Below are 67,507 nucleotides of genomic sequence, written 5' to 3'. Positions count from 1 at the left end.
GGGCCTCCAGCCCTGCCTGAATCACACCCAGCTCATCCCTCCCCTGCACAGGCAACCCTGCTCTGGTGCAGCTCCACCTGCTCCTCTGCTGGCATCCCCGACATGTCCCCCTGTCCCAGGGCTGGCTGTGCTGCTCCTCCTTTCAAAGGCTGCTGTGTTCGCCTGGCTCCCAGCTCTGCTGATGTGGCTTCCAGCCAAGAGCTCTCTGGAGGGACCCTCATGGGGCTGACACCGACCACCTCTCCTGCAAGGTTTTGCAGCAGTTTCCCATGGAAATGGAAGTTGCATTCCCTCAAAATCCATGTCAGAAGCTCCCCTAAAAAACTCAGTGAGGGGATGGGCTAGAGCTGGGCACCCACTGCACCCAGCCAGGGCAGAGGCTGACGCTGCCGGTTTAAATGAAGAGGGAAGCAGAGACAAAGGCAAGACAAAAAGGATGAAACTGAAGAGAAAAGACAAAACAACGTGATGTCCATTCACGCATGAATGGGAACCACAGCCTAGAGCCTGGAGTGCTGTGTGATCATGGACCCAGGGGCTGGCAAAGCTGGTGGTCATTGCCCTCCCATTGCTGGGCTGGAGGGAGGCACAGGCTGGCACTGGTCCTGCTGGCTGGGTGATGCCGCCCGACACACCTGGGCAGGGGGAAGCAGGGAAAAAAACTCACCTTGCTGGAACATTTTTATAGCCCATGTCCTACCCTAGAACTCTGAGCCAAACCCTTGGATAATAAGGAAGTGTCTGAGTTGAGAACACTCGTAAAACCTGTCCTTTGCTCTCTCCGCAGCCTCTGCCCGAGTGACTCACATGGGTCACTAAACACCCCAGGTCGCTGCATGCTCCATTAGGCAACTGCTGTGCTCCCTCCAGGGGTCTGTGCCCCTCTCAGTGTGGAAGAGAGCAGCAGGGACCGGAGCAGCAGTTGTTCTGAAACCTCTGCCCTCGTTTGGGCAGACATTGGCAGAGTCACAGCAGCTGCAAGGAAAGAGCCTGTGCAGAGGGAGCTGTGCCCCCAGCACTGGCATCACCGCCCTCTGCCAGGACCCCACTACCGCCCACGTATTTCACAGCGACTCCTCTCCATTGTCTGAGCCACAGCTCAGGACTCACCAGGCGGTCTGCCTCACCAAGGCAAGGCATGATAAACAGCACGAGCTCTGGAAAACCCAGCTCTCTGAGTAAACAAAGAGGATGTAAAAAATCAGAGGAGACCTTTGACCTCTCTCTGCCTCTCCACATCTCCCAGAGGTGCCAGGAGAGCATCTCGCTGCTCCACCAGCGCATGGTCACAGCAGCTCTGCAGGAAAGCTTGGGAAAAGCTGAACACCCTGCCTTCGGTACAGTGAGCCAGGCCTAGGAGACGAGGAACAGTGAGGGAAAGCCCAGGCACTGTCATGCTGCAGGGAGCAGAGCTCCTTGGCAGGCAGGAAGGACGCCCGTCAGAATGCCCAAAGGCATTTCAGATGCACATGTGGAGCTTTGGAAAGGTGGGAAATGCAGCAAGCACGGATGATGCTTCCAGCCTTGGAAGCGCTGCTACGATACCATTTCAGTGTGCATCCAGGCAAGGTGGGTGGCCCCACTGGCAGCTCTGCATATAAATCTTCCTCAATTGTTGGCAGTAGGAGCAGAGCTCCCTGCACCCAGTGCCTGCCCCAGGGACGGATTCTGTTCTTCCTCTCGGCTAAAACAGCAGAGCTCCTCCTGCCATGGTAACACAGTGGAACAAGTCCCAGTGCTAGACAGGGGTGGTAGAAGGGACAGCCAGGAACCCTATTGGCCTTATTTTGATCCCAAATTGAACAGAACAGCTGTCTCAAGCCTCTCAACTCATTAAAGGCTAAAATTGTAATTGTCAGACCACACAAACCCACACAAAGTGGTGGTCTTCGTTATTTGAAGCAAAATTATAGGTCCATGGGCTGTTTCTTTTGAATTCTATCCAGGTCACTCTGCGATGCTAAGAGATCATGATGAACTGCATACAGGTGTAATCAGAGATAGAGCACAGATGGAGAGGTCCAGGCTGGAAGAGTTGCTGGTCCCTGGGTCATCTACCTCACAGGACCCCACAGTCAGCTCCACACAAGCTGCTGGACATGGAGCAGGGCAGGAGTCTGCTGCAAGAACCTCTAAAAGTAGCAAAAAGGGTTAATCAGTGGCATTTCTTTCCCATTGCTGCAAGGTCACAGCTCCAGCTGCCTCCAGGTGGCTACAGCTCAGGCAGCACGAAGCCAAACCCAGCTCCTGATCTGGAGCAAAACTGCTGTAGCCAGAAACACTTCTGACTGCACAGCACCCTCCTACAGAAGAATCCACCTTCTGGCCCTCAAAGCAGGATTTGGCTCATGTGTGCCAGTCCTCACGCACTTTCTCAGTCCAAGTTCATACACCAGTACAGTGAAGATGTCAGAATCATAGAATCACTAGGTTGGAAAAGACCTTTGAAATCATCAAGCCCAACGATACCTGCCCAGTACTAATATCCCTAAGCACTTCACCTACCCATCTTCTAAACCCCTCCAGGGATTGAGACTCAACCACCTCCCTGGGCAGCCTTGTCAGTGCCCAAGAACTCTTTTGCTGAAGAAATTGTTCCTAATGTCCAATCCAAACCTGCCCGCTGCACCTTGAGGCCACAAAGAAGCCACCCTCCAAGCCAGCACTGTTACCGGTCACAGAGCCACACGGTAACACCGGGACAGATCATCCAGCCCTGCTGGCCTGACAGGGAGGAAAGGAGGAGAGGAATCGCGTATGTGTGTGCCAGCTGCCAAGGCGGGCAGCTGGACGTATCTGCTTGGATAAGGTTACAGAGAGCACAGAGCAACAGAAGGAGAGAAACCAGAGCCACCCTGGCACAACAAATCCCTAAGGAATCGCCAAGGGAGCGGCAGAGTGAGGGAGAAACCAGGTAGATGGAGTTTAGGGAAGGGATTTCAGGAGCATGACTGCCAGGGCCAAACTTCCCCAATGGAGGAGGGGTGAGAGTCATGTGGAGGTTCTTCCAAGCTCAGGTTTTTGTCCCAGCAGTCACAGTGCAGACAGCGAGGGCGGCGATGAGACATGGGCCAGCAGTCCGAGCAGCTGTGCACCGGGAACACGGGACAGACCAGCAGAGGCAGCGAGCAGGAGCAGAGGGGAGCTTTGCCTTGCACAAGGAGAAACTACACGGCATGGGGGAAACTGAGAATAAAGGCGAAGGAGGTGGGGAGGGAGAGACAGCACAGGGGAGATGAGGAACCAGGGAGAGCTTGTGCCTGGGGCAGCGAATGGAGAAGAGTGGAAAACGCAGGGAGGCGGGAGGGGACACTGACACAGCATGTTGTCTTTTTCCCTCTGAAGAAACAACATCTTCTGCAGCAAAAAGATGGGGTAAAGACAATGGGAGAAGGCAGAGGTGCCTGGAGCAGGCACAGGCTCAATGCCTAACAGCAAAGCTCTTGTTTAGCAAAGAGGAGAGCAGATCCAACTCGAGCCTTGAGCCTGCACCGCAGCCCCGGAGCACTGCAGCGGACAAGCCACTGCCAAAAATGAGAACAAACAGGAGGAGTGTTAGGAAAGTCAATAAATGAGAGAAGAGATGGGATGGAGGCAGCAGAGCTTGGGGAGAACAACACAGAACACATGGGTAGAGTGGGGTCGGCTCAACTAGGAGCTGCATTCCAGGGTCCAGAAGCTGGTGGAAATGGAGGGGAAAGTAGCAGCCAGGGAAGGAAGAAGCAGGAATGTTGAAAGAGGGTGTGGAGAGAGATGGAAATGGGGAAACAAGGCTAGAGCTCGGGGGAGGAAAACCCCACCAGAATTTGAGGAATACATCCCTCAAGAAGCTGGGCCCAAGACAGGGTAAGACCTTGTCCCTCATCTCCAGCTCCAGGCCAGGCTCAGCCTGGGGCACCACCAAAGTGTTCCAGTAACAACTTGCTCTGCAGAAAAATGAAGAAAAAGGGGAGGGGGAGATCCTTATGGTGCATCCAAGCTGCAGGACCATTTCTGCAGCACCATCCCATCCTCTCCTATGCCAAGGCCACCCTGCCACACCTGTATCAGCCCAGATTCAGGGGAAAGGGACACAGAGGAGCCAGGAGACACTTTTGGACCATGTTGCACAGGCAGAGTCTGATGGACTCCAGCTTAGAGGTTCCAGCGATACCACTGTGGTGTCAGCTAGGGGCGCAGGACTGAGAGGAGAGAATAGAGCCCAGGGCTTTGCCAGACTCCTGAGGAGCACTACAGTCTGTGGCTCAAGGATGTGAAGCATAACTCAGGTCAGCAACATGCTGCCCACCAGCTGACTGCACTCGCTACGCTCAGGACAGTGAAAACAGAGTTTCAGGTGGAACCCAGGAACAGCGCAAGAAGCCTCAGAGATGGCAGAGTGAGGGCTGCAAGCACGTGTTGCTCCAGACCAGCTGCTTTCTCAGACCAGGGCGGGGGCAGCAAAACACCTCGCTCTGTGGATGAGCAGCCGAGAGCCAGGACAGTGGTGGCACCAGGTGGCAGCAGCACAGCAGGGCTGCTCCGAGCCAGCTGGCAGAGAGCACGGACAGGCAGAGGCCCTGCCACGCCACACGCCTGCCATCACAGCATGGGTTTCCTTCTCACAACAGCCAGCAAGGAGCCCAGACTTCAGCAGAGAGCAAGACAGACCTCCATTCATTCCAACAGCACATAGAGGAGCCACGGACCTGGAGAGTCCCCGCGACAGACCCTCATTCATTCCAACAGCACATGGAGGAGCCACGGACCTGGAGAACCCCCACACCATCCTCACCCTCCAGGTCTTTCATCCTGCACCAGCAGAGAAGGGACTTGGCTTCAGCCAAGGCTCCGAGCTGAACTTCACAACCCCAGGACCAGCAGAGACAGCAAGCACAGCTTCGGCAAACACTTCCAAAGCCCCCTGTAACTCCTGCTCTCCAGCTCTGTTTGCTCTCCTTTAACACAGCACTTGGGACATTCCCTGTACAATTCAGCCTTTATTCAAGCACAAACAATTGCCTGGACCCTACCCAAAGCGGTGCAGATGGAACCATCCCAGCTGCAACCCAGGCTCCTGCTGCTCCCACTCCTCTGCCTGTAGCCCTGGAGGGACGCGTGGGTACCCGGCCCCCTCCCTCCACACTGCACCATGCTCAGGTTTTAATCCTATCTCAGGAAAGATGCAGCAACAGCTTCAAGGAAACAGTGCCTAGGGTCACATCCCAAGTCCCCAGGCTGGAGAAGCACTGTCTCAACTGATCTCTCTGCCAACAGCACTCATTTCTTCTCACATGCATCCCAGCTGCACCAGAAAGCTCAGAAATCAAGAGATCATAGAATCATGGAATGGTTTGAGTTAGAAGGGACCTTAAAGATCATCTAATTCCACCTCCTGCCATGGGCAGGGACACCTCCCACTGCATCAGGTTGCTTCAAGCCCCATCCAACCTGGCCTTGGACACCTCCAGGGACGGGGCAGCCACCACTGCTCTGGGCAACCTGGACCAGGGCCTCCCCACCCTCACAGCAAAACATTTCTCCCTAAGATCTCATCTCAGGCTCCCCTCTTGCAGCTCAAAACTGTTTCTCCTCATCCCTGCGTTCCCTGATCAAGAGCCCCACCCCAGCCTTCCTAGAGCCCCTGTCAGCTCTGGAAGCTCCTCTGAGGTCTCCCTACAGCCTTCTCTTCTCCAGACTGAACAACCCCAAGACCAAGGCCTGAAGGGTGCTGCTCTCCCTCTCCATCCACCCCAGCTTTGCCAGTCTCTGCTCACGGCTCTTCAGAGCCCAAGGCTGCAACTGGCTCACACCCTCTGGGTACTGCACAGCAGCAGCACAGCTTCAGCCACGTGCTCTTATGCACACAACTTTTGTTATTCTTCAATACCAGTGTATCAACACACTCATTCAGTATTATTTCACAAGTCCTAGAGTTTCTGAAGCATCTGCCAGAGATTGTGACAGGCGAGGGAACCATGCCCTGGGGGCAACTGGGAGCCAGGCAGGACACCTCTGGCATGCAAACTAGCACTTGACTGCAAGGATCCAAATCCCATCCAGGATTCAACAGAAACAGTGTGAAAATAAAAGATGCCACTGTGATTCCAGGGGACCACGTGCCCTGTAGTGATCCTGCAACACCACCAGGTTTGATAGCCCCGAGGTGACTCTGATTCCAGCTCTGGCTGTGCCTCCTGTGCTATGAGAACAGTCTGAGAGAGTTGGGGTTGCTCAGCCTGGAGAAGAGAAGGCTCCAGGGAGACCTTAGAGCAGTTTCCAGTACTGAAAGGGGCTCCAGGAAAGCTGGAGAGGGACTTTTTACAAGGTTCTGTAGTGACAGGACGAGGGGGAATGGCTTTAAATTGGAAGGGAGAAGATTTAGATGGACATTAGGAAAAAATTATTCACGATGAGGGTGGTAAGGCCCTGGCCCAGGCTGCCCAGAGAAGTGGTGGCTGCCTCATCCCTGGAGGCGTTCAAGGCCAGGCTGGATGAGCCTTTGTGCCTCCTGATACAGTGGGAGGTGTTGAACTGGGAGGCTGGAACTGGATGGGCTTTTAGGTCCTTTCCAACCCAAACCATTCTGTGATTCTGTGGTTGCACGGAAACCCCTGGGTTTGCTCTGCAGGCGCTGCCAACCTCAGACTAGAGTCTGCATCATCAGCATCCACACACAAGATTTCTAGGAGAGGGAATGAAATTAAGCATTTTTTAGTTACCCACATAAACACACAGGTGAAAGACATACAACTGAGTCTGAGAGGAGAACAGGGCATCGAGATTCCTCTTCTTGACTCACTCACACCAAGCCCATTTCCCTGGCAGCTTCCCCACATTCAGTCACACCGATGAGAGGAGGACCCTGTGCCAGGGTCTGCAGCACCCACAGCGATGCCCAACACCCTGAAACGTGGCTGGGAATACCCGTCTCTGCTGAGCACTGCTTCCTGCTCCTGGGAAAGCCCATCTCCTCTCCAAAACTCACCATAATTGCCCCATTGGCAACCAAAGTACACAACCCACCCTCCACAGGGAGATGGCTCTAAACCAGTGACAAACATCATCTTGGGGTTTCTACACTCAAGCTGCAGGAAGGCAGATGACCACAAAATGAGAAGAAAGCCCTTGAGAGTTGTTATTAGTAAGTTGAAAGCTCACTTTCAATTACATGTTCTGCCTGAAGTCTCTGGCATTTTGCTGAGTGTCATCACCCAATGGTCAGGCCTGCCAGCTCCTGCGGAAGCCCTGGGTGTGTGGGCACCTTCTCAGGATGATACATTACGAGGACAGCCTCGACATCCCCCTTCCCTCCCACCACAAAGAGGAATCCTCTCAGGGCTTCATTTGCCACGGCTGCTCTTCCCAACCAGGCACTGAACTCAGAAACCTGCGCTTCACGAGGTTTTACCAGTCCAATACCAAGTAACACCTAACCTGGCCTTCAGCAATTCCCTTTTCCCACCTCAAGCCCCTAAACCTCTAGTTTAAAACTGTTAACATTGGAGCCTCTGATCTTTACTTTCTAGGTATCTATAGCCTTCAAACATGTTCTGCCCCTCAGCAGCAGGAAATCAGGTGGAATTGCGGCCTGGCACGCTGCTGTCTAACAAGCCCACGTCGAGCCCCACCGGCAGGACAGCGACTCCAGGTGAGCAGTGCTGCTGCCATCTCCACTTTCAGCCAGGAGACAAACAGTTTCTAAACTCAGCATTGCCCGCCCAAAGGCACTCTCAGAAAGGGAAATCCCCAGCCAATCAATAAAAGGAAAGAGATATATATAGCAAGTCCCCTGCTTATCTAGCAGCGAGAGCAGCACAAACTCATAGGCGCTCTCCCTGCTCTGCCGCCGGCTTCCAGCAGGGCTGGGCACAGAGACAGCCACAGAGCAGGCTCAGCGCCGAGAGGAGCCGGAGGGTTCACATTCATGTGCTGCGATGCACACAGGTGGGTTTAGTGCTAGCAGCAGAGCCTGGGATTTCTTATCTTTAGTATTAAAGTCATTAAGGATCAAATTCCTGCCTCTGAAGGGTTTAGGACAAAAATGAAATGCATCAGACTGCACCCCCACAAAGCCAGATCTTGGAAGGCAGTGGGGCATTTGTCATCTTTGCTCAAACACAAGCGTCTCCTCTCTCCTGCCAGCATGGCTGGAAGCCCAGGGCCACCTCCTCCAGTACCATGACTCCAATTTCTTCCAAATTGCTTTCTGTTTGGGCTGTGCTTGGCCTGCAGCCCCCAAAGCAGCTGTGCTGCACCCCAGGTGCTGGCTGGCATTGCAGAACGTTGCAGAGATGAGTGAGTGGTGCTGGGGGAGCCTGGCCCCAGCAGAACCAGCTGAGGATCCGCTGCCGGCTCCTGCAGCTCTGGGGTTCGAGCTGCATATGTGGGCAATGAGATGGCAACAGAGAGGAGACTCCGGTGTTTAAGCAAAGGTGACAAACGCCCTATTGCCTTCCAAAAGTTGGCTTTGTGGGATGCATCAGGAAGAGGAGAGCCCAGCACCTTTGGATGCTGGATAAGATGATCCAAGACACAGCCCTTTTTGTTTAGTGTCCCACTTTCACTTCAGCAACCACCCTTTGCTCCGTGCTTTCTGGGGGCAGTAGGCAGTGGGAGAGGCAGCACAGTGTCCACAGCCCTGGTGCGGTGAGGTCTCACTGCCCAGGGACCTCCTGCAGACGAGCCACCTGCTTGCTCCAGTTTTTGGCTTCCACTGCTTCGTCATTCACAAAACATGCCGATACGCAACTTCCTCTTCCTCCAAGGAACAGACCTACAGAACCTCTTTTGAGGGATCCAAATAACTTCTGCCTGTGTTTCAATAACAGAAGATCAGGCTCCAGTTCCTCTCATACTCCTGGAGATTCCTCTAGTAGGAACACCTACCAGAGAGGAAAAGATGCAGCAGGGGAGGGAGGGAGCTTCACTTTTCATCCAGTCTGTCTTTTATCATAAAAGCCCCATTAGCCCACTTTACGCTTCCTCTTTCACCTCATTTAGCAACAGCCAGGAAAGCTCTGTCTGCTGTTTCCTAACAAGGCCATTCCAAGATCTGCACAGTACCTCTGTGCTCAACAGCTTTACACTAAAACATAACCTCCATTTACCATCCTTGCTGAACAAAACAGGCTGCATCTTGGGTCATCATACCCAGCATTCCTCAGCACAAAGAACAGATGGAAAGGTAGAATCATAGAATGGTTTGAGATGGAAGGGACCTTAAATATCATCTATTTCCAAGCCTCCTGCCATGGGCAGGGACACCTCCCACTGCTGCTCAAAGCCTCATCCAATCTGGCCTTGAACACCTTCATGGATGGGGCAGCCACAGCTTCCCTGGGCAGCCTTATCCAGTTCCTCACCACCCTCATTGGAAAGAATTTCCTCCTTATGTCTAGCCTAAATCTGCCTCTCTCCAATTTAAAGCCATCCCCCCTCACCCTATCACTCCACGCTTTTGTAAAAAGTCCCTCCCCAGCTTTCTTGGAGCCCCCTTCAGGTACTGGGAGCTGCTATAAGGTCTGCCCAGAGCATGCTCTTCTCCAGGCTGAACAACTCCAACTCTCTCAGTCTGCCCTCATATGGGAGGTGCTCTAACCCTTGGATCACCTTTGTAGCCTCCTCTGGACCTGTCCCAACAGCTCCATATCATTCTTACGCTGGGGATTCCAGAACTGGACACAATACTCCAGGTGGGGTCTCACAAGAGAGAAACAGAGGGGCAGAATCCCTTCCCTTGCCCTGCTGGCCAAGCTTCTTTTGATGCAGCCGAAGACACAGTTGGTTTCTGGGCTGCGAGTGTGCACTGACAGCTCATGTTGAGCTTCTCATCAATCAGCACCTAAGTCCTTCTCCACAGGGCTGCTCTCAATCACATCATCCCTCTCCTGTATTGAAAACGCCAGGAGGGGCAACACTCCCCAGTATGCAGAGCTCACAGTCTGAATGGATACACTTTTAAACCTGCAGAAAGGGAAACGAGCAAAGAACAGAGCCAGTATGACCAGACCTTGTGCCAGCCCAAGGAGTGCAAAGGACAGGTGGGAGGGGTGCGAGTTACTCACTAGCTCTCACCCATCAGCCCTGGCATCCACTCTCCCCAAGGATCCCATCCAGTCTGTGCTGGCTGCCTGCTGGTAGTGCAGCATTCCCCCTGCTCCCTCCAGCAGCCGCCTGCCATGAGTCCCCAGGCTGCCCCAAAACAGCACCGTGGATGCTGGAAACCGATGGCTCCATTAAGAGTCAGTAGCATGAGTCAGCCCCAGGCACAAGAACGGATGGACACACGCACACCTGTCCTTAAAATCTTGTGATCATTTATTCACCTTCAAATACTGCAGGGGCTGCTTTACAGGCCCGGCACCTCTCTCAGCCTGAGGCAACTCCATTAATAACCACTTACCGTGCCAAGTCACCTTTGGGAAGAAGGAAAGCTTCTCTCCTGCCCAGCTCTCCATGCCATTGCCCTACTGTTTACAGAAAGCAAGCACCGGCTCCCCCAGGGCTGGCAACTCACAGCATCCCAACATCACACAAACATAGAGACATTATCACTTAGCAGTTAAGGAAAAGAGTAATTCTGCCTGGGTCACCTCTCCGAAAGACACTGACTGCCCAGCAGTCCCACTCGGAATTCTCACCAGGCCCTGCAGACACCCATAAGAAGGCTCACAACTGCCCAGCTGAGGAGCAGAAATGAAGCTGTCACAACTTCAGGCCGACATCAGCAGAAAGACCTGAGGAAAGCTGTGAGGTGCTGCTTCTCCTACAGGCACAGGAGCACCTGACGCTGCCCTGGAAGTAGTGTGATCCGGCAGAGCCAGGGGAAAGTGTGGGCCCTGCCCTCAGTCCGCTCAGGGATTTCTGGACGTGCTTCCAGCCCCTGTGAATCTTCCCCCATATCCCATCCCTCGCCGCAGGGCTTCCAGCGAAACGGTTCTGTATTCCTGCCCTTTAGTTACAACCACCACCACGATGACGCACTGCAGGCTGAAAACCCCTGGGAAAACAGGGACTTCACAGCCCAAACCAGCACTTCTCCTTTGAAATCAAAGCACTTTCTCTTCCCATCAGCAGCTAAAGCCAAACATGAAAATGTATTTCTCACCTGCCTGAGTTATTGGCCACAAGGCCCTGAGCAGCACGGCAGTGCAGGAGCTGGAGCAGGGACAGAATGGATACACAGTGCTGAGTTAACCCAGGGATGATATAACTCCATAAACTGAGTGATAAAACTACTTTAGAAAGGCACTGTTACTGCATGAGCTCCAGCACCAGCCTGCACTGGCATCAGTACCAAAATCCACCATCATCTGGTTACCAGACCATCTGGTAACCAGACCATCAGCTCTTCTTTGCAAGGGCCATGCTGACCTTAACTCCGTTCTCTCCCTGGAGACAGGGTTCCTCCCTCTCCCTGCAAAAGGGAACAAGGCAGCAGGCAGAGCCCCCAGTACCTGCAAACCAGGTCCACGGGTGCAGGAGTTCCCCTTGCTGCCAGCAAGATGAGACTTCTCTTTCCACTGGTTCCCTCCATACCCACAGCTACTTGCTGGGTTTGCATCCATACCCACGGTCCCCCGCTATCACCAGGGCGCTGGAAAAGGTGTGCAGAAGCCAGGGCCACTGGGAGCTTTCCGCCCCTAAAGCAGTGGCCTCTTTGTCAGCTGCTTCTACAGGGTGCGGATATGAGATACGTAAGCACTATCTTCCCTGACAGAGAACTATTAAGCATCGGCACTTCCAGAGCACAAGATCTCCCCTCCACCCCAGGCAGGTGAGGAACAGCCTTGTGCACGCGAGAGAGATGTTCCCAGAGGACAGAGAGGAACCAGGCCCACTGTCCAGAAGCACAAAGGATTCGAGCACACAGAAAGAAAAGCTGATACTCCAGACACAGGAGCAGAAGTTGATCACCCTGCAGGGATCCCAGCCATCCCACTGTGCTACTGGGAGCGAGAGGATGGCAGACAGGTGCAGGCACTTATCACACCGGAACTCAGCAGCAGCTCCCCAGGACAAGAGTGCCTCAGCTTTAGAAAGAAAACAGCATTGAACTCTAGCCTTAAAGGAAAGAACTCCCACATACAGAGGGGCTTGAAAGCACTGGGCAGTGACAAACACTGGAGTCACCCCACTTGCCACATTAGAGAGGGAATGAGGGGTGGACAGGGCACAGGGAAGCTGGCAGCAGGGCTCCAGAACACAAACTGTGCTTCTGCATGGCTAGAGGAAAGTTTAACCCCCAAGTCACTGGCACAGCTGGGACACATTCCTAAGACTCTCTACAGACCCGCTGTCTACTGCTTTAAAACACCTCTGATGCTTCCACAAGAGCTCATCAAACTCCACTTCATCGTGCATCTTCCCAGAGGCCCCTGATCCTCTGCAGCCGTGCTTCCCCCCCCTTCCTCCTGCCCCACTGCATGCATCCTGCTCTGCTCCCCATCCGACCGCCGCTTCTCCAGCAGACGGCTTGCAGATTCACCCCCTCCAACCCAAACCTGGCCATCGGCTTTTCGGGTTGCATCCAGATGCCCATACACTAGCTTCAAGACTTTCAGCAAGAATGGAACATTTCAGCCTTTGAGGAATTCAGCCTTTTGTTTGGATGGTTGGCAGCAAAGCCTTCAGCAGTGGGGCAGCTGCAGCCCCGGGCCTGTGGGAGACAGGAGGGGCTGTGCAGCCTGGCCAGAAAGCAGCAGCAAGAATAAGCCTAAATAACACTGTCTGGGGCAAGAAGCAATGACTCTAGGACTCCTCACGTCCTCCTAAATCTACACACAAACAAACCGGGTCACGAGCAGCCCTGTGAATGAGGGTACTGCCAGCAGTGCCAGAGAAAGCAGAGGCACCGGACCCACATGCCAGGCTAGCAGCTGGCACGCTCTCCACACACCCCTGGTGCGATGCTCCCAAAGCGGGGTGCAGTCACCTCATCTACGAGATCCTGAACAGGACAATGGCTCCTCTCGTGCAGGTTAAAGCAGTGACACAGCGTTCTACCTGGCTGCACCAAATCGTGCACTGGTGGTACCGAGTACAATGTGCCAGCAAAGCATCAACAGCTCTGAAACGTCTCTGAACAAATGCATTGTGAGTCCTAGCGGCACAGCTGGAACAGCAGGGGCAACAGAATGGATTTATGCTGGATTGCCACAAGGCACACATCCACTTAGAGAAAGACGGCTACTTCAGCAAGTTTCTAGAATAAAACAAACCAACAAAACCCTCTGAAGCTTCCAGAGAGAACAATAGGAACTGCACCCTCGCTCGGAGCAGCCCTCAGCTTCAGTGGAGGCCACCGGAGACCCTGGCAGAGTCCAAGCTATTGAGCTGCCTATAAAGCAGAAACATTTTGAGGGTCCTTACCATAAAGCTGTCACTCACAATCAGTGCCACGTCCAAGCACGTTCTGCCAGAGCAAACACTTCCACAATATCATCTTGCAATGAAGAACTGGTCAGGTTGGAAAAGGAACAATGACTCCACTTTCCAGCCAGTGCTGACCAAGCCACAGAAGGGAAAACAGCTGAGTCCTGGAAAACACCCTGCCGGGAATGTGGGCTTAAGTTCAGATCCAAGACTTTGCCCCCAAGTAGATAAGTTGTAAGCCATGTCTCCCTCTGCCTCCTGCCAGGACGGACTCCTCCAGGGAGGGGTGGAGTTGACAGTGGGCAGCAGCTGCATCCAGAGTCACCAGCTTTGGCTTCCAAGACCACTTGGGCTCAGACAGAGGTGCCCGATCTGTACCCTGCTACCAGCAGGGCCCCATACAACCCATTCCTAGCTAAGTCTGTTCCCAAGGCCAAGATAAATCCCAGTCCCCACTGCTATCCCTCCCACGAATGCTGTGCCCCACAACACAAGCTGATCCAATTCTCACCCTTGCAAGAGACAGCACAGTTACTGCTTTCCCCCAGGACAATAAATACTGGCAAAACCAGAGCCGTGTTGTGCACACCCAGGAGAATCAGCCTTCCCGGGGCTCACAGTGCATGAGGGAGCGCTGCCAATTGCACTGCTGGGCAAACACTCCCCCTGGAAGATAAACCACACAATCCAGGAGGGAAGAGAGATTGGTGTTGCTCTAGATCAGAAGGAAGGACGCATCTACAAATGCACACAACAAAAAGAGAAGTCTTTGAGGCTGGTACAGTGACCAGTGTTGAAATAGAACATACAGACCCATAACTTGCTTGGGATCAGCCTTTCACAGGCTTCTCCCTCCAGGAGAATAGATTTGCGAGCATTTCTCAGCTGAGAAAGAGCCAAAAATGTCAAAATGGAAAGTAACAGCAAAGTCCTGCCCACAGCCAAGAGCAGGAACTGCCTGTTCCGCTTTGCTGTTGTCCTGTCCGTTAACTTTATCTCCCTCGGAAAGGGAAAACACTGCTTCCCATCTACCACGCAGATCACTCAGGTCTGCAGAGATGCTGCAAAACCAACCCCATGCAAATCATTCCGATAATCCGATCCCCATCTGCAACACCCTGAGGAATGAGCCCCTCCAGCTCCAAGGCAAAGCATGGTAGAGCAGGAGAATGGAGGCTGTGCGGCAGCACCTGCGTGCAAGGAAGGCTGAGCACAAATGCAGCAGGAGAGCTGGGAGCTGCATCGGGAAGAGGCTGGATAGACCTCACAGGCATCACCCTGGCCACCAAATTGACCAAACCAGAGATAAATAAAGCAAAGCTGTATGGCAATCGAAGCCAGGTAAGGGGACGGGGCTACCCGGTGCCATCACATGAGCTCCAGCAGTAACATGGGCTCATTCCAAATGGGATTCAACCACTGAACGTGCTTCAGTTTCATTTGAGCTCACATTCCCAGTTAGAAGAGCTGATTTCCCAGTATATGCAGCAGCACAGCGTGTTGCTGCTGCTGGAGCCCCCAAATCACCCACAACGCATAAAGCTCTGGCTGTAGAGCTGAAGTGCCTCATGCCAGGGCAGCTTCCTTCCTCACAAAAACTCATCATCTCCAACAGAAAGATGGATTTCCTTGGATTTGGTTCTGGACCACAAGGTGTGAATGCAGTTGTAGCTGTTGCAAAGGCAGAGAGCAAGGCAGCAGCCAAACACTAGGCCCAGACAGGCATTTGCTATTTATAATCCCATCACCTGATCCCTCCCAAGGGAAATCCTATCCTTTCGGGCCACGGAGAGCGCTTGGAACTGCACAGGCTCTGCTAGAGAGGAACAGAGGGAAACAATTATTTCACTGAGGAGCCCTTACAGTGCTCGGACAAAATTCCTTCCTGCTCTGTAGCAGCGCAGGCACCCTCCTGGCAGGCACACCAGGGATTAGAGCGGGGATTACTCCGTTACACTAATTTGCTAAGAGCAAAGTAATTTTTTAAATAGCTCTCCTCTCCATTCATCATTATCTAAAAAGGGATCTGGCTCTGCAAATGCTGTTTCCCTGCAGCAGCGACAGAGGAGTCTCACAATACGAGCCTCCACAGAAATCCAGAAACACAGCAACAGGGGGGAAGCTGTGCCTGGATGGAGCTGCCTGTGAAGGTGCGTGAGCAAGGGTGGAAGAGAACAGTATGAACTTTCATCACTGCTTGCTCGCTGTTAATTCCTGGGGAGCGTTCCTCTCCTGGGAAGCTGAGCACGATGTGCAAGCACACAGCACTGATTTATTTTTCTCCTGCTCAAGTCTCTCCCTGATAAAAACAACCTTTGCTGGGTTCCACTGCTCCATATTCTTTGTTACACCACATGCAGTCACCTCCAACGCAATTGCATACACGATTCCAGTGTGGCCACACACCTGAGAAACAGATCCTTTTCTCTCAAGCCTCCCTTTCAGTCACTCCCCACAACTCTCCCTTGGCTGGCAGCAGCCTCCGTGGACAAGCAGCGGTCAGAGCAGGAGCAGAGACCACTCTGCCTCAGACCATATCAGAGGAAAGCAGCACCTCATGGATGAGGCATCCCATCTCCTGGAGCAATCCTCACCAAGAGGGTGGGCAGGAGCCACCCAGGCCTGGTGCCTGCCTTCAGGTGAGTGAAGTTCAGCGAGACACAGCCCACCAGTAACAGGGATTGCACTGCACAGCAATCCTATCGCTCCCACCAGTGCCAGGACAAGGGTCACATTGAAAAGCCCCATGGGAGCAAGAAACAAAAGCAAATCAACGCATATTTGGGCAGAACGAGATAACAACAAACACCGGCACAGTGGCATTCTCTCTGTCATAGTAAGATTGAGTCCTAGAGCTTCCCAGGATGATTTTTCCTCACCAGGAACCTGAGAGCTGAGTGACACAGCCAGCACAGCACCAGGGCGTGAAGGATGCTGCTGCTACACTGATAGCATTGACACCACTGAGGAAATTTGCCTCTTTAAGCTCCCTCAGAAAAAAATACTCAGTGCCAGCGTAAACAGAGCTCTGCAACCACAGCAAAGGAAAGGGGAAACCAAATGTTCCTAGAATTAATAAGTAAAAATTGTGAATTTATCTCCCAGACTTCATCCCAGTTGGTTTACTTCATCTCCCAACGAATGCCCTGAAAGATGCTACGGGCGCCTTACAAACTCCCGAGCAGAGCCAACCGCAGAATTCCTGGGCTGCCAGCTGACCTGCAACACTTGCCATTACTTCTATCAAAAAAAAAAAGAAGGTATTGAGGCTTCATGTAAAAGCTGCCAGCAAATACAAAGTCATCCCTAGCATCTGGGAAGTTTGTTCTCAGGCTTCATTCTCTATAATTTAAAGATACGTGCTTTGGCTTCTATGCACATGCTGGAGTACCACCATCAGCTACACTGGAACCCCACAGTCCAACTCCATCCTCTGCAAGTCCTCTGCAAATTATCTCATTGAAGTATGCAGACAGAGTTCTAGGCACCACACAACAGCTTTTTCCACCTTTCATCCATCCTCATACATCACCTCCGCACTCTGCCCAGCCTTTGCACCACACATGGGAATAAACCCTGGGAGCAGCATCTTGCATCAGCGAGCGCCGAGCTACTGCACTGTCTCCTCCACAGCGCAGTGAAGTCTCAAACACCACCTCCAGCCCCGCTCTGTGTTCAACAGAGTCACCAACGAAGGTCCTGATCCCCAGGACAGGCCTCACTCCTTCCCTCCTTGTGTCACTCTTAGTCAAAGACTTGGTCTAAGGAGATTGTTTTCTCTGCCAATATCATAGAATCATAGAATCACTAGGTTGGAAAAGACCCACCGGATCATCGAGTCCAACCATTCCTATCCATCACTAAACCGTGTCCTTCAGCACCTCGTCCACCCATATAATTCTATGATTCTATGATTGGTCTGAGGAGATTATTTTCTCTGCCAATATCTGCCTAGCCTTGCCAAAAGTCCAGCGCCAAACCAGCCTGACCACAGCATAGCACCCTGATCCCTCACTCCCTGCTCAGCAGGCTGCATGGCCAGTGTTCTCCATCAGCTTTACCTTAAAGCCTTCTTCAGGCCACCAACAAAATCAGCAGTAGGACACTTATGAGACAGTTAACATAGAATCATAGAATTACCAGGTTGGAAAAGACCCACCGGATCATCGAGTCCAACCATTCCCATCAATCACTAAACCATGTCCCTCAGCGCCTCGTCCACCCGGCCCTTAAACCCCTCCAGGGAAGGTGACTCAACCCCCTCCCTGGGCAGCCTCTGCCAGTGCCCAATGACCCTTTCTGTGAAAATTTTTTCCTAATGTCCAGCCTGAACCTCCCCTGGCGGAGCTTGACAAATGGAATGGGTTGGGTTTGGAGGGGTCTCTCAAAGCCCATCCACTCCCAGCGCCTCCCACTGGATCAGGGGCTCCAAGCCCCATCCAACCTGGCCTTGAACCCCTCCAGGGATGGGGCAGCCACCACTGCTCTGGGCAACCTGGGCCAGGGCCTCCCCACCCTCACAGCAAAACATTTCTCCCTAAGATCTCATCTCAATCTCCCCTCTTGCAGCTCCAAACTGCTCCTCCTTGTCCTTTCCCTGCCCTCCCCGACTCAGAGCCCCTCCCCAGCTTTCCTGGAGCCCCTTTCCAGCGCTGGAAGCTGCTCTAAGCTCTCTTCCCCAGGCCGAACAACCCCAGCCCGGCCTCACCTCCTCCTTCTCCTCCTCCTCCTGCCGCCGCCGCCGCCTCGTGCCGCTGCCGCCCCACCGCGCCCCCCGCCTGCCCGCGCGCCGCAGCCAATGAGCGCGGCGGGCGCTGGCCCCGCCCAACGACGCTCCTCGACCCCGGCCAATCGCGTCGCGATTGGCCGGGGTCGAGGAGCGTCGTTGGGCGGGGCCAGCGCACGGCGACCAATGAGAAATCACAGCGCGTCCCGCTTCAGCCAATCAGCGCCTTGCTCCTCCCATTCCCGCCCTGCTCCTCCCATTCCCGCCCTGCTCCTCGCCCTACACCCCGGGAAGCGGGGCTGGTGCAGTGAAGCAGCCGCCGGGTTCCCCATCGATATGGCAGCCGAGAATGAAAGGTTCAGCGCGAGTGCTGGATGACACACAGCACGGAATCACTAGGATCGAAAGGAAACACAGGATCATCGAGTCCAACCATTCCCATCAATCACTAAACCGTGTCCCTCAGCACCTCATCCACCCGTCCCTTAAACCCCTCCAGGGAAGGTGACTCAACCCCCTCCCTGGGCAGCCTCTGCCAGGCACCATGACCCTTTCTTTGAAATATTTTTTCCTGATGTCCAGCCTGACCCTCCCCTGGTGGAGCTTGAGGCCATTCCCTCTCGTCCCGTCCCCTGTCACTTGGGAGAACAGGCCAGCACCCTCCTCTCCACAACCTCCTTTCAGGGAGTTGGAGAGAGCAATGAGGTCTCCCCTCAGCCTCCTCTTCTCCAGGATAAACACCCCCAGCTCTCTCAGCCGCTCCTCTTGTTCTCCAGCCCCCTCAGCAGCTTTGTTGCTCTTCTCTGGACTCGCTCCAGAGCCTCAACATCCTTCTTGTGGTGAGGGGCCCAGAACTGAACACAGGATTCAAGGAGCGGTCTCACCAGTGCCAAGTCCAGAGGGAGAAGAACCTCCCTGGACCTGCTGGTCACGCCGTTTCTGATCCAAGCCAAGATGCCATTGGCCTTCTTGGCCACCTGGGCCACTGCTGGCTCACGTTCAGTCGCTGTCAACCAACACCCCCAGGTCCTTCTCCTCCAGGCAGTTTCCAGCCAGACTTCTCCTAGTCTGTAGCTGCTCAGGGTTGTTGTGCCCCAAGTGCAGGACCCGGCATTTGTTAAACCTCATGCCATTCGTCTCAGCCCAGCGGTCCAGCCTGTTCAGATCCCTTTGGAGTCTCCTGACCCTCCAGCAGATCCACACTGCCACCCAGCTTAGCGTTATCTGCAGACTTGCTAAGGGTGCAGGGCTGGACCCAGCCCTGAGCCCTGGGGACACCACTTGTCACTGGCCTCCAGCTGGATTTAACTCCATTTCCCACCACTCTCTGGGCCCTCCATCCAACCAGTTTTCCACCCAGGAGAGTGTGCGCCTGTCCAGTCCAGAGGCCGACAGTGTCTGAAGCAGAATGATGTGAGAAACTGTGTCAAAGGCTTTACTGAAGTCCAAGAAAACCACATTCACTGTCTTTCCCTCATCCAGTAAGACTTGCTCTCCAACCTCAGCGAGGGTTCCAGAACTGAACACAGGATTCGAGGAGCGGTCTCACCAGTGCTGAGTACAGGGGCAGAATAACCTCCCCTTGCCACACCGTTTCTGATCCAAGCCAAGATGCCATTGGCCCCCTGGGTCGCTGCTGGCACATGCACCACAACAGCCCCATGCAGCTCCAGGTTTGGAGAAGAGCGGCTGGAAAGCTGCCCAGTGGAAAAGGACCTGAGGGTGTTGGTCAACAGCAGCTGAACATGAGCCAGCAGTGGCCCAGGTGGCCAAGGAGGCCAGCAGCACCCTGGCTTGGATCAGCCGTAGTGTGTGCAGGTGGAGCAGGGCAGGGATCGTCCCCTGGCCTCAGTGCTGGTGAGGCCAGACCTTGGATCCTTTGAACCCAAAGCATTCCATGATTCCATAATAGGGGACTCTTGTCCCCAGTGGAGCCCGGCCATCTCTGCCTGGTGCTGGGGCCACAATCAGCACTGCCCTGCGCCTCCGTGAGTGCTGGAGGGCTGGGGGCTCCTCCTCACCCCGCACTTTCTGGGTCCGTGTGCAGGCACTCCTGCTGCCCCTGTGTCCCAGGGACACACCGAACACATGCAGGAGGATGTGAGGGGCGTGAGTCAAAAACAAGGCCAAATGCCGGGTCCTTCACTTGGGGCACAACAACCCTATGCAGTGCTACAGACTGGGAGAAGTCTGTCTAGAAAGCTGCCTGGAGGAGAGGGACCTGGGGGTGTTGGTTGACAGCCGACTGAATATGAGCCAGCAGGGGCCCAGGTGGCCAAGAAGGCCAATGGCATCTTGGCTTGTATCAGAAACGGCGTGACCAGCAGGTCCAGGGAGGTTATCCTCCCTCTGTACTCGGCACTGGTGAGACCGCTCCTCGAATCCTGTGTTCAGTTCTGGGCCCCTCACCACAAGAAGGATGTTGAGGCTCTGGAGAGAGTACAGAGAAGAGCAACAAAGCTGGTGAAAGGGCTGGAGAACAGGCCTTATGAGGAGCGGCTGAGAGAGCTGGGGGTGTTTAGCCTGGAGAAGAGGAGGCTGAGGGGTGACCTCATTGCTCTCTACAACTACCTGAAAGGACGTTGTAGAGAGGAGGGTGCTGGCCTCTTCTCCCAAGTGACAGGGGACAGGACAAGAGGGAATGGCCTCAAGCTCCGACAGGGGAGGTTTAGGCTAGACGTTAGGAAAAAATTCTTTACAGAAAGGGTTATTGGGCACTGGCAGAGGCTGCCCAGGGAGGTGGTTGAGTCACCTTCCCTGGAGGTGTTTAAGGCACGGGTGGACGAGGTGCTGAGGGATATGGTTTAGTGTTTGGTAGGAACAGTTGGACTCGGTGATCCGGTGGGTCTCTTCCAACCTGGTTATTCTGTGATTCTGTGATTCTGTGAGTCTGGCCCGTGACCTACATCTGGCACTGGGCTGTGGGTGGAGAACGGCCGTGGCCCAGAAGCAGGAAATGAAGCCACAGTAGTTTCGTTTTTTCCAGCACAGCCATTTCTTCATCAGGGCTGAGCGGCTATGGCGGGTGAGTGCGGCCAGCGGGGCTGGGACTGTGTGATGGGACAGGGCTGTGCCCACACCCTGCTTGGATCCCGCTCATCCTGGCCGGCCGACGCTCAAGGACACGGCCTGGCATGCAGGATGCTACAAGTCTTACGAGGAGCAGCTGAGAGAGCTGGGGGTGTTTAGCCTGGAGAAGAGGAGGCTGAGGGGAGACCTCATTGCTCTCTGCAACTACCTGAGAGGAGGTTGTGGAGAGGAGGGAGCTGGGCTCTTCTCCCAAGGGACAGGGGACAGGACAAGAGGGAATGGCCGCCAGCTCCACCAGGGGAGGTTTAGGCTTGACATCAGGAAAAATATTTTCATGGAAACGGACATCGGGCACTGGCAGAGGCTGCCCAGGGAGGGGGTTAAGTCACCTTCCCTGGAGGTAAGGGACGAGGCGCTGAGGGACATGGTTTAGTGATTGATGGGAATGGTTGGACTCGATGATCCTGTGGGTCTTTTCCAACGTGGTGATTCTATGATTTTGTGATTCTATGCTCGGTGCCTCAGTAGCTGGGGCCCTGCTCTGTGCACACGTGCTCCCTGGGGAAGTTTGGTGGGTTTGTGGGGAAAGGGGGAGGTGGGCAGGGGAACTCCCCGGGTGGGCACTGAGGAAGGGAGCAGCGTGCTGGGTGAGCAGTGGGGGAAAAAGAAGGGTGGGTTCACTAGGAAAGGGATCAGCACCCAGGGGAGGTGACGGGGAAGGGAAAAGCATCCAGAGCGGGTGGTGGGGCAGCAGGAGCTGTGGCATGGGGGCTCCAGGCACTGATGGGGCCACCCTGCAGAGGAGCGGCTCTGGAACGCACGGAAATCCTTTGTGGCCCGCGTGAGCAATGCGGTGATCTCAGAGTTGCTGGACGACCTGCTGCATCAACGGGTGCTGAACCTCGAGGAGGCGGATGAGGTGCGCGCCGAACACAAGGTGCGCGCCGACAAGGCCCGCTGCCTTATTGAGAACGTGCTCCTCAAGGGCTCCAAGGCCAGCAGGATCTTCATCACCAGCCTCAGGAATCGCGATCGCAACTTGGCGGAGCATCTGCGTCTGCTCAATGACATGGGTGAGAGATGCGGGGCCGTGATGTGCATCCAGCCACACCGGGGCTCCCGCTGCCTCTGGTGGGTGTGAGAGGGCACCTGGCCCTGGTGGCTGCCTGAGCTCGAAGGGAAGGGGTGGTTGGGGATCCCTGGTGTCCCTGCTCTGTGGCACCGAGTCCCCATGGGGAAAAGCCCAGCTCCTCTCCTCTGTCTGGGCCCTGCGAGCCTCCTGTCTGGCTGCAGGCGCTCCCCAGTGTAACTGTGGGGCTTTCTGTAACTGTGGGGCTTTCTGCTTGCAGGGCCCCCCAGTGTGCAGCCAACCTCCCCTGACCCCGAGGTCCCCCCTGAGCTCCCAGCCAGCTCCCAGGGCCAGCAGTGGATCCGGCAGTGCTGCCTGGGCGACTACCAGCGCTTCAGAGAGACACTGGGAGACCAGGTGCTGCGGGCAGAGGAGAGGACGTAGGGGCTGGAGTGGGCAGTGGCTTCTGAGGGGAGCCAGGGTCCTTGCTGACCCCGGGGCAGGGCAGATGTGGGGAGATGCCCCTGAGACAGGGCAATGTGGTTGTTGCACCCATGGGGCTTCTCTGCTCTTAGCTGCCCCTCACAAAAAGTGCCCCGCACCCCTTCTCCACTAAGCGCTACCTCCCTCACTCCTTGCAGATCTATCCCATCCATTTACCCCAGGAGACACGAACTCGCAGGGCCCTGCTGATCTGCAATATTGACTTTGAGCACCTGAGCCGGCGCAATGGGGCTGAAGTGGACGTGGAGGGCATGACGAAGCTGCTGGAAGGGCTGGGCTATGCAGTGGACGTCCATCTCAACTTAACTTCTCAGGTCAGGGCTGCACAAAGCAGCTGCCAATGGCCCTGGGATCAGTGCAGAGACCTTCCTTGCACGTGTTGGTGATGGGGAGCCCAGGCACCATGGGGACACCTCTGTCCCCAGTGGCAGTGGCTGCTGCCCTCAGCTGATGGCTGGGTCTCCACACAACTTGATGTTACCTTCCTTGTGATGGTTTGTAGGAGATGGCTACAGTCATGAAGGATTTTGCAAATCGTAAAGAGCACCTCACCTCTGACAGCACCTTCCTGGTCTTCATGTCCCATGGGGTCAGGGCTGGGCTCTGCGGGACGAAGAGCAGAGACGAGACCACAGACATCCTTTCCCTCGACACCATCTACAAAGAATTCAACAACAAGCACTGCCAGGCGCTGCTGGGCAAACCCAAAGTGGTCATTATCCAGTCCTGCCGTGGAGGTGAGGTCCCGCTATGAGATGCCTGCTGGGGCACGCGAGCCCTGAGCCCGGGGTGGGGACGGGACACCTCATCATTTCTGACAGCTGGCTCTGCCTTCCCAGCCCGTGTAGGGTCCGTGATGGTGAGTGACTCCGCAGATGCTGCCATGCCCACTACCAGCTCCTCTCCCACAATCCCTGCAGGGCTGGAAGATGATGCAGTCTGTGAAGTCCACCTGGAGAGTGATTTTGCCACTTTTCATTCCTCCACACCCGGTAAGCAGCCCCTGGACGTAGATGCCATACCCAAAGGCAGGCGAGGGCCACGGGCCTCCTCCATGGGGCAGGTTCCCTCTGACCTGCTTGGGCAGTGCTCCAACGCAGCTTCTGGAGAAGGCAATGACCCCTGATGCCAGGGTACAAGGCTGCACCAGGACACCCACTGATCCCTCCGAGTGGCACCACGGCCAGAGCTTTGTGTCCGTTCCCTTGCCCCATCTCCAGTCCTCCCTACCAGCTCTGCCCACACTTGCCTAGCCAATTTATGTCTCTGCAGTGCCTAGCAGGGAACACTCTCCTCTTCTGGCTCACAGACGGCTCCAGGCTATGCTAGCAAAGAGGCCTGAAGAGAATATTCACATCACTTCCATCTTCATGGAATCTTAGAACATCCCAAGTTGTCATAGAGTCCAACTCCTGTCCCTGCACAGGACACCCCAACATTCACACCGTGGGGCTGAGGGCCTTGGCCAAACGCTTCTGGAATATTGTCAGCCTTGGCTCCGTGACTGCTTCCCTGGGAGCTGTTCCAGGGCTCCACCACCCTCTGAAGGAAGAACCTTTTCCTCATGTCCAACCTAACCCCCCCCACCCCAGCACAGCTTCCTGCCATTCTCTTGGCTCCTGTCTTTAATCGCCAGAGAGGAGAGCTCAGTGCCTGCTCCACCTTCCCATGTGAGGAAGCTGCAGAGCACAATGAGGTCTCCACTCAGTCTCCTCTCAGTTGAAGAGACTAGAAAAAAAATTAAGTTTGTCAAGTAGGCCCTTCCTCTTGTGAACCTGTGCTGGCTGAGAGCAACGACGGTGCTGCCTTTCAGGTGTTCTCTTCCCTGGGATGCCCTGTCCTTTTCCCATGCTGTGGGTTGGGTGGGCCAAATATAACAACCTTGGAGAGGGCGCCCCAATCTCCTGCTCCAGCACCTGCTCCAGCATTCATCGCTGTGGCAGTGAGGGACAGCAGGACAATCACTCATGGCATTCTCTGTCTTCGCAGACACTGTCTCCTGGAGAAGCTCAGTAACTGGCTCCCTTTTCATCAAGTGCCTGATAGAGCAGTTTCAAAACCATGCCTGGAACAGTGACATCCAGGAGCTCTTCCGAAAGGTACGGCTTTGTACTTCACTGCAGGTGCTGAGAGCAGAGCGCCAGGCAGGACAGGCCCCTCAGGAGCAGTCTCTGTCAAATAGTGGTCTGCCCTTGTACTCGGCACTGGTGAAGCCACACCTTGAATCCTGGGTTGAGTTTTGGGCCCCTTATTCCAGGAAAGACATTGAGGGGCTGGAGCACATCCAGAGAAGCAAACAGAGCTGGGAAGGGGCTGGAGAACAGGGGTTATGAGGAACAGCTGAGAGAGCAGGGGTTATTTAGCCTGGAGGAGGCTGAGGGGTGACCTTGTTGCTGTCTAAAGCTGCTTGAAAGGAGGTTGTAGTGAGGTGGGTGTTGGTCTCTTCTTGCAAGTGATAGGGGATAAGACAAGAGGGAATGATCTCAAACTGCGTCAGAGCAGGTTTAGATTGGACACCGGGAAAAATTTCTTCACCAAAAGGGTTCTCAGGCACTGGCAGACGCTGCCCAGGGAGGTGGTTGAATCCCCATCACTGGAGGGGTTTAAAATATGGGTAGATAAAATGCTTAGGGATATGACTTAGTAGTGGACAGGTGCGGTTGGAATCGATGATCTCAAGGTCTTGTCCAACCTAGCGATTCCATGATTCAGCCTGGAGGGTCAGCTGGATCTCTGGAGGCACCAGTACTCTGCCACACGGTGGGCATGCAAGAGCCCAGCCTGCTGGCACAGCCCATGGCAACCCTTGTGCTACCAGACACACACCCTGGGGAAGCCCCTGGGGATGCTTCCTGGCTGCCTGCACGCTTCCCATGCTGGGAATGGAGCTGCTGTCATTTCTCTCCACTCTCTTTCTCACCCCAGGTCCAATACTCCTTTGGAAAATTCCCTCGGCAGTTGCCAGCACAAGAACGGGTTACAATGCTTCGCAAGTTCTACCTCTTTCCAGGATGCTGATCTCCTGCCCGCAGTGAGTCTCCTCACCTCAAGCCTCTGCATCAGCCTTTTGTGCCCCAGACCCTGCACCTGGCCAGCAAAAAGGAGCAGGGAGAAATTCCCCACTGCTCCTGAGCTTTAGATCTCGCAGCTCGGTCAGTAACCCAAAGGACTTAGAGAATTAAGGTTGGAAAAGCTCTCTAAGCTCATCCAGTCCAACTGCTAGCCCAATCCCACCGTGCCTGCTAAACCATGTCCCCAGGTGCCACAGCCACAGGGTTTTTGAACCCCTCCAGTGATGGAGACTCCCCACTGCCCTGGGCAGCCTCTGCCAGGGCTTCACCACTCTGTTGTTAAGGAAATGGTTCCTAATAGCTAATCTAAACCTCCCCTGGCACAATTTGAGGCCATTTCCTCTTGTCTATTCACTTGTTGCCTGGGAGAGAAGACCAGTACCCACCTCACCAGAACGTCCTTTCTGGGAGCTGCAGAGAGTGATGAAGTCTCCCCTCAGCCTCCTCTTCTCCAGGCTAAACAGCTGCTCCTCACGAGACTTGTGCGCTGGCAGCCGGGGTTGGGCAGTGGCCTAGCTCCATCTCCATGTCTCAGCTGACCATGCTCAAGGAACTTGTTTCAGTAATCTGTGTCTCAGGAGCTTCTCAGCCTAATGTTATTCACAGGCAAAAGCATAATAGATGCACAGAAAAAGCATTTGGATTTGGGGGTAACACAGCAGCATGCACAAACTCATGGTGAGAGAGAAGAGGAAAAGCCCAGACCAGCTTGTCAGAAGCCATCTCCACACCAGCCCCTTGTGCCCCTCTGCTAGGCCACTATAAACCAACTTTGAATAAAATAGTCTTTGGTTTCCTCTCCTCCGTGTCTTTTGTGGCCTCCAACCACAGGCTAAGCAAGCACTTGCCAGGGAGCAACCAAGACACCTGGCTCTGAGGCACCACATGCAAAGCTGGGCAGCGTCTCCCTCTTAACCATCCCTGGCCAGAGCCTGACCCCACTGCGACACCATCTGTCACCCCCACAGCCACTTTGCCCCATCTCTGGCTTTGTTCATCATCTCATGAAGGAGTTTTCATGTCAGAGGCCCCTACTCTACCTGCAACCCCTGTGGGTCCTCACAGCCTGTGGGAGCTGCTGTGAGCAGGCAGGCTGCGGGAAATCGCATCCCCCACAGAGGAGGGGATGCCGGCCACCAGGGGCATTTCTCTGCCTTCCCCAGGCAGGACTGCAGCATCTCCTTGCTCAGGACACAGCTTCCTCTCCACCCCCTAACCCTCTGGTTGCTCTGGAGGTGCAGGAAGGACGGAGTGTCCTCTGGGAGCCAGGAAAGATCCTCAAAGCTGTGTCCTGCAGCGCTGCCTCCACAGCTCGTATGGGCCCAGCCCCTTCCCACCGCCCTCCCCGTCATGGAATCATGAAACGGTTTGGTTGGAAAAGACCTTTGAGATCATTGAGTCCAACCATACCTGCCTGTGTCTGAACCACCCCTGAGCACCTCATCCACCCGTATTTTACACCCCTCCAGGGATGGGGACTCCACCACCTCCCTGGGCAGCCTCTGCCAGGGCCTGAGAATCCTTTTGGTGAAGAATTTTTTCCTAATGTCCAATCTGAACCTCCCGTGGTGCAACTTGAGGCCATTTCCTCTTGTCCCATCACCTGTTATTTGCGAAGAGAGCCCAGCACCCACCACAGAGCCACCAGACCTCACCACAACCTCCTTTCTGGGGGCCACAGAGTGCAATGAGGTCTCTCCTCAGCCTCCTCTTCTCCTGGTTGGACAATCCCAGATCCCTCCCCTGCTCCTCACAGGACTTGAGCTCCAGCCCTTTGGCCACACCCAAACCATTTTCTGCCTTGGATTTATTGCATGTTCTGCGAAGTCCCAGCCAGATCCACTAACAGGTGGGTCTGGCAGCAGGAAAACGAGAGGGCTCTCCTGCCCCCCTCCATGTTCAAGAGACCCCAGTGCAGGCATGACAGGCTGCACAGGGGGGACAACGTCCTGGTGCCATCACACAGGGTGGCAGGAGAGCTCAGTGGGATGGAGGTGCCTCTCCCCTCCAGCTCCAGGCGACCTGATATGGGAGGAGGCCTTGCCAGCCGGATCCAAACCTGGTTGAGGTTGGATCCCCCCTCACAGAGCCTGGAGTCCTGTGTAACTGCCCAGAGCTCCACAGGTCCCACACAGTGTCTGCAGACACCCAGGTTCCCGCACTACGGTGGTGGCAGGAAGTTCAGGACAGCAGTGATGAATTCTTCAAACTTATCCTGATGGACTATGTGGCCCGCACCTTCAATGTACTGGACATCGGCCTTGGGGAAGAGGCGTCGGATCTCTGGGTAGTCTTTGGAGCTGCAGGACAGAGAAATGTGCCATGGAAAGCATGGTCAGAGGTCCAGCCAGGTCCACCCATCCTTCCCTCACCCTCCTCAAGCAGAGGGGGACCCCAGGTTTGACCACAACCGCTTCCCTGTGGGGAAAGCCTGGGGCTATCCCTGTTCCACTTGCTCTCCAGCACGTTGGTGTCACCAGCTGCTGGAGGGAGAGAGCTCCTCCAGGACCCTCTCCCACGTCATGGGCTTCCTCCCACCCTTAGCAACTGCAGAAGAGTACAAGGGGTCAAATCACAGACCCGGAACCCCTTCTCTCCAGTCCTACCTTATATAGGGTGACATGGATCCTCCGAGGAAGAGTGCAGGGCCAGGGTATGGCTTGTGGAACACAGGGAAGTTCATGATATCTGCCAAGTGGTTGGAAATGGCCTCCAGGTTCATCCGCCAGACGTAGCGGCCCTGCACATCCACCAGGTTGGTGAGAAGATACTGCCTGATCTGTGGGAGCTGCCACACAGGGGATCGTACACTCTTCAGTAAAAGCAACAAGTGTTCCAGTTGTCCTGGCACCCCCGGCCCTCCCCTACAGCCCCTTCTGCCCGGTGCCCAGGCTGTTTGAACCATAGAATGGTTTGGGTCAGAAGGGACCTCAAAACTCATCCAGGTCCACCCCCCTGCCATGAGCAGGGACACTTCCCACTGGATCAGGGGCTCCAAGCCCCATCCAACCTGGCCTTCAACACCTCCAGGGATGGGGCAGCCACCACTGCTCTGGGCAACCTGGGCCAGGGCCTCCTCACCCTCACAGCAAAACCTTTCTCCTTAAGATGTCATCTCAATCTCCTCTCTTGCAGCTCAAAACAGTTCCCCCTCATCCTCTCCCTGCCCTCCCAGATCCAGAGCCCCTTCCCAGCTTTCCTGGAGCCCCCTTCAGCACTGGAAGCTGCTCTAAGGTCTCCCTGCAGTCTTCTTTTCTCCAGGCTGAACAACCCCAAATCTCTCAGCCTGACCTCGTACAGGAGGTGCACCAGCCCTTGGTTCATCCTTGTAGCCTTTCTCTGCACTCGCTCCAACACCTCCATGTCCTTCCTGTGCTCAGGACTCAGAACTGAATACAGGGCTCGAGATGGGATCTCACCAGAGTGGAGCAGAGGGGCAGAATCCCCTCCCTCCCTGCTGGTCCCTCTGCTTTGCATGCAGCCCAGGACACTGTTGGTTTCTGGGCTGTGAGCATATGTTGCTGCCTCATGTTAAGCTTCTCCTCCCCCAGCACCCCAAGCCCTTATCCTCAGGGTTGCTCTCAACCACGTTATCCCCTGTCCTGTATAGAACCCAGGTGCAGGACATTGCACTTGGCCTCCTTGAACCTCCCCTTGCTCCTGCTGAGATGTCCTCCCGCTGCCCAGGCCAGCAGTGTGGGAGCAGGGATGGGACGAGTGGCCCTGAAGCTCTGTGCTCTGGTTCCAGGGGTGAGCTGGGAGCAGAAATGCCATCGAAGAAGCAGCATTTCCTACCTGTACCACAGGCCGCAGCTGCTCGTCAGCCAGCTGCCGCGCTGCAGAGCGGGACACCCCATCTGGGATCTTCACCGCCTTCATGGCAGTGATGTAGTCAGAGAATTCCGAGACAGGTGCACTTGAGACGGGACTGATATCTACAGAGATGAGGCGCTCCACCAGGTCTGGCTGGGGACAGAAGTGAGGCAGATAGGTCCTAGCAGGACCAGGAGTGGGGCTCTGGTCCCACCCAGCCTCTAGCCCCTCTGGAGCTCCCATCTCCCTGTGCCATGGCACATGAGGTCCCCAAGCTCAGTGAGGGACAGGGCTGGTGGACACAGCCCTCAAGCCTGCTCCTGTAGCCCGGCTTAGCACTAAAGCAGGAGATGCTGCTGGAGAGAAGCCACCTCCCACGGGACTGAAGGCAAGGAGACCCTGCTGGAGAAAACCTCCCATGGGGTTGAGGGTAAGGAGACCTTGGAGGAGAAAAATCACCCTCCATGGGGCTGTGGGAAAGGAGACCCTGGAGGAGAAAAGCCCCCTCCTGTGGGGCTGAAGGCAAGGAGACCCTGGAGGAGAGAAGCCACCTCCCATGGGGCTGAGGGCAAGGAGTCCCCACCCGCTGCAGTGCCAAGGTCATGGCAGTCCTCCCACCCATGCTATGACCCAGGAGGATGCACTGGGGGATGCGCAGGCGGTGCAGGAGGTGCTGCACGTCCAGGCTCATCGCCTCGTAGCTCATCACAGGGCTGTGGGGGCTACAGCCATGGTTCCGGGCGTCCGGCGTCAGCACCTGCCCAGGGAAGGGGCACCGTGTCACCACGGCCATTGCCTGCCCAGGACCCCTCCCTGTGGAGCTGTGAACCCCCTCCCTGTGGGGCTGCGTCCCCCCTCCCTGAGGGGCTGTGAAACCCCTCCCTGTGGGGCTGCGACCCCCCCTCCCTGTGGGGCTGTGTCCCCCTCCCTGTGGGGCTGCGAACCCCCCTCCCTTTGGGGCTGTGTCCCCCTCCCTGTGGGGCTGTGTCCCCCTCCCTGTGGGGCTGTGTCTCCCCTCCCTGTGGGGCTGCGTCTCCCCTCCTGTGGGGCTGCGACCCCCTCCCTGTGGGGCTGCGGAGCTGTGAACCCCCTCCCTGTGGGGCTATGTCCCTCCCTCCCTGTGGGGCTGCGAACCCCCCTCCCTGTGGGCCTGTGACCAACCTCCCTGTGGGGCTGCGACCCCCCTCCCTGTGGGGCTGCGGGGCTGTGGCCCCCCTCCCTGTGGGGCTGAGCCCCCCTCCCTGTGGGGCTGCGACTTCCCTCCCTGTGGGGCTGCGGGGCTATGTCCCCCCTCCCTGTGGGGCTGCAGGGCTGCGTCCCCCTCCCTGTGGGGCTGTGTCCCCCCTCCCCGGGGTTGTGACCCCCTCTCCGGGTCCGTGTTCCCCCTCACCCTGCCGCAGCCCCGCCGAACCAGCGCGTTGGCCACGCTCTGCAGGTTGTTTCGGGAGCCGAAGAGCCCGTGGAGCAGCACGAGGGGCGGGCGGGCCCCGCCGGAGCCAACCTCGGTGTGCGACAGCGACACGGCCCTGCGGGAGGGGGCGGCGTGGGGGCTGAGCCGGGGCGGGGCCACGACGCGGCCTTGCGGGGCGGTCACGGAGCGAGGGGCGGGGGGTGCGGGGGCCCAGGCCCGGGTCGTGGCCCCCGGCAGGGCTCGACGCGACAGGGCTGGGCCCGGGGGCGCTGTGGGAGAGGGGCTGGGGGCGACCGGGGCGGCTGGGGACGCGGCCGGAGGTGGCGATGGCGGCGCTGGGGGCGGCGCCACCGGCGGGGGGGGGGGCTCCGGGGGCGGCACGACGGCTGCGAGCGGGGCCCAGGCGCTTCCCTCTCCCCACCCCCCCCCCGCCTCGCTTCGCGTTAGGCCGGGCCCTTACGTCACGACCGAGCGAGCGGCGGCGGCTGCCGGCGGGGGGAGCCGGACCCGGCAAGGCAACATGGCGGCGGCGGGAGGCGGGGGGGGGGGGGGGTGTGGGCGCTAGGACCGCGCGGCGCCGGGTGGCCACGCCCCCTCCGTTATGACCACGCCCCCTCCGGTGCCGCCCCCTCTCCCCGTTACCGACCTCGGGGGGGGGCCGGATCGTGGAGGAGCCGCGGGGAGAAGCCTCCGCCCCCCCCGGCTTTGTCCGCTTTGCCCGCCCGAGCGTGGCGGAGGCGGCTCTGAGCCCCGGGGAGCGGCCGTGCCCGGGGCCGCCTCTCCCACCCCCGCGCTGCAGACTTTGTCCCAGGCGTGTGGCTGCGGGACCGGACCCCATCGCGGGCGGGGAGCCGGGCAGGGACCCCCAGACCCGGGTCCCCCGGGTCTGGGGGTCCCTGCCCGGCTCCCCGCCCGCCATGGGCCCCCCCCCAAGCCAGCCCCGGGGCCGCTGTGTGTTTTGTGACCCCCCCGGGCCTGCTGGGATTCTGTCCCCCCCCCCCCCCCCCCCTCCTCCAGGACCTGTTGGGATCCTGGCCCCCTTTTCTAGGCCCAAGGGGATCTTGCTCCCCGCTCAATCCCGAGGGGATCCTGGCCTCCATTCCCTCCCCGACTGGATGGAATCCTGCCCCCCTCCCTGGACCCGGTGGATGCCTATCCTCGCCCCTGGATCCATTGGGATCCGGCACCCTCCCACACATCCCTCTCCACCGACCCGGCGGGATCCTTCTCCCCCGCTCAGGACCCGATGGGATCCTGACCCCATCCCGTACTCACTGGGATCCTGTGTCGCCGTCCTCCCCCCGAACTGGTGGGATCCTGTCTCCCTCCCCACCTCTGGGCCCGATGGAATCCTGCTCCCCCCACCCCGGATCGAGTGGGATCCTGCTCCCCCCACCCCCACCCTGTTGGGATCCTGCCCTCCATGCCCTGACCCAGTGGGATCCTCTCTCAACCCCTCAATCCAGTGGGATCTGCCCTCCCTGCCCCATAGGATCCTGTCTCACTCCCCCTGCACTGATGAGATCCTACTCCCGCCCCCATCCAGTGGGATCTGCCCCCACCTCTGGACCTGCTGGGATCCCGTCTCACCCTCCCACCCCCCCAATCCAGCGGGATCTGCCCCCCTCCCCCGTGCTGGGATCTGTCCCAGGTCCAAGGACACTGGGGTACCAAAACAGGACAGGTTTATTGACCAATGTAACCATACAGACCACGCGTAACAGGGACAGACGGAGCCTGGCCGGTGGCGACAGGGGGGACCCGGGGGGGGGGGGGTTCACGGTCCCCTTCCCCGTCGCGTCCCGTCGGGCAGGGACACCTCCGGGCGCCACTTCTCCCGCCGACCCGAAACCGCCTCATGTTTAACCGAAACCGTCTCTATTTACACAGCCCAGCCCTGACCCCACAGCTGCCCCGTCCCCTCCTTCGCGCCCCTCCGCCCCGCCACAGTGTCCCCGTCCGCCGCTCCCCGCAGAGGGTGATGAGGGTGCCGGGGTGGGGTTGGGGCGCAGGGGCCGTCGAGAGGTGCCGGCGGGGCTCAGACATAGTTCCTCTTGTCGTAGCTGGTGACGGCGGAGCGCGGGGCCGAGTAGGCCACCTTGCCGGCGGGGTACCTGTCGTCTTTGGGGGGGCAGGAGCAGCAGAGCAGGGCCCCCCCCAGCATCAGGAGGGCGGAGGCTGCCCAGCCCACGTAGAGCGAGGTGCCCAGCTCCCTCTTCTGCGCGTCGAGCACCAGCGGGTTGTAGAAATCCCGGATGATGGTGTTGGCCGACCAGGAGACGGGGATGAGCGTCATGATGCCGGAGAGAAGGAAGATGACGCCAGAGACGATGGTGATCTTGGCTTTGGTGCTCTCGTCCTCCACGCAACGAGTGCACTGGGCGCCCACGATGGCCACCAGCAAGCCCAGGACGGCCAAGACGATGGCGACGACCAGGAGGGCGCGGGCGGCCTGCAGGTCCTGCGGCAGGGCCAGCATGGAGTCGTAGACCTTGCACTGCATCTGCCCCGTGCTCTGCACCACGCAGTTCATCCACAGCCCTTCCCAGATAATCTGGGCCGTCACGATGTTGTTGCCAATGAAGGCCGTCACCCTCCACATGGGCAACGCGCAACAGATGATGCTGCACAACCAACCCAGCACCGACAAAGACACCCCACCGATCTCCAGGCCCATCGACATGGTGGCCGGGTTGCTTGCCGCTCTCCTGACGATGGCGGAGAGGAACTCACGGACCAAAACCGTCACCGTCACCCTTCGCCGCTCGCAGCCCTTGGGGGATCAGCTTACACCTGGGTGCACCTGCGCTTTATAAGGGCTGGCGGGGCCAACGCCAGCGCCCGCCCCGGGTGGGGTTTCACTGCTGGACGCTCCTCTCCGCTCTTCCGTCACCATCACCCGCGTCCCACACCCTCCCCTTTGTTTGCAGAGATGGCGCCTGGTTACCGGAGAAGGGCGGGAGGGGGAGAGAGATGCCACCTGCCACCACCATGATTTCAGGAGCCACCAGGCTCATTTGCACTCACCCAGCCCTGCTTTGGGTACCTGGAAATCCCTTGGCTCTGCCATTCCCACCCCCTGTGCTGGAGGTGCTGGCGGGTCAGGGTTTGGGTTATTTCTGGATTCCCTTATCAGCGCTCACGTTTAACCAGGTTTCGGTGAACACCATGCACCTTTGCATCACTGTGCAAAGTGCAAGCTCACCATGATGCTCACTGCTGTGACGCTGCCATCCTGGGAAGGGCACCCATGGGTGATCCCTGCCTGGCAGGGTGGGTGCAGGGGGGAGTCGGGTGGGGGGCATCCCGTGACCTGACCCCCCCTGCTCCCACCCTGCTGGGAATCCCCACATGATCAATGTCTGTACTCATCCTGCTCATATATTTTGGCCTTGAAGGAAGCAGATAACACGTGGAACCGCCCAGCAGCGGCACCTCGTCACCCCAAGCTGGTGTAGGGAAAAGAAAACCCACCCCAAGACAGGTGTGCTCCTACCACGCAGCCCTGTGGTTGCTGGGGGGCAGGTTTGCCTCCCCATTAGAAGTCCTCATGCTTGTATTTCGCTTCCCACCCCCTTCGTGGCCTTGGAATGTGGTCGGACACAGGCTCACGTTCCCGAAATCTCCCCTACAACTTATTAACCACAGCGGGATGCTGGCGGCTGGTGATGCTGAGAAAGTCCTACCTCCTCAGGCACCCAACGGGGGGAGCCCCGCAGCTGGGCCCTGCAGCCGCCCAACACCCCAGAACCAGGGGAGATTGCGGTTGGGTGCCCCACAGTGCCCCAAAACCCAGGATCTGGTGGGGTGCCCTGATCCCCCATGGTCAGCAGGGTCAGTTTATGCCACCCCACAGCACCCTGACCCCCCAAATATGGTGAGGTCAGCTGTTGGCATCCCATGGCACCCCAAAACCCTGGTATATTGGCTGGGTGGGCTTCTGCCACACCATGGTACCCCAAAACCCCTATATACTCTCCAGGTGGGCTTCTGCTACCCTGCCCCCCCTGTGTCTTGGCTGAGAGGGCTTATGTCACCCCAGAACCCCTGTGTTTGTCCTGGATGTGCTTCAGTCACCCTCTGACACCCCAGACCCCCTGTATCTGGGCTGGCTTAGCTTCTGCCACCCCAAACACCCCAAATTCCTCTTATCTGGCATGGCTGGACTTCTGCCACACCATGGTACCCCAAACCCCCTTGTATCTTGGCCAGGTGCCTGTCTGCCACCCCGTGGTACCCCGAAACCCCTGTATTAGTGCTGGCTAGGCTTCTCGTACCTCACAACACCCACTCCCCCACACTCTGGATCTGGGCTGGATGAGCTTCTGCCACCCCACGGCACCTCAAACACCCTGGATCTGGTCTGGGTGGGTTTTGGCCACCCCACAGCACCCCAAAGCGAGGTGGATCTGGAGAGCGCTGCGGCCGCCACCCCAGGGCGCAGGTGTGCACAGGCGCGCACGCAAACACACACACACACACACACAAACTCGCACCCCCTCTGCCGGCTGGGACACCCTGACACACGGCTGCACACCCAGACAGATGGACGGACAGACATACGGGCAGAGACAGACAGATGACCACACACAAGCAGAGACAAACAGGCACATGATGGGTGCCCAGCCGTGCACCCCATGGGGAACCCACAGCTGCAGAGACACTCGATTGGGGGTGACTCCTGTGGGGCAGGGGGTAAGGGCAGGGGAGAACACCTGAGTCAGGGCTGTGGGGCAGAGGGGACCTCCCAGGTAGGAGTTTGGGGCAGGGGGAGATCTCATACAGGTGTGTGGGGCAGGGGAGACCCCAGGTAGGGCCGTGGGGCAGGATAGCGGCAGGGGGGAGACTTGAGGGAGGGCTGTGGGGCAAAGGCAGGGGGGCACACTAGGTAGGAATGGGGTGCAGGAGAATACCCTATACAGGTGTGTAGGGTAGGGGCATGTGCCATGCAGGGCTGTGGGGCAGGGAACAGAGCAGGGTGTGACCCCCAGGTAGGTGTGTGGGGCAGAGGAGACCCCGAGGAAGGGCTGTGGGGCTGGGGAAGCGAAGGGTGTCTGAGTCAGGGCTGTGGGGCAGGGGGAACACTCCAGATGGGGGCATGGGGCAGAGGGGACCCCCAGGTAGGGGGGTGGGGCAGGGGGATACCCCATACAGGTGTGTGAGGCAGGGGGATACACCAGACAGGGCTGTAGGGCAGGGGAAGGAATGGAGAGACCCCAGGCATGGCTTTGGGGCAGGAGAAAGAGCAGGGGGAGACCCCCAGGTAGGGCTGTGGAGCAGGGAAAGGGGAAAGGAAGGATGCTTGAGTCTGGGCTGTGGGGTGGTGGGAACCTTCTAGGTAGGTGTGTGGGGCAGGGGGAGACTCCAAGCAAGGCTGTGGGTTACTGGGATGCTCCAGGGAAGGCTGTGGGGCAGGCAGAGTGGAGGATGCCTGGTCAGGACTGTGGGGTCGGGGGAAGGAGCAGTGGGAGACCCTAGGTAGGGCTGTGGGGCAGGGGAAGGGGCAGGGGGGAGAGTTGAGGCAGTGCTGTGGGGCAGGGGATGGAGAGGGTGCCTGAGTCAGGGCTGTGGAGCAGGGAGAACCCTCCATGCAAGTGTGTGGGGCAGGGCAGACCCCAGGCAGGGCCATGGGGCAGGGCAAGGGGCAGAGGGAGACCCCCAGGTAAGAGTTTGGGGCAGGGGGGATGCCCTGGGGCAAAGGCTGAGGAGCAGGAATGGGGTGCGACACCACAGCCCCCGACCCTGCAATCAGTGCCCCACATGCCGCGTCCCCACTCCCTCATTCCAAGTTGTCCAAAGTACAGGCTGCGTGAGGTGCAGCTCGGCCCCGGGCTGCTGCTGCCTGACTCAGGGCCAAGTCAGGGGCAAATCACCGGGGTTTCGGGGTGCATTCTTGTGGCCAGCAAACCAGCTGGCCCATGCGCCCCGAAGAGTGAACAAGGCCAGTGTCCCTGCTGGGGCTCAGGAGCAGCAACATTCCTCCTGCCATGCCTCTCATCCTTCCTGCCATGCCCCCCATCCCTCCTGCCAGGCCCCCCATCCCTTCTGCTGCACATATATCCCCCCTGCTACACCCTCCATCCCTCCTGCCATGCCCCTATCCCTCCGGCTGCACATCTATCCCTCCTGCCATGTCCCCCATCCCTCCTGCCAGGCCCCCCATCCCTCCTGCTGCACATCTATCCCCGCTGCTACACCCTCCATCCCTCCTGCCATGCCCCTCATCCCTCCTGCTCTGCCCCCATCCTCCTTGCTCTGTCCCCATCCCTCCTCCCGCCGTGCCCCACCAGGTGGCTGATGTGCCGTGGGGTGGCAGAAGTTCATCCAGCCCATGAACAGTTTTGGTGTGTCGTGGGGTGGCAGAAGCCTCCCCAGCCAAGAGACCCTCTGCTCTCCCGTGTAGCTGGGAAGGGACGGGGACCTTTGTCTGCAGTGGGGACAAAGCGGGCTGGCCACATGGAGCCACGGGTGGCGTGGGGACGGGTCTGCCCCAGCTCGCCGTGGTGACCCCAGCAGGAGGTCAGACCCAACGGGCACAGGTGCATCACCGCTCTGGTGGCCCCTGCTGTGAGAAGGACACCTGCACCGGTGGGGGGACACCACCACGGGCACCCCTGTGTCCCCAGTGTCCCCAGCATGCCCTGGGGGTGGGGAGCAGAAGGTGACAACAGAAACTGCCCTGGGTGCAGTGGGGCTGCGTCCTGCTCACGTGTGCCCGGGAAGCGGGACAGCGTTTGGGGTGTTCCCTCTCCTTTGTGGTCTCGGTGGTGACGGCATCATTCCCCCCTCGGGGAGCGGGGCCGGGGCGGTGAACGCTGCCTTGACTGCTTATATTTCAGGTGCGGGGCTGCTGGCTCTGCCCCGACCAGGGCACACAGACACCCCTTTGTTGGAACCTCTTCACTGGCAGCGGCGGCGAGCAGGTAGGGCAGCTCGGAGCATCAATGGGGGCTCTGTGTGCCGGCGGGGCGGGGATAGAGCTGGGGGGCAGTGGGGGGCATGGCCGGCGGGACAGGGCAGGGGGCTCGCCTGGGGCCGCTCGCTGCGGAGGGTTGGACTGGATGACCTTCATGGGCCCTTCCAACCCGACCCATTGGATGAGTCCATACTGGGATGCCCTGTGCCTGGGGCATCCCCGCCCGATGGCTTCCGATCGGCTCCCCCGGAGCTTTGCACAGCATCCAAGCATCACCTCGGGGGCATCGCCCATTGCACCCCCATTCCTGAGCCCGGGCCGCCCTCTCCCCTGTCCCTTTGACAACCTCGGCAGCACTTGGGCATGTTTACACTGTTCAGAGCCGCTTGGTGCTCAGCAAATCAAGCAGGGCTTGTATTTTCAGAGCCACTTCAGGGCAAAGGTCCTGTTCCTCGCAGCGGCTCCTGCTGTGCCACGTCCCCCCCGGACCCCAAAGATCCAGATCCTCTCCGGCCGCGCCGATAAGACTGTGCATGAAACAACCTGACTGCACATATTTGACCTGGCTGGGAGGGTTTAATGTTGGACAAAGGCGTTTTTTGGGAACATTCAGTCTCTGGCTCGCTGGGAACTCACCTGTGGCTGCTGGCGGGGTGAGGCTGCCCAGCTCTGGGAGCAGGAGCACTGGATCACTGCTTGCTGGCAACCAGAGATCCTGGGGGGTCATCACTTGCTGGCAAGATGCACCCACCTTTTTGGGACCTTGAGGGAGCCACAGTGGTGAATTTGTGCACGGGTGCTGGGGGATGCGGGGCTGGACCCGTGCTGGGTGTGGGAATGAGGTGGGAATGTGACCTGTCCCCTATGTGGGGATGTACCCCAGCCCTTTGGCAAAGGATCCATGGTCCAAGCTCTTCCCCCCGGGTATGTTCTCTGCCCTGTGTAGGGTCAGAGCAGCGCAGAATTGTTGTGACACCAGATTTAATGCCACTTCTGTGCCCGGGGAGGCATCACTGCCTGGCCACGGGGTGGTGGCATGAACCCCATCCTGATGAAGCAGGGACAAGCGGTGGAGGGCAATTCCTGAATGTGAAGAATTAGTGGCTGATGTGCGGGGATGGGAGTTCTGCCCTTGGCAGCCCCTCTAGTATGCGGTGAAGCAGTGATGGGACCTCGAGTCCCTTCATCCTGCAAATCCCACTGATTTTGGGGCAGGGCACCCATACTGACTGGGTGCTGGGGCAGGTGCTGAGTGGCGAAGGCTTGGGATGGGGCAAGCACCGAGGCTGGGGTGGAGGAGATTCCTGCACAGATCCCATAAGGACATGTTGGAGCGAGTCCAGAGGAGGACACGGAGGTGATCCGAGGTCTGGAGAACCTCCTGTACGAGGACAGGCTGCGAGAGTTGGGGTTGTTCAGCCTGGAGAAGGCTGTGGGGAGACCTGAGAGCAGCTTCCAGTGCTGAAAGGGGCTCCAGGAAAGCTGGGGAGGGGTTCGGGATCAGGGAGTGCAGGGAGAGGATGAGGGGGAATAGTTTTGAGCTGCAAGAGGGGAGATTGAGATGAGATCTTAGGGAGAAATGTTTTGCTGTGAGGGTGAGGTGGCCCTGGCCCAGGTTGCCCAGAGCAGTGGTGGCTGCCCCATCCCTGGAGGGGTTCAAGGCCAGGCAGGATGGGGCTTGGAGCCCCTGATCCAGTGGGAGGTGTCCCTGCCCATAGCAGGGGGTGGGACTGGATGGGCTTTGATGTCCCTCTGACCCAAACAGTTCTAGAATTCTGTGTGCCTGCGCTGTGTCTCCTTGCGGGTTGCACCAGGAGATGCAGGATGCGCCCAGGGCTGTGGGGCTGGTGTCCCTGTGGTGACAGCCCTGAGCAGCACACGCTGGTGCTCCCAGTGGCGCCGTGTTCCAACCCAAGCTGCACCATGACTCTCTGGCTCAGTGGGACTGGGGACAGGGGGATGCTCTGAGGGTCAGCGGTGGCTCTGCCAGTGTCCATCTGGCCAGCAGACCTGGGGACATGGGGCTGGCCGTGCTGGCAGTGCTGGGGGCTGTGGGGAAGTGCACAGGGGCTGTTTCTGGGTGGTAGCCACTAGTTTGCGTATACGTCATGTTCCGTCTTTAATTACAGTAATTGGCTGTCAAGGGCCTGTGCTGGCGCCTGTCGTGGCTCCGAGGGGAGCACGAGCGTCTCGGGCGTTTGATGCTCTGTGTGTGGAGGAGTCCCTGTCCCCACCTTGCCATTTGTACCCAGCTGGAGGCACGTCCCCACATGCCTTGGGCACACAGCCCGTGCGAGGTGTGCGCGCACGTGGGCGCCTGCCTCTCTCCAACCCCAAATCAGCTGGTGGTTACGGCTGGGAGGCCAAAGGCTCGCTCGGCCCTGGGCAGCATCTAGCCCTGGCGGGGCGCTTGGAGCCCCAAAGATTAAAGGGAGTCCCTGACCACAAGGATCTGGCCCCGGGGTTGGCACACTTGTATGCGAGCAATACAACAGGATGGATAGACGGACACAACATTCCAGTGTGGGCGGCTCCTCTGTCACAGGTCAGGCAGGCAGGACCTCCACTTGTCCCCACGGGTCAGGGCCTGTGCTGGGACCTGAGCGTCCCTGAGTGCCTGGGTTCTGCACTGCCTGCTCCCACTGCACCCAGCATCCCCACCCTCACGGCACCATGGGCATGGACAGTCCAGCAGCCCCATCCTCATGGCACTGTGGGCACAGACAGCTCAGCTTGTTGGGTTGTGATGCCTGGGGACATCCCAGCGTGGGCAGCCGCAGCTCCAGCGCCCGTCACCCAGTCAGCACAAGCGTTGGATCCAGTCAGCAACCCCAGCGCTCAGGCAAACCGAGATAATCTCAGCCTTATCTTATCCAGAGACGTGGGATTAGGCTGGGGTGGGGAAGCAGTGCAATGTCCGTCTGTCCAGCCTTGTGCTCTGTCTAGTGCTGCGCCTGTGTGGATGCTGGAAGGGATTCAGAGGGAGCAGGGAGGGGATGTGTGTGTGTGTGGGGGGGGGTTGTGGATTAAAGGAGGAGGGCTTTGGCAGCACACAAATCCTTGGCACCAGCATTGGCACTGGCACTGGTATTGGTATCAGCACCAGTGCTGGTTTTGGCACAGCCTAGCTAGGGGGTAGGGCCAGCTGTGCCAAAACACTGCCCACCCTGTGTGTCCCTGCTGTCCCCACTGTCCCCCCTGTGCCTGGCAGCCTGGTCCCCCCTGGGGTTGTTCTGACCCTGGGCCTCCTCTGCGCTGCAGCTCCATCCCCCAGCCCGGCCAGCAGCGCTGGCAGCACGGCTGGATTCAGGGCTGCCGTGTGAACACCATCTTGGTGCTGGAGCACAAGGTGGGGTGAATTTTGGGGTCTGTGCCCCCTCCTACCCCGGCAGCACTGTCTCTCCCCCACAGGCAGCTGCTCCAACCAGTTTGTGGGTCTGGGAGGCGACACCTCCTGCCTGAGGCCTGGTAGAGGGCTGGGAAGCGCTGGTACTGACGCCAAGGAACAAACAAACTGCTTGTGTCCTGCCGGGCACGGAGCCCAACAGAGGGGCAGGGACAGCCTGCTGCTCCCTGGCACGGGATCGCAGCGGGACAGCGTCTGTCTGGGCTTATGCAGGAACAGCCGTCCTGTGAGCTGGGGGGAAACTGAGGCACGGAATCATGAAGGGACACCATCCGGGTGATGGAGCTATTGGTGCTGGCAGTGATAGCAGAGGCATCCTGGTGCCTGGACACTGGCTCTGTCCTTTCAGCATCACACGCTGAGCCTTGACAGCTGCCCTTGGCATCTCCTGCCCGGGGGCAGTGGTGGACGCACTCCTGCACCTGGGTGGCCTGATCCCAGTCCTCAAATCCTCCTCCGTGGGAGCAGCTGGGAAATGAAATGTCTTTTTGCTTCGGGGAGAAATGCAAGAAGAGGAATCCCGGGAAACTGGTTTTACCCCTCCACCCGGTACCAGCGGCAGGACGGCGGCAGTGATGCTCCTCCCTTGGCGAAGGCTTATAACGTGGCCATGGTCCCGGCGGCCAGCACTGCGCTGCGGGAGGTGAGCAGGGGTGTCGGCAGCGAGCGATGGCCTCCATGGGGCTGCAGGTGTTGGGCATCGCCCTCTCTGTCATCGGCTGGTTGGCCTCCATCCTCTGCTGCGCGTTGCCCATGTGGCGGGAGACAGCCTTTGTCGGCAACAACATCGTGGTGGCCCAGATCATCTGGGAAGGGCTGTGGATGAACTGCGTGGTGCAGAGCACGGGGCAGATGCAGTGCAAAGTCTACGACTCCCTGCTGGCCCTGCCGCAGGACCTGCAAGCCGCCCGCGCCATGGTGGTGGTGGCCATCATCTTGGCCATCCTGGGCACCCTGCTCGCTGTCGCTGGTGGCAAGTGCACCAACTGCGTGGAGGACGACACCGCCAAAGCCAGAGTCATGATTGTCTCCGGCATCATCTTCATTATTGCTGGCATCCTCGTCCTCGTTCCCATCTCCTGGTCGGCCAACAGCATCATCCGGGACTTCTACAACCCGATGGTCACAGAGTCCCAGAAGCGGGACCTGGGGTCGTCGCTCTACGTGGGCTGGGCGGCCGCGGCGCTCCTGCTACTGGGAGGGGGGATCCTCTGCTGCTCCTGCCCCCCCCGGGGCGAGAAGCCCTACGCTGCCAAGTTCACGGCTGCTCGCTCGCTGCCAGCCAGCAACTACGTCTGAGGAGCCACTGCACCCTCCTGGACCCCCGCAGCCCCACCAGGGAGCCAGGACCTCGCGGGGCCCCCTGACCTACAGATCCTCATGGCCAGGCTGGGGCTGGCTGGGTGCAGGGACAGGGGAGGCCGACGGGGTTGTGGGGGGATGGGGGGGGCGGTGCGAAGGAGGCAGACAGAGCTGCCTTTGTTCACTGAGGGATTGAAGCTGGTTCTTTAATCTCGGTTGGGAGACAGGGAGATCCTGTCCTGGCTGCCCCCTGCATCTGGGGTCCCACTCCCGCTGCAGCAGCCAGGTGCGGCATCTTCTCTCCGAGATCCCCCCATCCTCCCTCGGAGCATCTCTGGCGCCTGGTATCGGGGTGTGCCCGCGGCGACACAGCTCCCGGCGCTCCTAGAGCCCGTCCCATGGGTGGCACAGGGCGCTCGCCCAGTAACACCCCCAGGACGCGTCCTTTGGAGAGGATGACAGTATCGGTGGGGACAACAAACCTGTCCCACGTGGCCATGGGGATGCGGTGGTTCTGCAAACCCTGGCAGGATTGTGAGGGCCAGCGAGGGCTCTCACCTGCTTGTCCCCACATTTTTGACTTTGACCTACTTTCGGGCCTCGGAGCGGCCGTGCAGACATGTGATTTCTCGTGGCAGCTCCCCAAGATGGGGACATCATTAACCTGGGATGGGAAGGCAGTGGCTGGGCTGGGCGAACCAGTCGGGATGCAGGGAGCAGAGCAGGGCTGTGCCTCTCCTGGACCCAACCCTGTCCCGTTGTGCAGCCAGAGCCGTGGCCCCCTCGCCACCCCGGGTTGTGGGCAGGGAGGCTCGTGGTGCCCCCAGCTGTGCTGCATCCATCCCCACATCGCAGCCTCCCCGCATTAAACGGCAGCCGCTCGGACCCTGCTGTGCTTTGTTTTCTTTGCCTTCTCCAGCACCTGCATTCGGTGGGCCGGCCCAGAGCTCCTGCGGCCCCCATCCTGCTGAGATCCCCCAGATCTGCTCTCCAGAACCTCCTGCCGTCCCATCTGCCCTGTGACCCTTGCTCCAGCCCCGGCATTACCCACACTCCCCTCGCTGGGCCTCTCTGGGTTCCTCAGGGGCTGACAACAGGTGCCAGGTGTGGTGTTGGGACTGTCCCGCACCCACCCTGGTACGAGCTCCCCACCTCAGCAGGAAGAAGGTGACCTGCGTGGTGAGGGCCTGTTGAGGTGCATTGGCCCCAGGGCCACCCAGCATCCCCGGCTGGGATCACCCTGGGGCCGGCGTGGGCAGCGCTGCCTGTTTTGCCTATCTCGGTTCCGGCACAGCAAGCTGTGTCTGAGCGCAGCCAGCTCTACGCCGGCTTGCGACATCCTGCCCTTGTGCCTCGGGGAGCCGGTGCCTCATGTGAGTCTGGGGGCTTGAGGGCTCCCAGCTCCCCCATCCCTTCCCCCAGGAGTGCAAATGTTGGGAAATGCTCCTGCAGGCCTGTGGTGCTGCTGGCCAGGTGGGAACGGGAACATGATGCTCCGGTGAGCATCCTTGGGGGATCTGTGGGGCCACCACTCATCCTCACTACAGGTGTGTTTGAGCATCTCTGGTGGTCCGTGTCCTGCTGGCTAGGGAAGAGATGGAATGGTTTCACATCACCCTGGCCTCCTGAGAGGCTGGTGGCCCTTTGCAGAGAGAGACACTTTGTTTTTGTCTCAAAGGAGCTTTCACGAAGCAGAGGAGGCAAAGTCCCAGTGCTGGGCATTCCTCAGGATGCCAGGGTGCTGGGGAAGGAGTAGAGATGCAAATGGGGAAGAAGAGGTTGGAGAAACTGAAACCAGGGCCAGGGAAAGGACGGTGAAACTGCAGCACCGCAGGGTGTGCTGGGCACAGCCGATACCTGCCAGCCTCTTAAGGCTCATAAAAACTCAGCCAGTCCCAGCTGCCAAGCACAGGCACGAGCACCCATGGGTGCACTCTGCCCCATGGCAGCAAAGGGGCTTGGCTCGGCGTGGGGCAGAGCAGCCATTTGGGCTGAGCCTAGGGCCACGTGTGACCACAGAGGAGATGTTTGCCTGTGCCCCTCAGCTTGGTCACCCCTCCAATAGCAGTGATGCTGGCCATGACCCCAGGCTCGGTAGTCCCCCTGCCACTGGTTGCCCTCTCGGTGCTGCTCCTGGGAGTAAAGGATGAGTGGGTATCACTGAAAGTGCTGAGCACCATGGCGGGATCGCAGGCAAACCCAAGCTCTGAGCCAGTACCCAGAGAGGAAATCCTGGGTCCAAAGGGTGCTGCGGTGCAGCTGCCGAGGGCGAAGCAGAAGTGGCCCTTGAGCAGGAGCAGCAGCAGCTGGTGCCGTGGCAAGGACAGGGGCTGCCTCGCCCGTCTGTGCCCCCAGTGTGATGCTCGGGTCAGTGGGGCAGGGCGTGGGGTGGGTGCTGTGGGGTTAGCATGGGGCAGGGGTCCTGTGCTTTGGATCATGCTGGGATGGGCGCAGCAAGCCCCTCGTCTGGCTCCCCACAAGCTATCACCCCCCAATCCCTCATCACGCTCTGCCCAGTTGGGATGGGGCTGGGAGCAGCCCTAAGCCGTGGGGCACTGGGGGGGTAACGTGACACACAGAGCTCCTGCACCTTGGCCTCCTCGGGACCTGGGTGTTCATGGCCATAAGTGACCCTGTGCTGTCCTGCAGGAATGCCTTGTGCCACACATGTCCCCATGCTGTCCTGCACCAATATCCCATGCCGTGTGCATCCTCATGCCACACATATCCTCATGCCATCCTACAGCAATGCCCCACGCCACGCATGTCCCCGTGCTGTCCTGCAGGAACGAATGCCCCGTGCCACACGTGTCCCTGTGCCATCCCGCAGCCTCTCCCATCCAGCCAGTGAACAGGATGCACCCAGCATGAAGGTCACTGTGTTCCACAAGCCCCTTGGCCCCATGTCCATGACGGTTGTGCCCTGTCCCCACAGGTGCTACCAATGGCGACGATGACGATGCAGCTGGGTGGGCTGGTACTGGCCATGCTGGGCTGGCTGGGCTCCATCCTCACCTGTGCGCTGCCCATGTGGAAGGTGACGGCCTTCATCGGCTCCAACATCGTGGTGGCCCAGGTCTTCTGGGAAGGGCTGTGGATGAACTGTGTGTACGAGAGCACGGGACAGATGCAGTGCAAGGCCTACGACTCCCTGCTGGAGCTCACCTCTGACCTGCAAGCTGCCCGTGCCTTGGTGGTCACCTCCATCTTCGTGTCCTTCTTCGCTTTCCTCACTGCCATGTCAGGCGCCGACTGCACCCGCTGCATGGATGATGAAGGCACCAAGACCAGGGTCTCCGTCGTGGCAGGTGTCGTTTTTGTCATGGCCAGCATCATGACGCTCATCCCTGTCTCCTGGTCTGCTCACAGCATCGTCAGCAACTTCTACAACCCCATGGTGCCCGAGGCCCTCAAAAGGGAGCTGGGAGCTGCCCTCTACATCGGCTGGGCCTCCAGTGCCCTCCAGCTCCTTGGCGGGGGCATCCTGTGCTACGCGGGACCCTCGTCCCAGCAGGACCCCTACCCCAAGAAGTACCAAGCGGTGAAAACCTGTGGCCCGATGAACTACCCCATGAAAGATTATGTGTGAGTCACCCCCGGGCATTGCCACCGTCCCTGTCCTGCCCGTCACTGTGTCAGTTGTGTCCCTGTGCCCTTCCCAGCGCACCGAGGCTGCGCTCACCGTGGTCTATAAACACCTTGGTGCCACCAAGACTGCCTTGGCTCATTGTGATGGAGCGTGGGGAGGTGGGGATGGTGACATGTCCCATGGGGGTCATGCCCTGCCCGGCTGCTGCCAGCTTGGGGGATGCTGACCCAGTGCCTGATGTGTCCCCAACGAGGATGCGGTGGGGGTCACAGAATCATAAAATCACTTGGTTGGAAAAGATCTTTGAGATCATCAAGATCAAGAGTCCAGTCGAGGTCGTCCATGGCACTCCCCAACGCATCCCCAAGCAGGGAAACTGAGGCAGGGAGAACGTGCCAAGAGGTGCAAGGGGGGATACCCTGCTCCCAGAGTTCTTCTGAGCCCACCAGTGGTGGGAGGGGAGCCCAGAGCGAGGCCAAATTCCCCCTCCCCAAGTCCTGGCTGCCCCCTCCTGCACATCCCAAGGGTCCCCGGCCTTACCATGGCAGGAACAACACATGGCAGGCAAAGCAGGCATGGGGTTTATTACAGAGCCAAGAGTGGGATGGGAGCAGCCACAGCCCCCAGCTGCCCAGGGGACAATGGTGGGGAAAACGGGGGGAGTAGGGAGCGGGGCAGCTCCTACGATGGGTGCAGGCACTCCAAGTCCTGGGGGGAGCAACATCGAAGAATGGCAAGAGTGATGCGGGGGGCGAGGGCGGGAGATGTGGGATGTGGAGGACACAAGGACAAGGACAGACACCACCTCCTGCCTGGGATGAGCACCTGAGGAGGGGAAGGAACCCGTGGGAACAGGAGGAGCAGGAACAGGCGTGGGGGAAGAGAAGAGGAAATATCCCAGCCTGAGATTTGGATAAAAACCTTCCCAAGGTGGAGGCGGGTGGAGGCAGCATAGCTGGGGGCTGGGGGAACAGGCAGAGCCGGCAGCACCGCGAGGCTCCTGGGTGGGGAGCAACCACTGGCTCCTCAAGTCCCTTCCAGCCTCATTTCCCACCCTGACCATGAACCTGTAGGAAAATGAGATTGGTATGGGATGAAAGGAGGATGTGATGCTCAGAAAGCTTCTCCAGCTGGGCGTCACCTTGGCAGAGCTGCTCCTGGTTGGGACATGGGGGGTCTCCTGCACCTCAGGGGGCACTGGGTTGGCTACTGGGGAGGACCAGGATGGGAGAGCACAGGACATGGTGATGCGGATCCACCTCCAGTGGTCCCCAGGTGAAGACCGTGGGGGTTTGGGAAGGTGAAGACGGATGTAGATTTTTAACTGAGGGCTGAGAGGTGGACATGGTGGGGGGGAAGGCACCCCAGAGAGGAGATAGCTGTGAAGAGCCAGGTGAGCCTGCGAGACACCGTGGGGAAGATAAAGTTGTGGGGGACAGTACCAGAATGTCACAGCTTACAGTAGCACCCAGAAGACCCCAGTGAAACCAGGGGACAGTCCCTATGCTGAGGAGCAGACAACGCCCACATGGACCTCGAGGGGAAAGAGCCAGTGACATTCTGCCTCTGATTGTTTCCCACAAACCTGGTGTCCCCCAGCTCCAGGAGGAATGGCTGGGCTGGTTTCCAAGGGGCCAAGCACTCACCCCACCCTTCGCAGAGCTCTCAGCTCTCGGGGAGCGGAGGAACGGGGCATTTCCGATAGAGGTAGACCACCCCGGAGATATAGCCGGTGCCCTGGATGCTCTCTTCCTCTGAAGTGGCCCTCTCCCAGCGCTCCTCCTCCTGTGCCAGCACCTTCTCCCAGGCTCCCTGATTCTCCAGCCGCTCCAGCGTGGCCTCCAGCTTTGCTTTGTACCGCAGGTTGGAGGGGTTGCTCCGCGTCGTCATGCACAGGAGGCCTCCTGCCAGAAAGGATGGGGCCACCCATGGCAAGTGTCCGTGCTGGGGACAGTGTGCCCTGGAAAAGTCAAGGGCAGGGCAGGGGATGGGGCAGGGGACAGGGCCAACAGACAGGGGACGAGGACAGCAGGCAGGGACCAGGACAGGTGATGGGCAGGGGACAGGGTAGGGTACTGGGCGGTGGATGAGGCAGGGGGTGGGATGGGACCAGTGATGGGGCAGGGGAGGAGGTGAGGGGGCAGGGGATGGGGCAGGGGATGGGGAGGGCAGGAAGCAAGCAGGCAGGGGAAGGGGCAGAGGGGACAGGGCCAGTGGGCAGGGGATGGGGCAATTGGGCAGGGAATGGGGCACACGATGGGGCAGAGCAGGGGATGCGACAAGGGACAGGATGAGTCAGGCCAGTGGGGCAGTGGTCAGAGCCAACCCCATCCCGCTCCCCCGGTGCCCGCCGGGCGCAGCCGCTCACCGGGCCGGGTGACGCGCAGCAGCTCAGTGACGGCCGCGCTGGGCACCTGCCCCTCGCCCAGAGCCCCCACCACGATGACCACATCGTAGTGCCCTGCGGGGACACGCAGTGTCACTGGGACCCTCTCCAGCCTCCCCCGCCCCAAGCCCCTGGTCCTGGTGCCACCGGTACCTGTGGGCACGGGCAGCGGCTCTGAGCCCAGGATGCAGCGCCACAGCTCCCGGTACAGCCTTGAGGCCCGAGCCCGACACAGCATCTCTGCACTGCCGTCCACACCGTCCAGCCAACTGAACCCGTGCCGCTGCAGCTGCAGGATGGGGCACACTCGGTACTGGGTACTGGGCTCTGGGACCGCTTCCACCCCGACAAGGACCCAGCTTGTTCATAGAATCATAGAATCACTAGGTTGGAAAGGACCCACTGGATCATTGAGTCCAGTGTTTGATAGGAATGGTTGGACTCGATGATCCGGTGGGTCTCTTCCAACCTGGTTATTCTATGATTCTATGAACTGTTCCCATCAATCACTACACCATGTCCCTCAGCACCTCATCCACCCATCCCTTAAATCCCTCCAGGGAAGGTGACTCAACTCCCTGGGCAGCCTCTGCCAGTGCCCAATGACCCTTTCTCTGAAAAATTTTTCCCTGATACCCAGTCTGAACCTCCCCTGGCGGAGCTTGATGCCCTTTCCCCTTGTCCTGTCCCCTGTCACTTGGGAGAAGAGCCCAGCTCCCTCCTCTCCACAACCTCCTTTCAGGTAGTTGTAGAGAGCAATGAGGTCTCCCCTCAGCCTCCTCTTCTCCAGGCTAAACACCCCCAGCTCTCTCAGCCATTCCTCTTGTTCTCCAGCCCCTTCCCCAGCTTCGTTGCTCTTCCCTGGACTCACTCCAGAGCCTCAACATCCTTCTTGTGGTGAGGGGCCCAGAACTGAACACAGGATTCGAGGAGCGGTCTCACCAGTGCTGAGTCCAGAGGGAGAAGAACCTCCCTGGACCTGCTGGTCACGCCGTTTCTGATCCAAGCCAAGATGCCATTGGCCTTCTTGGCCACCTGGGCCACTGCTGGCTCATGTTCAGTCGCTGTCAACCAACACCCCCAGGTCCTTCTCCTCCAGGCAGTTTCCAGCCAGACTTCTCCCAGTCTGTAGCTGCTCAGGGTTGTTGTGCCCCAAGTGCAGGACCCCGCATTTGGCCTTGTTGAACCTCATCCCGTTGGTCTCAGCCCAGCGGTCCAGCCCGTTCAGATCCCTTTGGAGCCTCCCGACCCTCCGGCAGATCCACGCTTCCCCCTGACCGCCCGAGCTCCGGTCGCCCCCCCCCCGGGTCTCCCCCGGTACCTCCCTCGCCACCAGCCCGGTGCCACAGCCCACGTCGAGCACTCTGGCGGCGCCGGGCGGCCCTCTCACTGCGGCGGCCAGCGCGGAGGCGGCCAGCGCCGGCGCCCGGTACTGCAGCGCGGCCACGTCCTGCGGGGACACGGAGCTCAGCGGCGGCGGCGGCGGCGGGGTGGGGGCGGCCCCGTTGCCGACCCCGTGCCCAGCACCTCCTCGTAGCGGGCGGCCCACTCGTCGTACAGACGGAGCAGCTCGGGCAGCGCCGCCGCGCCGTGCACCGCCGACACCCGCTCCCGCAGCGCCGGGGGCAGCGGCGCCGCCATGCCGGCTCCGGCCCGCGCGACCCCGCTTCCCGCTCTCCTCGCCCCCATTGGCTCCGTCCTGCACCGGCTCCCTCCTCCTCCTTTCCTCCTTCCCACCCCCCCCCCCCCCTCCTCCCCTCAACGCACTTGGTCGCGCCCAGCTCAGCGCGAGCCATCCCGGAGCGGGGCGAAAGCGCTGAGCTGGGCGCGACCAAGTGCGGCGGAGAGGAGGGGGACGGGAAGGGGCCAGTGCGCCCGGAGGCTGCACCAAGCGGATCATCGAGTCCAACCATCCCATCAGTCACTAAACCGTGACCCTCAGCGCCTCGTCCACCCGCCCCTAAACCCCTTCAAGGAAGGTGACTCAACCCCCTCCCTGGGCAGCCTCTGCCAGGGACCAATGACCCTTTCTGTGAAATATTTTTTTCTGATGCCCAGCCTGACCCTCCCCTGGGGGAGCTTGAGGCCATTCCCTCTCGTCCTGTCCCCTGTCCCTTGGGAGAAGAGCCCAGGTCCCTCCTCTCCACAACCTCCTTTCAGGGAGTTGGAGGGAGCAATGAGGTCTCCCCTTGGCCTCCTCTTCCAGCATTGGAAGTCACTCACTCAATGAGTATGTGCTGTGCTGGGTGTGACTCTTACCTTCTGCTACACCAAATCTGATGTCCACAGTGAAGGATGTAGGAGAAGCTTTGGCTTGTGAGACCATCCTCAACTGTTGAGATCACTTGGCTTCTGGCTTTTTCCAGAAGTGAAGCAGACAAATCCATCCGCTAATGAATGATAGGAAGAAAATGAGGGTGCTCTGAAGGAGCTGGTGGCTCTCATCACCTCCTGCTCTGCTTGGCACCTTGGGCAGATTCATGGAGCATGTCCAGAGAAGGGCAAAGAAGCTGGGGAAGGGTCTGGAGAACAAGTCTTATGAGGAGTGGCTGAGGGAACTGGGGGAATTTAGTCTGGAGAAGAGGAGGCTGAGGGGAGACTGGCAGACCTCGTCGCTTTTCACAGCAACCAGAAGAGGGGTTGTGGTGAGGTGGGTTCTGGTCTCTTCTCACAAGGAACAAGCAATAGGATGAGAGGAAATGGCCTCAAGTTGTGCCAGGGGAGGTTTAGGTTGGATACCAGGAACAATTCCTTCACTGCCAGAGTGATGAAGCACTGGCAGAGGCTGCCCAGGGCAGTGAGGGAGTCTCAATCCGTGGAAAGGTTCAAAAAACATATGGATGTGGGACTTCGGGATATGGTTTTGCAGGCATGGTGGGCGTTGGCTGATGGTTGGACTGGATGAGCTTAGAGGGCTTTTCCAGCCTTAATGATTCCATGGTGCTATGATGCTCTTCTGTTGCCCCTGCATCCTCCTGGACACCAGCCTGGCTTCTTTGCCTCCACTTAGGTGCTCTGGGTGGGACTGGCTTTGCCCATGGTCTCATGTGTGGCATGTCCTGTGGTCACATGTGGGGCTGGCTTGTATCCTTGGTCACGCGTGGGGCTGGACGTGTCCATGGTCACACGTGGGGCTGGACGTGTCCCGTGCTCACCTGTGGGGGTGGCTGTGCCCTGTGGTCATGAGTGGCGCTGGCCGTGCCCCTTGGTCATGCGTGGTCCTGGCCGTGTCCCTGGCCGGGCAGTGGTGGCTGGGGGCCTCGAGAGGGAGCCCTCCACCCACGCTCGGCCACCACCGGCACCCTATGACATCCCTGAGGGTCCCTCGGGGTTGGCAGGGGTGGTGTGAGATGGGGTCAGACTCCAGGAGGGAGCATGGGGGCTGCAGTCCTGCCACAGCTCCAGCCACCGGACATGGGCATCTTGTCCCCTCTTGCAGCCACCGGCGTGGGTCCAATCTTGTCCCCAAGCTCTGCACCTCCTTCATGACCACCAGACGTGTTTTGGGCTGGGGTTCTCATGGTGGCTTTTGTGCTCCCAGTGTGGTTGGGACTCAAAGAGTTGTGGTCAATGATCCATGTCGCGGTGGAGACCAGTGATGAGTGACGTTCTGCAGGGGTCAGAACTGAGACCAGTCCTGTTTAAAATCTTAGTCATGCACTTGGACAGTGGGATTGAGGGCAGCCTCAGCCAGTTTGCTGATGACATCAGAGTGGCACAGTGGAGACACCGGAGGGAAGGGATGTATCCAGAGGGACCTGGACAGACTGGAGAAGTTGGGATCATGTGAACCTCATAAAGTTCATCCAGGCCAAGGCCAAGGTCTTGCTCCTGGATTAGGGCAACTGCAAGTACAATTAACAGGATGGACAGAGAATGGATTCAGAGAAGCCTTGAAGAGAAGGTCTTGGGGTCACCCACAGAAGTTGTGGCTGCCCCATCCCTGGAAGTGCTCAAGAACAGGTTGAATGGGGCTTGGAACAACAGGATCCAGTGGGAGGTGTCCCTGCCAATGGCAGGGCGTTGGAACTGGATGGGCTTTAGGGTTCCTTCCAACCCAACTCAACCCAACCCATTCCATGATTATGTGGTTTCCACCGCTAATGAAGCCTGACCTTCATTTACAAGAGGAACCCAAGGCAGGGTGCACCACCAGCATCCCCTGCTCTTGCTCAGCCACTCCAGGCTGGGTTGCACCTTACCTAGGCCTTGATCTGCCTGGATCCTGTCGCAGATCGGTGGGGCTGTTTCAGTCACCACCGTCCTGGTGCTTGCTGCTCTGCTACCCCGCGCACAGCTGTGCAAACAGCTTCGCCCTGCAGCACAATGTCTTTGAGCTGGCTTGGACTCAGTGTCCACCAGCCAGAGTATGGACCAGAGCTAGTGCCAGCACCAGAAGACCCAGCCTGTCCCCAAGGATGCTGCAGGACCCCCACAAGAGGTCGCAGCAGGTTGTGCCACATTGGAGCTTCCCTGTGGCTGGTGCTGAGGGTAGACTTTGTCCTAGCATGTGGCCTGGCTCTGGAGGGCTCCTGGCTTGAGCATGTGCCGTCCTGCTGCCATGGTGCAGTCCTTGGGGTGCTGTCCTTGTCCCCTGCCCAGGAACAGGGGGTCTGTCTGTGCCTTGGCTTCATGGGGTGCATTGCTTCATCCTGCTGGGACCTTGGAGCTGGGCCAGATCAGTGCAGCTGCTGTGGTGGGGAGTCCACATCATCCCTCAGTGGGGAGGGTAGGGAATCATCATAGAAACATGGAATGGTTTGGGTGGGAAGTGACCTTAAAGTTCATCTAATTCTAATGCACCTGCCATGGACATGGACACCCTCCCACTGGATCAGGGTGTTCAAAGCCCCATCCAACCAGGCCTTGAACTCCTCCAGTCATGGGGCAGGCACCACTTCTCTGGGCAACCTGGGCCAGTGCCAGCCAGGTGGGACCTGGAGAGCCTCCATGGGGAGGCAGAGACAGGCAGGAGGGTGCATCCCCCTGTGGATGAGCATGCAGCGGACAGGAGGATGGGCAGGGTGACTGGTGGGGTGACACGCATCAGCACTGCGGCGGGCTGGGATGAATCCGTGTTTGCATGCTTGAAGGACTCAGCATTTTCTCTTCCCATGTCCAAATGTGGTCAGAGTCCATCAGCCCTGAAATGTCCAGTCATTCCATAAACCCAGCCTTCTGTTGTGCAGGGAGAAGTGGATTTTACCCCTTAACACACGCAACTCGGCAGGATGAGCACCCCTGGCTTGCTGGGCTCCTGCCTGACTTCTCAGTTTGTAAATCCCAGCATTGCAGCGATTGATGGCAGCCAGGGCTACTGTCCCAGAACCATCTGCACCGACCCCAATAGCCGTGTGGCTCAGGACCAGGTAGCAAGAAGAAGCTGAGATATAAATTATCCTGGCATGGCACAGAACTTGCTAGGGATCAGCCCGGTGGGGCAGGCAGGCAGACTCGAGGAGCAGCTCACGCAGCTGATTCATGCTGTTTGCATGGCTGGGAAGGGTTGTCCTCCCACCAGTGAGCCACTGTACCCATGCCACATGTTCCCTAGCTGTGACCTGCACCCTGCAGTGCTCTAATCACGGCTGCTCCACAAGGAGCGCACAGCAGGACTTCCCCAGCATGCGGAGAATGCCCTCTGGTCATTGTGCTCCTGCCTCACCTGCACCCCCCAATACATCCCTCCTGCACCCCAGTGCACAATGCTCCAGCCTCCTGCACCCCCAGTGCACAATGCTCCATCCCTACTGCACCCCAGCACACAGCACTTCCACCTCAGTTTGTCATGGGAACATGATGCTCCTGCACATTTGCCATTCTCCTTTCTCTTCCTCCCTACCTCCAATGCCAGGAGATCTGCTTGCAGCACAGACTCTTCCTCCTGCGGCTCTCACCAGAGCTCCTGCTGCTCAGCTCAACCTCCTCCTCACCACACACCCCCAAATCCTCAGGGCCATGGTTCTCACTCCCATGCCTGCCCCAACTGTACTTTCCCGCTTCTCCCTTGCTCCTTCTCGTCCCCATTGCTCTCTGCTTTCTTCCCTTGACCAGGAACTTACACTTCCCACCCTGGCCATGTCCAGCACTCCTTGAGTGCCTGCTCCTCAGCTCAGCTCCTACACAAACCTTGCCTGCTCTGTCACACCCCATTACACCCCGTACACATTTCTCCTCCCTTGCAGCCCTTCCTGCAGCCACATGCCCCATGCTGCCACCTCCCTGTTCCCAGGCCCATAGCATTGTTAACACCTTGCAGACCTCAGCCCCATGGCTCAGTGTCCCCCATGGGATAGCACTCTCGTGACTTGGTGTCCCTTGCCAGGTGCACCCCAGCAGCTCCCCATACCCACCTGAACACGAGCATCCCATCTCCAAGATCCCTGTGACTCCCCTGGTTTGTCCACATCTTTTGGGAAGTGGCTGCCACCATCTGGGAAGCAGCAGGGATGTGTTGGATGGGATCCAGGGCTGGAAGCTGGAGTCAGTGAAGTTCATCTCCGTAATAAGGTGCAAACTTTCACTGGAGCAGGAATTAATGAGTAGCTTAGTGGTTGTAAATAAACAATTTCTTGTGACTTGTACAAGATGACTCAATGCTCTCGGTGACTCTGGGTGTAGCCCAAGCAGCCATTGTGGTGAGCTGTAGACCTTATCTGTTGAAGTCCATCTTGATGATCCTAAAGCACTTCTGTCTGCACACTTGATGAGGTCAAACCAGCTCCACTCTGTCTGCACTTGGACTTACGTGGCATTTGGGCATCTGAATATCAACAGGCAGTTTGTAGTTCCTCCTGCCTGCACTCAACTCCATAGATACTCAGGAAGGAGGATGGGCTGCTGCACAGAGCTACCCCTGTCTATTTTATCCTTAGGCTTTTGCATCATGCCCTGGATCCCAGGCATTCCTTTCTCATGGGCATCTGTGAATTCCAGCTATGCTCCCCTTTGGTAGAAGGGATGGAAGACCCCTTTGTAGCTTCATCCCCTGCCCATCCTGCCCAAACTGTGGAGTTCTCTATGGGAGTGGAGACAAACCAGTATTGTTTTATTTGGTTGAGCTGAACATGGGCTGAGCTTTGCCAATTCCATCTGGAACCAATCACCAGACAGGGACCATGTGACACATTCAGTGAAAGACGGAGAAAGGAATGGCTTTGAGTCTGTGTGGACCAGCAGAGAGCAATGGACTGAGAATCACAGAATCATGGCATGGTTTGGGCCAGAAGGGACCTCTAAGCCCATCCAATTCCACCCCTGCCATGGGCAGGGACACCTCCCACTGGATCAGGGGCTCCAAGCCCCATCCAACCTGGCCTTGAACCCCTCCAGGGATGGGGCAGCCACCACTGCTCTGGGCAACCTGGGTCATGGCCTCCCCACCCTCACAGCAAAACATTCCTCCTTAAGATCTCACCTCAGTCTCCCCTCTTGCAGCTGAAATTCTCGTTGTATCCCTACACTCCCTGATCCAGAGCCCCTCCCCAGCTTTCCTGGAGCTTCCTTCAGTACTGGCAGCTGCTCTAATATCTCCCCGCAGCCTTCTCTTCTCCAGGCTGAACAACCCCAAGTCTCCCAGCCTGTCCTCATAAGGAACTCTCCAGCCCTTGCATCATCTCTGTGGTCCACTCTGGACTGGTTCCAACAGCTCCATGTCCTCCCTGTGCTGAGGACTCCAGAACTGGACGCAGGGCTCCACGAGAGGTCTCGCCTGAGCAGAGCAGAGGGGCAGAATCCCCACGCTTGCCCTGCTGGTCCCACCTCTTTGGATGCAGCCCAGGACACGGTCAGCAAAAGTGAAAATAGTTTGGGTAATGGTGAACATGGACTGAGAGTTCCTCCATCCTAGAGCTCGATGACATGTTCTGTGGTTGAAACAATGTCAACCAAGCACTCCTGGCTTTGAAGTCTTGCCCTGCCTTTGCTGGAGGATTTGATCTCTGGAGGATTTTGACACAGGATTGCATCTTTGGATTTCCTGGCATGAGTTGCTTGTCTGAATGCTCTCCAGCCCATATTGATCCAAATGACCTGGTTAGGCAGTCTTGTGGTGGGTCTATCCTAACTCACAGTAGCAGCTGGAAGATGTGCAATTAATGTCTTGGAAAAGGAAGGACTGAGAGCAGTGAAACGAAGCCTATGGACTAAGAGCTGCTATGTAATAACTCCTGAGAAGCATGTGTGAGGGAGGACACCGCAGGGCAGCTGCCTGGTCCTGCAGAAACAGCTTTGGGAGAGTAAGTTCAGACGGAGTCTGGGAATCCAGGAAAATGGAAACCTTGGCAATTATCTCCAGAACAAGGAGGAGGCACCCAGACAGCAGAAACAGCATTAACTCATTAGAGACAGGGTAACATGAGTGCACGTGCAGATGCAGCTTGACCTGCTGGAGGTCGCTGATGTGTTTCTAAGGGTCCACAGGGAAGGTGGATCTGGTCGCAGCAGTCCTGGGAAGGTGTGACAATGACTGGCTCTGGAATGGCTGTTTAGGCGTTGGGTGGGGAGCTCAGCCAGCGTCCTCCTGGTGGGGCCCAGGGCTCTGCCTGGAGTGGGCTGGAGGGCTGGGTGAAGGGCATTCAGGTAAACATCGAGTTTTCTAAAGCCCAATGATGGATTTTTTTGTGTCATGGTCCTTCGAACCCTGGTTGAAAAAAAATCTTGTCTGTGGATTATCTTTGAGAACAAATAAATGAGGATCTCACATGGTTTCAGAGGGTGGGTTCAGCTCGAGTTCATAGAAGAAAAATCCCCCAGGGATTAGCACATAAAAAAGGCTCAGCTCTGGCTCAGGAGGTCCACGAGCTGCAAAATGCTGTAAGCTGGGAAAATACTTGAGGATGTGTCACCCTGTGTGCGTCCTGGGTTTCTGCTGTTCACTTCTGCCAGTGGTGATGGACGAGGATGCATGGTGCTTTGTGGTGACTGCAACCCCCTTTCGGCGTGGGGAGAAGGCAAGGAATCTCCTGCAGCAAGTGCAAAGGCAGGTGGAAAAGGCCCATGCTCGATCCCTGCCTGCTGGAGGGTGTTGGATGCTGTTTCACAGTGGTCAGCAGGGAGCATGGATCACCCGGGACTGTTCTATCAGTGTGCAAATGCATTTCTCAAAGAGCAATCCTCAACACCTTGAAGTGAAGACCATATGTCCTTAGCTGGTAGGACGAGGATTTAGAGGCAGCAGTGAAGTCCCAGTGTTGGAGGAGACTTCTGTGCCCAGAGCCCTAGGATGGTCTCTCCAGGTTCATCCTATCCCTGCTCCTGGGGGTTGATCACTTGTCATCACATGCTTGGCCAAGAGAGGGACAGCCATTCTCTCCCAGACTGAGTCACATTCACGTCTGCTCTCCTCTGGAGCTGTCCTGCCATGAGGCTGAGGCTGGAAGGACCCTCATTGGTGCCACAGCCAGGCGACCATCACCATGTCCTGTCCGCAGGCAGCAACTCTCTGGCTAGCATGGTGAATCTTGGAGGGGAATGTCTCCTCTGGGCTTCACCCTGGGGTGTCCAGGATGGACAGCAGAGCTCACTGTGCTGGATGTGAGACAGAAAGGACAGCAGAGGAAGATAGAAGAGGCCTCAGGAGGTCCCTAATCCAACCTCCTACTATTGCCACCGCCAGAGACCAGCCTGATGCCTGGTCCCATGCTGGGGCTTGGTGGGCAGCACCCTCTCAGCACGAGAGCAGCGACCTGCTCCAGGGCAGTGTCCCTGGCTGGGACGGGAGGAAGCACAAGGGGTCTGCAGCTCCTGCTTTGGACCTCTCTCCTACAGTCCTGTGAGCTAGAGAAATCTGATCTCTTCCTGGGCTGTGGGTCAGCAGATAAACCTGGTGTGGTGGGTGGGAGTCTGAGCCTGCCCCCTCGGTGGGAACGTGGTTGGGCTCTGTGGACTTGCTTGCAGCCCGCTGGAGAGCTGGGTTTCACTGCTGGGAGGATGGAGCTCAGTGCTTCACCTCAGGACACCTTGCGTATGCTGGGTGCTCACCACCAGCTCCCAGAGTGTTGGCCAAGCATAGGGGTCATCACCGTGACCCCCGGCTTGCATCTTCAGGCACGCAGGTACACACACAGCCCTGGATGCTTGCATGCTGTGTGCAGCACGGATGCTCTGGGTGATGCCAGATCTTCTATGTTTCTTGGCTCCTGGTCCCCTGGCCATCTTGCCAGGTATGTAACCATCCCAGCTATTTCCTGCTGTACTGAAAAAAAACCAATTAAAAAATACAACCCGTCCCCCTGTTTGATATAAATACTCACAGCCGCTGCCCAGGTCCCTGGCTGGATGAGCAGCATTGCAGACGGATTGCGTCGTGCGGCAGCGCAGCCAGCACCCCCATGCCCTGCTTGTTCCCTTTGGCAAGGGGAGCAAAAGGGGCTGCCACGGTCATGGCCTGGACCCAGCTCCCATCTCAGCTGGAATGATTTATGGGCTGCCCTCCTCCTCCTGACAAGCACATCCTGGGACCGTGTACTCCTGTAGCGAGAGGGGAGCTCGTGGCCACCTGGGGCCGATGGTGCCCGTAGAGCCACCCTGAGGCTGAGAGGCAGCCTCCTACCCACCCTGGGAGCCTGGGGAATCGGGTCGATAAGGCACCCTCATCCTCAATAGAGAAGAGAAGGATGGAGAAGGGGAGGCTGAGGGGAGACCTTATCACCATCTACAACTTCATGAAAGGAGGTTTTAGAGAGGTGGGTATTGGTCTTTTCACCCAAGTGATAGGTGATAGTACGAGAGGGAATGGCCTCAAGTTGTGCCAGGGGAGGTCCAGATTGGACATCAGGAAAATCTGAAAGAGTTATCAAGCACTGAACAGGGTACCCAAGGAGGTGGTGGAGTCCCTATCCCTGGAGATATTTAAAAGACAGGTGGGTGGAGTGCTTAGGGGTATGATTTAGTACTGGATAGGAACAGTTGGACTTGATGATCTCAAAGGTCTTTTCCAACCTAGGGATTCTATGACTCTATAACTTATTTTCCCAGGGACTACTTTATGCTTCCTGTGCCACAATGAGAGCACCAGGGGTCCAACATCCCAGGATTACACCCTGTAATCCCAAATGTGCAGCCCCCCTTGCTGCCCTGTTTCCAGGCTGGTGGGATGGATGCTTCCCAGCCCAGAAAGCTGCCCAGTTCAGGAAGCCACCACCGATGCATGGCTCTCTGCAGGGATCCGGTGTCCTAGGATGGGGGGACAGGCTGTTCAGGGGTGCACACTGCTCCAGGACCCTTGCTATGTGGGTGCTGCGCTGGGTGTGGGGCGGGTGGGCATGAATGCTTGGTCCTGAGAGGTTTCATAAGAGCCTAAAAATGCCAGCAAGGCACATCTCAGGGCAGTGCAGCCACAGCAGGTGCTCTGCTTCTCTCAGAGCAAAGTCACTGAGGGGCTTTGCTGTCCCTGGGCTTATCACCTGGTTGCCCATGGGTGATATGGGATGAGGCACGGCCACAGAAGCAGGACTGTAGCAGAGGGTGAGCACTGGGGACCTGCTGGACACTGGGGTTGCTGGCATTTTGAGCTCTCTGATGGGGCTTTGGCTGAGGCAGCTGGTTTCCCCACAGCCCTGCCCAACCTCCCTCCCAGTGTGAGGCAATGGGAAGGCTCGAGCTCCAGACTGCATCCCAGAGTGCTTTGAGGTTGAAGCCAGGGTGAAGGACAGGGTCTCTCCTCCCTGTCACTCCAGCTCCTGCCCTGCCGGCCCCCCACCGCTTGCCTCCTTGCTCCCTGTCAGCGACCTGGCTCTGCCCTGCCTGGCCCTCAGCCTTCTGTTTGTGTGAAAAACAGAGCAGCAATTTTTGCAGTTATGGGGTGCAACCTGGAGCAGAACTTTGCCTCAGGTCACCAACCATGGCCTGGGAAGCACCAGGGATGTGTTTTGTCAGGGCTCTGACCCCACAACTGTAGCTGGTTAGGCAAAAAGAATTCCAGCTGTTAAGAAAATAAATGACCAATAAAATGGTCCTGGGCACCATGGCCCTGCCATGTGTGGGGTGTCAGACCCCTCTTTTCCCCACCGTGGGGGCAGTGGGCATAACCCTCAGGGTGCAGTGGGACGTTCCCCAAGCTGGCAGTGCCCTGCAGAGCTGCAACACAATGACCAACCCCACAAAAACATCCCTGGGTGCCAGCGGTCCCATCTGACCGTGGCCCTGACCCCCTGCCCTGCTGAGGTGAGCTCTCTGGGGCGGTGCCTGACAGTGCCCGGGGCTGTGTGCATGTGGTCTTGTGTTCCTTTGTCTGCCCTTGTCCCTTCACAAGCCATGGTTGGAATTCCAGTTTCATTATAATTACTCTTTATCTTTCCGCCAGTGTCTGGTTTCACTCACGCTTTGGGTTGCTGTCTGCCATGAATGGACGCCTCCCTCAGCAAGAGCTGTTCCAAATCTTTCCCTGTCTCTGCCCTTTTCAACTTCCCGTGCTGCCCCCACAGACCTCAGGGCTCTCCTCGGCCCTGCGCCCAAAGACCCTGCGCTGCAGCCAGGGCGAAGCAGCCCGGGACGCACGGCACCTGCAAACCTGGACCCAACATGAGGGCACGTGCTCCTACCAGCACCTGTCCCCTCAGCTCTCTTGGCCCTGAGCCTGGCTGGGGTGAGGTAGCAGGACCGTGGGGGTGAGGAGGAGGACAGAAGATGTAGAGAAAGGGTGCGGGGGGCTGCGCCCTTCCCTGCCCCATGTGGTCTGGGAGCCTTGGTTTGCTGGGGTGCAGCAGGAGAACCAGCAGTGATGGGGACCGGTTGCAAAGTGGGGAATCATAATGAGATGATCCCCATGAAGGTGGTCAAACAGGGGAGTGAGGGTTGGTGGGACATCTACTCTTGGACGTATTTGGGACTTGACTGGATATGGCCCCAGCCAACCTGATCCCATGGGAGATGCTGTTCTGGCGAGCGGGGGGCTGGGCTGGTCTCCTCCACGGGACCCTTCCAACCTCGGTTACCCAGTTGTTTCCTGATATCATAGCGGACAAGGATAACCCCCCAGTGAGGAGACAGTCATTCCCGAAGGCACTGAGAGATGGCACCACTGAGTCAAAGAAGGGGCAAACCATGAAGGAGGTTTGCAGAAAAGAGGTGAAGAAGTTCAGGATGGCAGATGCTCTCCAAGTGTGCCCCAGGAACATGGTCTTGATTCTAAGCTCCAGTCTGTTTGCTGCAGCCTGAAGTTAAAGCTGATTTTTGCAGCATACCTGTCTGGGATGTGATGCTGCTCCTGGCTCCAGCACCAGGATGGTCCTAACCCACCAGCATTGTTGTGCTGGTGGAGCTGCACATCCTCCCCTGGGTACCAGTATGGGTTGTGATGTGCTGCTCCCACACACGCACCTGGGAGTGCAAACCCACACTTTTGGGGCGAGCCTGCTTCCCTGTCATGGTGCAAACTTGCCTTTCCTTACTGCCCTCTGCAGGCTTCAGGATCACTTTCCACAGTTCATTTTCCTGAACCTCCTTCCCCCATGGAGCAGCTGTGGGATCCCAAGGGTCAAGGGCTTTGCTTCTCTGAGCAACAGCAGTCCAGCCCCTATGGTCCTGGTGTTGCTGGCACTCAGGAATGGACCCTGCACCCCACCTAGGGTGGCTGGAGGCCACAGAAGCCAGGACAAAGCCCTGTGCCTTCAGGCAGGTGCTGGCCCCATGTGCTGGGCCAGTGCTGGTGTGACGCTGCTCAGGACACAGGGATGCGTGTGGGTGCTAATCTTTGAGGCCATCAGAGCAGGCACCAAACCAAAAACCCAGCTCTAATTGGCCTCATCCAGTAATTTTTCCTGACAAAACAATTAAGTTTCTCAGGCGAGAGATGTTCTTTGCAAACAGTTCATGCCAGATGCTTTAGCTTTTTTTGTTCCCTGTGGTATTTAAGGCTCTTTTCCTAATACTCACTCATTATTTTATGAGGCACAGACTGGTTCTGCCTGCCCTTTTGAAGCTGAGTCTCACACTCATGTTCGTTTGTTGTCTCAGGGCTTCCCTAGCTCCGTGTGAGAGGGGGTTGTAATTATTTAAAATAAACGTTCTTGATGTGCAAAGGGCTGGGCCCTGCGAGACAGGGCAGGGAGCGGGATGGGCTCCAGCCCTCCCAGGCCTGTGAGTGCTGAGCGGGACTGAGCTCAAAGCTGGAAAAACTTGCAAGACCACATCGCAGTGCAGGCCCCCAGCCAGCAGGAACCTGGCTCGCTAGCTGGCTTGTCAAGGGGACGGAGTGGAGGGAAAACACAAGCTGAGGGCAGCTGCAGGCAGTGTGGAGGGGCTTGTGGTGCCCGCAGCCTTTCTGCTTTCAATCCCCACTCACCTCTGGAAAACATAAGGTGGAGGCGCTGCTGATGGTACCATCGCCTCACCTGGATGTTCTACCACTCCAGTCCATTCCTCATTTTCCTGATGTTGGCTTTTAGTGGGTTCAGTCTGCCTATTTTGAGCAGTCCCTCCTCCGTTTTCCCAGCCGGGGTGAGGCTGCGCTAACATGTGTTGGCATCTTGATGAGGCGATAATCTCGGTGCAGCCAACACCTGCCCTTCCCAGAGCCCTTCTCCCCCCAGTGCTTGCACTCCATGCGCATGCACACCCCATTCTCACCTATCTCAGCGCTGCTGTTCCTCTTCCTAGGGAAGGGAGGGGGCAGCTTTAGGGAATGGCACCCCAGGGGGTGCAGCCCTGGTACCTTTCACCCCAGGAAAGGATGCAGATTCTTCTGGCTCGTGGAAGCAGGATGTTAGCAGAGCAAAACAGAGCATCTAGAGATCTTATAGCAACCTTCCAGTACCTGAAAGGGGCCTACAAGAAACCTGGGTAAGGACTGTTCACAAAGGGTTGTGGTGATAGGATGAGGGACAATGGGTATAAACTGGAGAGGGGTAGGTTTAGACTAGACATAAGGAAGAATTTCTTTGCCATGAGAGTGGTGAGAGACTGGAACAGGTTGCCCAGGGGCGTTGTGGCTGCCCCATCCCCGGACATGTTCAAGACCAGGTTGAATGGGATGTTGGGCGGCCTGATCTAGTGGGAGGTGTCCCTGCCTATGGCAAGGTGGTTGGAACTGGATGATCTTTAAGGTCCCTTCCAACCCAAACTATTCTATGATTCTACGATTCTACGATTCCATGATTCTATGATCTGGAGGGGATCTGGTGTTGGGTGAGACTAGCTGGATGTTGAGGTGAATCTTCTCTCTGTGGGGTGTCTGGGCATCAGTGCTGGATGTGCCTTGGTCTTACTCACAATGGCATAAAATCATGGAATTTTTTGAGGTGCAAGTGACCCCAAAGCCCATCCAGTCCCACCCCCTGCCATGGGCAGGGACACCTGCCACTGGATCAGGGGCTCCAAGCCCCATCCAACCTGGCCTGGAACATCTCCAGGGATGGGGCAGCCACCACTGCTCTGGGCAACCTGGGCCAGGGCCTCCCCACCCTCACAGCAAAACATTTCTTCCTCAGATCTCATCTCAATCTCCCCTCTTTCAGCTGAAAACTATTCCCCCTCCTCCTATCCCTGCAATCCCAGACCCAGAGCCCCTTCCCAGCTTTCCTGGAGCCCCTTTCAGCACTGGAAGCTGCTCTAAGATCTCCCCGCAGCCTTCTCTTCTCCAGGCTGAACAACCCCAACTCTCTCAGCCTGTGCCTCTGAGTTTTTGCCCAGTGGCTCTGGCACTGCAGGTTGGTGGTTGCAGAGGATCTGGGCTGGGGTGGGTGCTGTTTGAACAATGATGTCCCAAGCGTTACCTTGCTTGGCCTTTACTGGAGACAGGAGGAGTAGTGGGGCCGGGAAGGGAAAGGAGCAGGGCTGTGGGCTGAGACAGTGCCGAGGAAGGGAGCAGCCAGCATCTGTGGCGTGGACTCTATACAAGCATCCCAATGTGGCAGCCCCATAGCAGTTCCCAGCTCTCTGTGCCACCAGTGTTTTCCCCCATTGAGGGGGGAACCAGCTCTAGGGGAAGGGGTGCTGGCTTCCCTCCTTGGTGCACATCCGTCACTTCCATCCTGGGGGCTGTTCTGGAGGGAAAGAAAATCCAAGTGGCCACATCCATGGCAGGTGCTCCTGCAGCTCAGGATGACCTTTCCCAGTGGGCTCTGTCCCAGGGATTCAGTCACTCCATAAATCTCCTTTCCTCTGCGGCGCGGACCATGGTGAGGCAGCCCTGACTCAAGACTGGGAGTGTCCAGATGTGGCCGCTATCTCAGTAGAGGAGCCATGTGTGTGGATGCCAGCATTTCCAGGCGAGAGACAATCGCGCTTTATTTCCCTGCCACAGAGGAAAAATAATAAACATTCCTCGGGTTTGTTTTCAGGCTGCTTTGTGGAACAAATCTCAGACTGTTGTTGTCTCCCTGGGCTCCCCAGTCCTGCAGAACTGCCTGTTCTCACTCCATGAGTCACCAACGCCTGCGCTGCCACTTATGGCACCTCTGAAACCCCTCGCTGTGGCCCAGGGGTTGCTCCGTGTTGGATGTGCTGTGGACACCTGGAACAGAGCTGCTCCATGGCTTTGGGGAGCTCAGGTGGACACCAAAGTCTGTCAAGATAGACAACCCCCCTGGACACCCCTGTCAGCTGCCAGCAGCAGCCTGCGCAGCTCTTGCCACCTTGCCCTCCAGTACCTGGGTCTTCCTCCCAGTGCCTGACAACATTACAGTCTGTCAGGTGTGACAGGGTGAAGGGCAAGGTCAAGGTAAAGGACCTGTCCTGTGGGACAAGGGCTCTCCTGGAGAAGATCAGCATTATACTGGAGCCAACGGCCTTTCCCATCCCCTCTGCATGTGTGGAAAGGAGATCCAGGGGATGCTATGGCCCCTGTCCTTCCACTCATGGGAACATAAGTTCAGCGGTGCCTATTTTGGTGTGGTAGGATCTGACCCTCTCCCATATGGTGCAGAAAGCTTAGCCTGATATAGACTCTCATGGTTAGATGTGGCTCCATTGGTTAGGAAGTGACCGTGACCCTGCCCTGTCTGTTCCTCATGGAGGCGTCTGGGTGCCACAGAAGGTGCATTGAGAGGGAAAAGTCCATGCAAGGTACATGGAGTCAGGTTCACACCACTGGTGATGGACCACTCACATATCATAGAATCATAGAATCACCAGGTTGGAAAAGACCTCTTGGATCATCGGGTCCAACCGTTCCCATCTGCCACTAAACCATGTCCCTAAGCACCTTGTCTACCTGTCTTTTAAATACATTCAAGGGAGGTGACGCAACCCCCTCCCTGGGCAGCTTGTTCCAGTGCCCAATGACCCTTTCTCTGAAAAATTTTTCCCTGATACCCAGTCTGAACCTCCCCTGGCGGAGCTTGATGCCCTTTCCCCTTGTCCTGTCCCCTGTCACTTGGGAGAAGAGCCCAGCTCCCTCCTCTCCACAACCTCCTTTCAGGGAGTTGTAGAGAGCAATGAGGTCTCCCCTCAGCCTCCTCTTCTCCAGGCTAAACACCCCCAGCTCTCTCAGCCGTTCCTCATAAGGCCTGTTCTCCAGCCCCTTCCCCAGCTTCCTCGCTTTTCTCTGGACTCGTTCCAGAGCCTCAACATCTTTCTTGTGGTGAGGGGCCAGAACTGAACACAGGATTCGAGGAGCGGTCTCACCAGTGCCGAGTCCAGAGGGAGAAGAACCTCCCTGGCCCTGCTGGTCACGCCGTTTCTGATCCAAGCCAAGATGCCATTGGCCTTCTTGGCCACTTGGGCCACTGCTGGCTCATGTTCAGTCGCTGTCAACCAACACCCCCAGGTCCTTCTCCTCCAGGCGGTTTCCAGCCAGACTTCTCCTAGTCTGGAGCTGCTCAGGGTTGTTGTGCCCCAAGTGCAGGACCCGGCATTTGGCCTTGTTAAACCTCATCCCATTGGTCTCAGCCCAGCGGTCCAGCTTGTTCAGATCCCTTTGGAGCCTCCCTACCCTCCAGCAGATCCACGCTTCCTCCCAGCTTAGTGTCATCTGCAAACTTGCTAAGGGTGCACTCGATGCCTTCACCCAGCTCATTGATAAAGACGTTGAACATGTGGAGGTTGGAAACAGCAGGCAGCACTGGATTGACACCTCCTGGAGCAACTCTTCTTGCTGGAACCAACAGGCAAGCACTACACACACCAGCTCCAATGCCTAGCAAAGTGTGCCAGCACCCACCACATGGAGACTTCAGAAATCTGGCTTCCTAACCTTGCCAACTTTTTGGTCCCACTGCCTGGGAGATCAAGGAGGCCCTGGGAGCTTGGTGTGGACCATATGTGCAAGTGAGGGGAGCCTGGGGGACACAGGATCCCAGGTTGGCTGCTGCTGTATAGTTCTCGTTGTGAGTGACCTGTGTGGATGAGCTGAGCTCTTTGGCACAGGTTTGGGGCACCTGGGTGTCAGAGCACATCTTGTGAGGTGGGATGTGGTAGAAGACTCTCCAGGATGGCTAATCTCAGCCACAGCATTGCTACACATGTCCCAAAAATAGCTGGTTTTAGAAACAGGCAGTGTCCTCATGCTATTGCCCAACACATGGCACAAATATAGCGGCAACAGCTGGTTTAGTGAAAGCATCGCCAGGAGCAGAGTGAGTTACGGCACACAAACCAGCTCGCAGGAGCTGCTGGGAGGGTCTCGGTGCCTGGGGCTGCCAAGAACATGGACCAGTTTGAACTTGGGGTGTTTGCAGAACTGGCTGTGGCAAAAAAACCCACCCCAAAAGTAAAGTCTATTCCTGCCTCAGAGGGAAGGAGATCTGGGATGAGGGATGAATGAAGTGCTGCTGCCAGAAGCGGATGTTCAGGAACTGGAACTGCTGGATGAGCCATGACCCAGGGCACATGGCAGCTGCAGGGGATGCTCTGACTCAACCAAGGGGCAGGAGAGGACCAGGCCCCATCGCCCATAGCTCTGGCATCCACACACAAGCAGCCCAGCTGCTTTAATTAGAGACAGGGTCGTTTAGGGGAAACGTGATTGCAGCTTACAGGAAAGGCTTGT

The 67,507-nt window shown here is 57.8% G+C and overlaps 6 protein-coding genes across 11 annotated transcripts; 3 read left to right on the top strand and 3 right to left on the bottom strand.

Annotated features, from left to right (window-relative positions):
* The first annotated feature begins 21,078 nt into the window (after window positions 1–21,078).
* Window positions 21,079–26,542, top strand: LOC138729574 (caspase-1-like). 2 transcript variants are annotated; one of them, XM_069873896.1, is made up of 9 exons: window positions 21,085–21,107; window positions 21,913–22,185; window positions 22,462–22,598; window positions 22,823–22,999; window positions 23,188–23,422; window positions 23,525–23,677; window positions 24,675–24,784; window positions 25,611–25,716; window positions 26,363–26,542. In XM_069873896.1, exons 1-8 carry the CDS (start codon window positions 21,101–21,103, stop codon window positions 25,701–25,703), a joined length of 1,185 nt encoding a protein of 394 aa, XP_069729997.1. In that variant the 5' UTR covers window positions 21,085–21,100; the 3' UTR covers window positions 25,704–25,716; window positions 26,363–26,542. The 2 variants fall into 2 exon arrangements, with proteins under 2 accessions (XP_069729996.1, XP_069729997.1); XM_069873895.1 differs by lacking the exons at window positions 25,611–25,716; window positions 26,363–26,542 and having other exon boundaries at window positions 21,079–21,107; window positions 24,675–25,033.
* A 1,003-nt stretch (window positions 26,543–27,545) lies between these two features.
* Window positions 27,546–31,513, bottom strand: ABHD11 (abhydrolase domain containing 11). Its single transcript, XM_069874085.1, has 6 exons — window positions 31,441–31,513; window positions 30,960–31,095; window positions 30,153–30,326; window positions 29,552–29,722; window positions 28,363–28,544; window positions 27,546–28,056 (listed from the first exon to the last, which is right to left on the bottom strand). Exons 1-6 carry the CDS (start codon window positions 31,500–31,502, stop codon window positions 27,918–27,920), a joined length of 864 nt encoding a protein of 287 aa, XP_069730186.1. The 5' UTR covers window positions 31,503–31,513; the 3' UTR covers window positions 27,546–27,917.
* A 1,120-nt stretch (window positions 31,514–32,633) lies between these two features.
* LOC138729472 (claudin-3-like) lies at window positions 32,634–34,346 on the bottom strand. Its single transcript, XM_069873722.1, has one exon. It carries the CDS (start codon window positions 33,661–33,663, stop codon window positions 33,019–33,021), a length of 645 nt encoding a protein of 214 aa, XP_069729823.1. The 5' UTR covers window positions 33,664–34,346; the 3' UTR covers window positions 32,634–33,018.
* Window positions 34,347–37,760: 3,414 nt separating this feature from the next.
* Window positions 37,761–46,324, top strand: LOC138729622 (claudin-4-like). Its single transcript, XM_069874009.1, has 2 exons — window positions 37,761–37,903; window positions 45,540–46,324. The coding sequence occupies exon 2, from the start codon at window positions 45,549–45,551 to the stop codon at window positions 46,191–46,193; it is 645 nt and encodes a 214-aa protein (XP_069730110.1). The 5' UTR covers window positions 37,761–37,903; window positions 45,540–45,548; the 3' UTR covers window positions 46,194–46,324.
* CLDN4 (claudin 4) lies at window positions 41,512–42,713 on the top strand. Its single transcript, XM_069874011.1, has one exon. It carries the CDS (start codon window positions 41,972–41,974, stop codon window positions 42,599–42,601), a length of 630 nt encoding a protein of 209 aa, XP_069730112.1. The 5' UTR covers window positions 41,512–41,971; the 3' UTR covers window positions 42,602–42,713.
* Window positions 46,325–46,905: 581 nt separating the features above from the next.
* On the bottom strand, window positions 46,906–50,224 carry METTL27 (methyltransferase like 27). 5 transcript variants are annotated; one of them, XM_069873999.1, is made up of 5 exons: window positions 50,107–50,224; window positions 49,901–50,029; window positions 48,733–48,868; window positions 47,840–48,268; window positions 46,906–47,018 (listed from the first exon to the last, which is right to left on the bottom strand). In XM_069873999.1, exons 1-4 carry the CDS (start codon window positions 50,218–50,220, stop codon window positions 47,859–47,861), a joined length of 789 nt encoding a protein of 262 aa, XP_069730100.1. In that variant the 5' UTR covers window positions 50,221–50,224; the 3' UTR covers window positions 46,906–47,018; window positions 47,840–47,858. The 5 variants fall into 5 exon arrangements, with proteins under 5 accessions (XP_069730100.1, XP_069730101.1, XP_069730099.1 ...); XM_069874000.1 differs by adding an exon at window positions 48,562–48,654 and having other exon boundaries at window positions 46,912–48,097; XM_069873998.1 differs by having other exon boundaries at window positions 46,912–48,268.
* Window positions 50,225–67,507: the final 17,283 nt, after the last annotated feature.

The sequence above is a fragment of the Phaenicophaeus curvirostris genome, chromosome 21 (genome assembly GCF_032191515.1).
Source record: "Phaenicophaeus curvirostris isolate KB17595 chromosome 21, BPBGC_Pcur_1.0, whole genome shotgun sequence".
Lineage (NCBI taxonomy): Eukaryota > Metazoa > Chordata > Aves > Cuculiformes > Cuculidae > Phaenicophaeus > Phaenicophaeus curvirostris.
The sequence above is the reverse complement of the archived record's forward strand: the minus strand, read 5'-3'. Positions and strand labels throughout refer to the sequence as shown.

Excerpts from the sequence above, each read along its gene's own strand:
- METTL27 (XM_069873999.1), bottom strand. The coding sequence starts at position 50,220 with ATGGCGGCGCCGCTGCCCCCGGCGCTGCGGGAGCGGGTGTCGGCGGTG. Across the intron at positions 48,869-49,900 it reads CCGGGCTGGTGGCGAGGGAG|CTGCAGCGGCACGGGTTCAG; the intron begins GTACCGGGGGAG and ends CCCATCCTGCAG. Across the intron at positions 48,269-48,732 it reads GCCGCTGCCCGTGCCCACAG|TACCCTACCCTGTCCCCTGC; the intron begins GTACCGGTGGCA and ends TCCACCGCCCAG.
- ABHD11 (XM_069874085.1), bottom strand. The coding sequence starts at position 31,502 with ATGTTGCCTTGCCGGGTCCGGCTCCCCCCGCCGGCAGCCGCCGCCGCT. Across the intron at positions 31,096-31,440 it reads GCCGCTCGCTCGGTCGTGAC|GGCCGTGTCGCTGTCGCACA; the intron begins GTAAGGGCCCGG and ends CCCCTCCCGCAG. Across the intron at positions 30,327-30,959 it reads TTCGGCGGGGCTGCGGCAGG|GTGCTGACGCCGGACGCCCG; the intron begins GTGAGGGGGAAC and ends TTCCCTGGGCAG.
- LOC138729472 (XM_069873722.1), bottom strand. The coding sequence starts at position 33,663 with ATGTCGATGGGCCTGGAGATCGGTGGGGTGTCTTTGTCGGTGCTGGGT.
- CLDN4 (XM_069874011.1), top strand. The coding sequence starts at position 41,972 with ATGGCCTCCATGGGGCTGCAGGTGTTGGGCATCGCCCTCTCTGTCATC.
- LOC138729622 (XM_069874009.1), top strand. The coding sequence starts at position 45,549 with ATGGCGACGATGACGATGCAGCTGGGTGGGCTGGTACTGGCCATGCTG.
- LOC138729574 (XM_069873895.1), top strand. Across the intron at positions 22,186-22,461 it reads GCGTCTGCTCAATGACATGG|GGCCCCCCAGTGTGCAGCCA; the intron begins GTGAGAGATGCG and ends TTCTGCTTGCAG. Across the intron at positions 23,423-23,524 it reads TATCCAGTCCTGCCGTGGAG|CCCGTGTAGGGTCCGTGATG; the intron begins GTGAGGTCCCGC and ends CTGCCTTCCCAG.